Source organism: Meles meles, chromosome 4 (assembly GCF_922984935.1).
Source record: "Meles meles chromosome 4, mMelMel3.1 paternal haplotype, whole genome shotgun sequence".
NCBI lineage: Eukaryota > Metazoa > Chordata > Mammalia > Carnivora > Mustelidae > Meles > Meles meles.
Window position 1 is genome coordinate 124052857 of NC_060069.1, and position 72089 is coordinate 124124945.

The 72089-nt window shown below is 35.7% G+C and overlaps 2 protein-coding genes and 1 long non-coding RNA gene across 5 annotated transcripts; 2 read left to right on the forward strand and 1 right to left on the reverse strand.

Annotated features, from left to right (window-relative positions):
- The first annotated feature begins 4309 nt into the window (after positions 1-4309).
- POU1F1 (POU class 1 homeobox 1) lies at positions 4310-21736 on the forward strand. 2 transcript variants are annotated; one of them, XM_046003296.1, is made up of 6 exons: positions 4310-4451; positions 6798-6947; positions 16512-16736; positions 19179-19343; positions 20268-20328; positions 21180-21736. In XM_046003296.1, exons 1-6 carry the CDS (start codon positions 4310-4312, stop codon positions 21388-21390), a joined length of 954 nt encoding a protein of 317 aa, XP_045859252.1. In that variant the 3' UTR covers positions 21391-21736. The 2 variants fall into 2 exon arrangements, with proteins under 2 accessions (XP_045859252.1, XP_045859253.1); XM_046003297.1 differs by having other exon boundaries at positions 6876-6947.
- Positions 21737-25639: 3903 nt separating this feature from the next.
- On the reverse strand, positions 25640-52808 carry CHMP2B (charged multivesicular body protein 2B). 2 transcript variants are annotated; one of them, XM_046003453.1, is made up of 6 exons: positions 52531-52808; positions 39736-39827; positions 35403-35597; positions 31173-31275; positions 27530-27636; positions 25640-27344 (listed from the first exon to the last, which is right to left on the reverse strand). In XM_046003453.1, the coding sequence occupies exons 1-6, from the start codon at positions 52562-52564 to the stop codon at positions 27234-27236; spliced, it is 642 nt and encodes a 213-aa protein (XP_045859409.1). In that variant the 5' UTR covers positions 52565-52808; the 3' UTR covers positions 25640-27233. The 2 variants fall into 2 exon arrangements, with proteins under 2 accessions (XP_045859409.1, XP_045859410.1); XM_046003454.1 differs by lacking the exon at positions 39736-39827.
- Positions 52809-52897: 89 nt separating this feature from the next.
- Positions 52898-57290, forward strand: LOC123940556. The gene is made up of 3 exons (XR_006818083.1): positions 52898-53140; positions 56520-56610; positions 56704-57290. It is a non-coding gene; the product is annotated as an uncharacterized LOC123940556 (long non-coding RNA).
- The last annotated feature ends 14799 nt before the right edge of the window (positions 57291-72089 follow it).

The window sequence follows — 72089 nt, forward strand, 5'->3', positions numbered from 1 at the left end:
AACAAAAAGATATTAAATAATGGGGTGAAATATACTGCTAATTAACAAAACAATAAATACAAGTAGCTAATACAGATATGAAAAATAGCATATTAACAATAAAAATGCAAATTATATTAGTAAGATGCCATTGTCTTAATAGACTAATATTTAGTATTTAAGCCTAAGTATTTAGTCTTTTATTACTGACATGGAGAATGCAAGAAAATTGTCAATTTCATTCTACTGATGCTTTTATAAAATTATAGAATAGCATCACTCACATTTTAAGAACATCTTCCCAGATAACATTCTATCCATCATTGTCTGCAAATGTCTGACTGCTTCCAATGCAAACCAATCCATTCATAAGTATAGGCACCAGGAACAACGTTGTACTTCTAGAACATATCCTTAGCCATGGCCAATCAGGATGTTTCTCTCATAAATGTAGACTGAAAAGCTTTCACCTGGCTAAAAGCTTTAAGACATGATCTAGAGATAGATGGAGAATCAGTCAGGCAGGGAGTAAGGAAAAGGAGATAGACAAGTCAGAGAGATTTGGCAGATGCCTTCCCATTTTCTATTTAGCATCTCCCAGTGGCCTGACTTTCTTTTTTTGTGAGTTCCAAGAAACCCCATGTCTCTTAGTAATAAATAATTATTTTTTGCTCAACTTGTTTCTGATATTTGAAACCAAATAATAATAGAATAAATTGCTTGAAAAATTAAGCCAAAGACTGGAAGAAAATATTTGCAAAAGAGATATCTGAAAATGGATTGTTACCCAAAATATACCAAGAGCATTTAAAATTCAACAAAAAGAAAACTAACAACCTGATTTAAAAATGGGCAAATGACCTGAATAGACACCTCACTAAAGAAGACATACAGATGGCAAATTAGCATATGAAAACCTGTTAAACATCATATGTTATCATGGAATTACAAATCAACTTAATGAGATACCACTGGACACCCACCAGAATGGCTAAGACCCAGAATAGTGATGATACCAAATGTGGAGCAACAGGAACTCTCATTCAGTGCTAGTGGGAATACAAAATGCTATAGCCACTTTGGAAAAATTGGTATTTCTTATGAAACTAGATATGCACCTACCATGCAATCCAACAGTCACATTCCTTGGTATTTACCTTAAGGGACTGAAAACATGTCTACACAAAAATCTGCACACAAATGTTTTTAGTACCTTTATTCAAAAATGACAAGACTTGGAAGTAACAAGGTGTCCTTCAGTAAATGAATGGATAAACCAACTGTTGCACATCAAGACAATGGAATATTACTCAGCACTAAAAAGAAACGAGCTATCAAGGCATGAAAGACCCAAAATTTAAGATTCTTAAATGCATATTACTAAAGGCAAAGATGCCAATTTGAAAAGGCTACATACTATGAAATTCAAACTATGTGACATCTTAGAAAAGGCAAAACTATGTAGACAATAAAAAGGTAAGTGGTATCAGAGACTCAGGTCATGATCTTGGGGTCCTGGGATGGAGCACTCAGCAGGGAGTCTGCTTGAGGATTTCTCTCCCTCTCGTTCTGCCCCTCTCCCCCATTCCTGCACACTCTGTCTCAAATAAATAAATAAATAAATCTTTAAAAAAATAATGGTGAGTGGTACCAGAGGTTAGAAGGGAGGGATGAAGAGGCAAAGCACAGAAGATTGGTAGCGCAGTGAAAATTTTCTGTACTTTTCTGACACTACAATGGTAGATCAAGTCATTATACATCCGTCAAAACCCATAGAATATATTATAAGAGGGAACTGTAATATAAACTGACTTTGGGTGATAATTCTGTGCCAGTGCAGATTCATCAGTTGCAACAAATGTAGCAATCTGGTAGGTGATTTTGATAGTGGGGAGGATTGTGCATGTTCGGGTATAAGGGGTAGATGGGAACTCTCAGTACTTTCTGCTCAATTTTGCTGTGAACATAAAACTATTCTTTTTTAAAAAGAGTCTTTTTTGAAAAAGCATTTGGGAATGTTTTTTAAGACCTATAAAAGCCTGTTAAGAAAAATTTAATAATCCCACCTCTAAGAATCTATAATCTGGGAGGATATTTAGATTGTATTTTGAAATACAGATTATATTGTGAAAACGCATTGTGTTAAAAAATGTATAAAAACATTCATTGCATGGTTATTTATAAAAGTGAAAAGCAGGTGATACAAACACCCAACAATAAGGAGATGGTCGAATTATAATACATCCATACAATTCAATATTATGCAAAATTATAATTGTTTACGAAACATTTTAAAAACTGATAAATTAACTCTTGATAGTACTAAGTGAGAAGACTGTAGTGGAAAAGTCTATTTTCTGGCTTTGCACATTTTTAACTGAAGCATTCTGGTTTGCATTTCACAGCCCAAAGAGTTAAAAATTTTAAAACTGTTATTAAATGATGTCTAAGATTCAACTGTAAAATTCTACATAGTATGACAAACTGCTGGGAAAGATTTTTGCTTTGTCCAGGGAGGTTTTACAATGCCCCTTGTTACCTGCCATTGGGCTGATATGCTTTATCAGCATATTCCAAGGACTCTATCATTTAGTTTATTTTTTTTTAATATTCAATGCTCGATAAACTTATTTTTATTTAGTTTTCTTAGGAAATTCTCTGCATAAATACATTGAAAAACCTGTGAAACCTTTTGTTTCTTTGTTTATTGGTCTGAAAATTGTATAAATTCTGCAAGTGTGAAATATGTACTTTTGGTTACCTGTAACCTCCTTCTCTCATTTAGAGAAAACAGAGCTTCAAAGATATAGAATTCAGAATAAAAAAAATTTCACTTTCACAATAAATATTTTTCATGCACTATCTAACGACTTGGGTAATCTTATATTTTCCAAAAAATATCAACTGGTTACTAACAAAATGCTCAAGTTGCAAGTTTTTTGAGATAGTATTCTTATCAACACAAACATTAGGTTTAGCACAAAACGGCCAATTCCAAGTTATCTGGAAATATTCCATAATACAAAATTTCAAAAAAACTAATGGGGCATGGCCCTTGTTTAGAACGTCAGTAATCTCTATGCCTCTCAGTTTGCTTCTGTTTTATTATCCCCAGCAAACATTCTAAAAATAGTATTGCATTCACTCATTTATTTGTAGAAATCATGATCATTGTATTTGATGTTAATATATTTATCTTTGCATGAACTATTAGTAGTATATATATAACTATTAGTAGTATATATATGTATATGTATGTATATCCACATATATATACATGTATTTTTCCCCATACATATATATATATGTATTTTTCCCCCATCACATGATGGGGAAGGTTTGCACCCAGCGCTGCCATGGTTATTGTAGGCTCTGGAGAAGAATGGTTAAGATCGGGTTCTGGAGGAGTTCAGCATAGTGAGGACAGTATGGTAAATAATTCACAGATGTGAGATCTGCACAATGTGAACTATAGAAAGTGCCAGGGTAGTGTCAGCCTCTAGTAAGGGCTTCTCACTAAGCCCTAAACTAAATGTTCACTCTTAATGAGTACATTTAAATCAAGGAAAAATGATACTATCAGTCATGTTTGTCTTCTCTACACAGTACTACAATTGTATTCAAAATTTTTCTATTTTCTACTTATAATATATAACAAATTAGTTTACATAATTTTTCACAATTGCACGTTAAGTCTGAATCAGTAGTTGGCAATTAATTCATTCTCAGACTGAGTTTTCTATGCATCTTTAAACCTAGAGTTTCTTTCAATTACAAACTCAATTACAGTTTCTTAAATAGAGTTTCTTAAAAATTGTGTAATATTTGTTTTATGTTGTTTTGCAGATTGAATGAGAAGTTATCAAAAAGAATCTCCCATATAAAAATTTGTTATTGTGTTAGTAACCCAGAGGCACCTAGTATTTTTCAATTCATTTTAGGGTTATTTCTTGGAGGGACACTTACTTCTGAAGCTCTTGAATGCTTTCTAAAAGGTCTGAATCACTAAAGTTCTCCACTCAAGTTTCAGATTTCTCCCTTTCCCTCCATTTATACCCCAGAACCAGGGTCCCTCTTGGGCATGGATTAGGTTTGGGTAAGAAGGAAGACGGTTCACATTGATAAAGCAATACCCCTGGGAAAAGATGATTAACATGTATAAAGGGATTTCCCTGCAGTATAAGTACCAAGCACTCGCCCTCCTGGTGCTCAGGGCCTTCCTGATGTATATATGCAGGAAGTGAGATTTGAAACGGCCCTTGGAAACAGTAATAGAATAAAAGTCTGAGTTGGGGAGCAGCAGTTCTCAGCTTTCTACAGTCTTGTGGGAATGAGTTGCCAACCTTTCACTTCGGCTGATACCTTCATACCTCTGAATTCGGAGGCTTCTGCAACTCTGCCTCTGATCATGCATCACAGCGCTGCCGAGTGCCTCCCGGTCTCCAACCACGCCACCAACGTGATGTCCACAGGTACGGACTCCCCTACCAGTCTGCGTGCGGCCGGATGGATGCTTTCAATCTTGTTAGTTTAGAATCTCTTTGCTTCTTTTATTTTCTCCTTCATTTTAATTCCCTTTACGTTAAAGATGAAGGCTATTTTAAAAAGGCCAAACTACCTTAGACATTTTTAAAGAATATTATTAAGCGTAGTAATTTCAATTGTTGGTTTTTTATAAAGAAGATCTATTTTCCACAAAAGTAAACAGCGAGCCTGGGTGTTTTTAATCCAGAAAACGTTTCTATGTAAATATTTATGGGTAAGGAACAAAACTAAAGGAATAGCTGAAATAATTTAGTGTTTAAAAGGTGTTACTTCTTTATCTTAAAGATTTGTTTGGTTTTACTATGTCCAAGAACATCCATATACCTTGTAGTAAACACAACTGAATGATTCCCAATACCAACAACAGTGGATTTCAAAGAACAATGTAATTAAGTGATTTTAACAAACATTATTAGCGTCATTCAAAACTCAAAAATCAAAGCTAGAAGCAATATGTAGCATTCAGAGCCCACAAACTGAGTTAAAATATCTTAAAACTGAGTTCTAAAGGGTCTTCAGTCTCTCTAACCAAGTTTTCATATTTTCTGATGTAATTTTCTAAAGTAAAAAGTAAGCTTGAAAATTGAATATATTGTCTCAAATGCAATCAAATAGGTATGTGTTGCTAATGTGTCCTTTATATGGTAATGAAGTAGCTTTATAAATTGACAAAGTCTTGGATTGAGTAAATTTCTTTCATATGTAAGTTTGGGATTAATCTGCAGCTGAATTTTTAAAATCCAGAAAGTGGATATCTGGATTTGGGTGAAATCATTAAGGTAGACGGTTTTTTGTTTTGTCTTTCATCTACCAAAGAGTCTCATAATTTAAATAAAAAGAAAATAATGGGAGTTTCCCCGAACACATTTTTTAGAAAGAGTATTTTAACCAAATTTTGTACTGTAAGTAAATTTAAGCAATTATCATAACTAATTATATATTTTAAATAATAGATATATCTATTGTAAATAGACAAATAATAGTATTTAAATACATGATAATAGCATCAGTTTTATAATTTTTCCATCAAATTATAAATTACTTAGTAATAAACTAGAAATATTGCTTATAGTGAAAAGAACACTTGGACATTACATGGGTTTCTTGTTTATTTGTTTAATTTTAGATTGCATAGTAAGATATTTAATGTAATCATTATAATACAAAATATCATTATACTGTAAAGTGACTTCATTTCTACATGTTAATTGTAAAATGAAAATTTGTGCAAGTATTTTAAAATATTGAAGATTTTCAATATTAAGAGAAAATGTTTTGCTTTCTGAAGTGAACTCAAGTCTTTAATCACTGGATGTCATCTCAATATTGTCAAAGGATTCTAATTCTATACTTTTAATATCCTATATTTATTCAAGGATTTATGATCCTATTATATTTATGAAAACCCACCATTATATTCAGGATATGAAGGAAAACTGAGAAAATAGAATACATAAATGGTAGTTTTATTGTCAATACCCAAACTCTTAGTTGGTGATTCATGTTTAAAGCTCGATTTACATTTAGTGCTTTAAATTTACTTTCATAATATACATTGATTCTACAAGGCAAGTAACTATGAATGATTATGTTTATATACTGGGTTCAACCTTTATAGAACTCAAGTCATTCAACAATCAATTTTTTTTGGACCAGCTTTTATTATTTTAATTGTTGAACTGATTGTGTACACGCAGAAAACCTACCACCTCATGGTTTCAGCATCAACATAAATGCATCATACACTGTCACAGATTTTTCATAAACCTCTGAATTTACTGGGATTTTTAAGATTGTATCCAATTAGAGGCTAGTTGCTTGGCCGCTTTCTTTTGGATGGAAGAAATTGTTAGGAGAATAAGCAGAAGTAAAGATTATTCAAGAGTTGATTTCTGTATTCATTCTTCCAGAGAAAGACCACTCCATATTACCATATTACACAAGGATTTAAAGAGATTATTCCTCTAGTCAGTTTATTGTAATGTTTATATGAGATGTAACCTACAAGAATTCTGTAACTCCCAACTGGCCAACATCCAAACTGGTCAGTCACCCCTTCACAGAGCACAGCATAGTTAATGAATTCTATCATCCACACTGATGATTTATGATCTGATTACTTGAGACAAACTTTGATTCCTGCTTTTAACCTACTCATCAGAGAATTTCATAAAGAGAAAACGAATTATGCCATATAACTTTAAGAATCACATAAACGTGTGTTTTTGCAATGAAATGAATGTATCTTGAATCCTCATACATTTTCTTACCAGTCCCGTCTATTTTGTCTTTGATCCAAACTCCTAAATGTTTGTGCACATATTTCTCGGTGACAACGTTGGGAAACACAGCAACAGGACTTCATTATTCTGTTCCTTCCTGTCATTATGGAAACCAGCCATCGACCTATGGAGTGATGGCAGGTAAGAAAAATTATCTGCATATAGAGATTGAGTTTGGGGACACTTAGAAGGATTTCTTGGGTCCGAGGGAATCGACCAGAGAGTATCATGAAATTCTCATCTCTTAACTTTGGAAATTGCTGGTAAACCACTATTTATTGAAATGTTCCCTGATAGTGGGATGCATTCAGTGATCATAATGATTAAATCTCATTCCCCCTGTTCTCCATAGACCTGAACTTGTATGCTTAATTCTTTTATTTGCTTTGTATGATTTTTACTCTAATTGATGACTATCAAATGGCTGACTGTCACTTGATGTTATCAGTGGGTTCGATCCAGTAATAATACAGCAGTGACTAATCTCATGTGGTTATTTCAAATTTTTTAACTTAAATTCAATTAGCCAACATATAGTATATCATTAGTTTTTGACATAATGTTCAACAATTCATTAGTTGTGAATAACACCCATTGCTCATCACATCAGGTGCCTTCCATATGCCCATCACCAAGTTACCCCATTCTTCCACCCACCGCCCTCCAGCAACCCTCAGTTTGTTTCCCAGAGTCAAGAGTCTCATATGGTTTACCTCCCTCTCTGATCTCTTCCCCTTCAGTGTTCCCTCCCTTCCCCTAAATTATTTAAATTTAAACATAAATTAGTTCAAATAAAGTCAAATTTAAAATTAAGTTCCTCAGTTGCACTAGCCATATTTGAAGGGCTCACCAACTTCATGTGGCTACCAAAGCAGACAGCACAGATTTATAAAATATCTTCAGTGCAATATTTCTTCTGGATGTGTGGTCCAAAGATAAATAAGACATTGAAAGCTAAGAGTCAGTTGCCGTGGGTTCAGTGATATTCATTTGAAATTCTAGCAGCTCAGAGTTGTTGTTAGTCTTAAATGAGATTGAAGAGTTAAAGTTACTTATGTTTCTCCTCTAGATAAATAAAGCATCAGTAGATCAAGGTTAATTATGTACTGATACTTGTATGAAGGAAGCGATAACACATTCCTTAAAGAAGAGGAAAATCTGACCTAATCCATTTAGAACAAAACCTTATAACTCAATTTTAGGATATGGCCAGAAAAAAAAGATTTTGATGGTTTAATAAAGTACGCAATTTTGTTCACTTATTATTATTATTATTTTTTAGCTATTCTTTGATGTTTTATATTCACTGCTATAGCAGGGAGAGAAACCTGATGAGTGACAAAATGCTACTGGGGCTCTGTGAGAAAATAAGTGTGTGTGTGTGTGTGTGTGTGTGTGTGTGTGTGTGTGTGAGAGAGAGAGAGAGAGAGAGAGAAGCTTTAGATAAAGGAATCACATAGTAGGGAAATCTTTTCTCTCTGCTGTGTCTTGTTATAATAAGTGACAGAAAAAAAATGGATCTATGACTATAAATTTGAAATAAAACTGAATAAAAAATTAGTTCACTGACACTTAATTTCTCCATATTTCTCAGTTTGAGACTAAATAAAACACTAAGACTTTAAAATAAAATATTCCAGAATAAATTAGCTTCACTTACATTACCAAGCAAGTATTCTTGAATAAACTAGTATCCTCACTTTTATAGTAAAATGAAAACTAACCTGTAAATCGTAGTGTCTCTTTTTTTAATAATTATGAAATAGAGACAACCATATTTTCCCCTTTGAAAACTGATCATTTATGATTCATATATTTAATAGCTAATCAGTATTCATGGTTAATGAAAGTAGCCCTTTTTGATGATAAACTACTTTCATTATAAAAATAATAAATTGTGCATTTAGCCACTAGAGGGGCAGGCAAAATGCTTCTTGTTGCCCACACTACATTTTGATTATGAAGATAGGAATGATGAGCACGTGGCCGTGTGCTGCTGCCTCTTGGAGGGGAGTTCTTGCTGTTCATTCACAGTAATTCCCACAAACTCAGCTCCACATTTAGGTTCCTTCTAAACCCAGTGACAGGCAGCCATGGATTGAGGTTAGCACACAGGTAACATCAGTCACAGTCCAAATATCTTTTTTATTTTTTAAGAGAGGGAGGGAGAAAATGAAGTGGGGATTGGTGAGAGAGGGGCAGAGGGCCAGGGAGAGAGAATCCTAAGCAGGCTCCGTACACAGTGCAGAGACTCATGTGGGGCTCTATCCCAATCCTGAGTCAGGAACTGAGCCAAAATCAAGAGTGGGACACTTAACTGACTGAGCCACTCAGGCACCCCCCAAATACTTTAACGTGGTTTTTGCTACCACCTCCCTCCCCACCAGATGAAGGCCACTGGCTGCTAGCCTAGTGAATTTGCAGCTGGCCTGAGAATTCTGACATGTTTCTCGTTTCCGGGCCCGGGTTCACAATGAGAGTCTAAGGGCAGCTTGGGCTATATTAACAAGTCCTCTCAGCAGGCACTCGGCAAACCCATTTTCTCAAGGCAGTTGGAAAGGAGAGGCCCCCAGAAGAGCCCTTTAAAGTGACCCAAAGCCTGGGTGGTTAGTACCATGAGGAGCAAAAATGGTTATCCTAAGATTTGAATGTATCACCGTAGTCTTAAAAGCAAATATATGTTGTCCCTGGAAGAAAAACTCACCATGGCAAGCATAGAGATGATATCTGAATATTTTTTGAGAGTGTTACGTTTTATTATTGGTTAGAATGTCACTATTTTGACATATGTTTAGTGTGAGTATTTGCATCATAGCAGATTAAACCTCTGAGAATCTGAACTCTCCTGTCTTTATCCCCAGAGAGGCTACACAAATTGAGTTATAAAACACAGGAATTCAAATATAAGAGAGCAAAGGTATAAAATACACAAGAGAAACCTGGTTAATGTCATCGGAATTTTCCAAGAAGCCTCAAAGCATTCATCAAATCAGCCACTGCCACACAGTTCACAGAAGTATCTTATCATCTACAACAAAGACAGGCTCACTGTCACATTTGCCATATGAGAGGAAAGGTAGAGAAAGTCCTATATTTCAAAGCATATGAAATTGCTTTATTTTAATGTGGCAATCTTAGAAACTACAGTCTGATGCTGCCATTTAGCTTGAGCATTTCCTTAAATGAATCAGAGCTATAACTAATTTTTTGTTAAGGTTGAGAAAGAGGACTTTGCAATTACCAGATGAATCCACTGTGCCTTATAGTCCAGGAGTGGACACACTGAAAAGAATGACTCATTGGGAAAAATGAATTAGCCGCACCATGAACTAATTAGAAACCTTGTTCCAGTCACTTCACCTCTCTGAGTTTCCGTCTCTCTCTTTCTCTCTCTTGTTTTAGGCATACACCCTGTGCTTCACTTTGTTTTTATTAATTTTTAAATATATCTTTCTGTTATTTTTTAACAACATATAATGTATTCTTTGCTTCGGGGGTACAGGTCTGTGATTCTTCAGTCTTACACAATTCACAGCACTCTCCAGAGCATACACCCTCCCCAGTGTCCATCCCCCAACACCTCAGGACCCTCCTCTGCTCCAGCAACCCTCAGTTTGTTTCCTGAGATTAAGAGTCTCTTATGGTTTGTCTCCCTCTCTGGTTTCATCTTGTTTCATTTTTTCCTCTTTTCCCATATGCTCCTCTGTCTTGTTTCTTAAATTTCACATATCAGTGAAATTATATGATAATTGTCTTTCTCCCATTGATTTATCTCACTTAGCATAATACCCTCAAGTTCCATCCTTCTCGTTGCAAACAGTTTCAGCCTCTTCATGTCTGAGTTGTGAGAGCCACCACTCTGCTGAAGCTGGATTGTGGCAGATTTGTACCAACTCGACCTGGTTTTCCTATGATCTCTTTCGAAACACTTCCAACTCAATGTCTTCTATGCCTTCATTCCTGAGAATTTAGACACTTCAACAACCTAGAGTGAATTAAAAATGCTCTTCAAAAGCTCTCCTAGATGAACACACATTAAAATAACAACAACAACAAAAAGCCCTCTCGAAACTCTACTTCTTGGGTATCTGAAGTTGTTTCTGTTCTCTGGTTTCCGAAGCTGGGTGAAGCTGGGAAACCTGCTCAGCAGGCTGCCCACCCTGCCCGCCCTCCCGTGGAGACGGCCCATCAGCCACACCAGGATGACAGTTAAACCCGGCGGGTCAGATTATGTAATGGCCAAACCAATGTGAATTGTGAAAGTCCTCGTTTAAAAGCTAATTTTAAGAGAAAAGCAAAATAGCGGAGGTTTGGGAATTAACCACGAAGATGAATGTCCTTTTTTGGCTATTGTTTTATTTTTTAATGGGAAGTGGATAATAAGAGAAAAAATAATTATGACTGAAAGTGTCCTTCCATTGCTCTTAGGCATAAAGCAACAGAAATCCGTTTAATGGTTGACATGGAAAAATAGCCAACTTTAGAGCCCATCTCTTATTCTTAAATTATTTTCTTTCTTCTCCTTCTCCTCTTCCTCCTCCCCCTGTTCCTCCTCCTTCCTTCCTCCTCCCTTTTCTTCTTTCTTCCCCCTCTTCTTCCTCCCATTTTGTTTCTCCCTACCTTGTTCTGGTTGTGTTGACTCTGAGGGAAGAAGTGATTCTGAAGGTTTTTTTATCTCTGAATCAGTAAAGGCTGTTCAGTAGCCTTAACATGAGGTATTTTCCCTAACTTTTCTTAGTCTCTCAACTAATCGGTTCAGCAGCCGTAGGCGATGTGTAAACAACTCTGCATGGCTGTGTTCCAAATAAATTACAACTCCAGGCAGAGGATCCCTGTTGTATATGGATAGGATTTACCAATGCACAAAAGAGAAGAGATCACAAGTCGCATTTACAGTTTGCTTTGCATTGTCTTGTGTGATGAAAAAGAAATAAATGGAAATATCCAATACACCTTCCTTTGCACGTCTCTAGCAAGATGGTGTGTCTTACTGTATCCCTCTGCTTTCCCTGCATGTTCTTCTAAGGTTTCAGGCCCATAACCTCGAGATGCTGGCAGTTACATCGGGCAGGGCCCCAGTGTTGAGCCAGCCACCTCTGCCTCCCCACAGCCTGCTTGAAAAGATTGACCTCTTCTCCCATTCTGCCACACAGAAGTATATATACAGCCATTGAGAACGGCTTTGGTGGATTAATCTACAAAGTGAACGTATACTTTGGGCTGTAAATAATGTGTAAATGCTTCCAGGCTCTTTCACTGTGTGCTTCTCTAGGGCTGACAAGACAATTTTGCTATATCAATGTTTCGGAAATGGTTTACGAGACCCCTACTGCACAGGACTCCCTGCTGCTTTTATCTTCTTCCTATTTTTTTTTCTTTTTCAATAATCCATGCTTCAGAAAGGTTGTAAAAATATTTTGCCATAGATACCATACCATAGTTACTCTCCACTCTCCCCCAAATACAGGATCACGTGATAGACACTGCCATTTATTTGGCTGTGCCTATGACCATCATGAATTTCCGTTCAAGGCTGCTTAGCTCCAGGAAAACCATGTCTGTGTGGATAAATATGGATATATTCACTGAATGAAAAATACAAACATATCACACATCGTGTTTTCCTTTTTGCTCCTGACACCAAACCTCTGAACATGGCATCTTCTGTGCTCTTCTCATGGACTTGTGTTCAAATTTATTTTTTAAATGTTGATTTTTTCCCCCCAGAGTGTTTACAATGTATAAACTACATTTATAATTTTCCAGAAATAGAGGTGACTATCTTCTAAGATTTTAATAATTATAATATTTTTGTCTGAAATCATCCGTTTAATGTAGCCAAATGTGTTTAAACTGCAGATGTCTTTAAAGGAAAGTCGTCTGGTTTACCTGAGGACAGACTGCCGGAAAAATGAATGAGGTTTTTGTTTTGATGTGGTTTACTGAAGTGATCATTGGACTTCAGTTCTGGTTTCAACTGTACTGTTGATTCATTGTGGCACCCGAGGGAGGTTATTGCCTTTTACCTAAATTTTCTAAACTTTAAGTTGTGAATAAAAAAAAAAATTCTTCCTAGCTTTTATATAAGGCTAAGAAGATGACAAATGTGAAATGAATACAGCACAAAGTATCACATGGAAGATTCGTCATGGTGTGTGACTATGGTCAGCAAGAGAAATTGAAAATAATGACCAAGATTGCTAACAAATTCAGAACTTATGGCTTATCATATAAAAGATATGTAACAAACTACTTATGGACAATAAAAATGATTTGACATAGGTTAAATGAGTTATCTAAAGTGCCTTAAAATACATTAAATGTGCAAAAATCAAACAGCAGTGTGCACATATATATATAGTGAGATATTACTCAGCCTTAAATAAAGAACGAGAGGGAGCCCCTGGGTGGCTCTGTCGGTTAAGGATCCAACTCTTGATTTCAGCTCAGGTCATGATCTCAGGGTTGGGAGATGGAGCCCCAGGTCGGGTGCTGTGCTGGGTATGCAGCTTGCTTCAGATGCTCTTCCTCTCTCCCCGTTTGCCCCTCCTCCCCCTCTCTTGATAGCCATCTGTGATAACAGGGATGGACCTAGAGGGTATTATGCTAAGTGAAATAAGTCAGAGAAAGGCAAATACTATATGAGTTCATTTATTTATTTATTTATTTATTTTTAAAGATTTTATTTATTTATTTGACAGAAATCACAAGTAGGCAGAGAGGCAGGCAGAGAGAGAGAGAAGGAAGCAGGCTCCCCGCAGAGCAGAGGGCCCGATGTGGGGTTCGATCCCAGGACCCTGGGATCATGACCCGAGTCGAAGGCAGAGGCTTTAACCCACTGAGCTACCCAGGCGCCCCAGAGGGAAGCAGGCCCCTGCTGAGCAGAGAGCCCGATGCGGAACTCGATCCCAGGACCCTGAGATCATGACCTGAGCCGAAGGCAGCGGCTTAACCCACTGAGCCACCCAGGCGCCCCTGAGTTCATTTATATGTGGGATCTAAAAAGGAAAACAAATGAACAAACAAGGTATTAACAGACCCATAAATACAAAGAACAAACTGAGGGCGACCAGAGGAAAGTGGGTGGAGAACAGACAAAATGGGTGAAGGGGAGTGGGAAATACAGGCTTCCAGTCATGGACTGAATAAGTCACGGGTTGGAAAGATAGAGCCCAGGGACCATAGTCCGTGATACTGTAATGGCATCATCTGGCGATGGATGGTAGCCATACTTAGAGCAGGCAGAGCATAACATAGAGGGTTGTTCTATCACTATGGCGTACATCTGAAACTAATGTAACATTGTGCGTCAACTATACTTCAAATAAAAAAGAATACAGTAAGAAAGAGAAAAAACCCAGCAGCCTCATTTTTGCTCACTGCTTTTTCTCAGAGTAGTTCATTGTTAAGTGTCTTAAGTGGCATGTGGTATTTTTGAATCATGAAAGAAGCAAAGATTTTTCATATATCTAACATCCAAGTCTGAAAGCCTAAGTGAAAACACTCTTGAGATAAATATCAAATAAACACTGAAATAAATGTGATCAGTATTCTTTTAATGTAGGTTAGTCTTTTACTTCAACTAGCAGAAATCCAAAATGAATAGAAAGCTGAAAATAACCCCCAAATTAATAATAACCATTTTCAAAAGTTAAACTATGGAATGAATTAAAAATTCAAAAACTTCTCTTAAAAATGGTATCTGGTCTGATCAATATACTACCCACTAAAGCATAAAATGGACGATTAACTAACTTTTAAAAAGTAAAACAATAATATTGGTTTGTAAAAAGTAGCATGGATTTTTTTTTTTAGACAGAAATGATTTCTTTCACATATTTTTCACAGGAGCTGAATTTATTTTGTGCTATTTTGTTAAGCCCTCACTTGTATATTTAATTTTCTTCCAGAAAAAATATAGTCTATTGGAAAGGGGTATACCTTATAATTACATATTGTCATATAAATAATACAAGCCAGCAGTTTGCTGACTTACACTATTCTTTGGTCATTACATATTGATATATTAATGTAAGATTTATATATTCTGGAAAACTACATTATTACTCATGTCTTTGATTCCTGAATGTATTTATAGAGAATTAATAGGTAGCATAAACTTGATAAATTTTTCCAGTGTTTTTAAGAATGATTATTGCCTATATTCTATAGCAATTTATTTTTAGTTTAAATATTTATTTATAATAAGAAAAATGAATAATTACCAAATATTCTATTTATATTAAAATGTGTTGGTTATACAAGTGTCATTTAATATAAATCAAAGTGAAATCTCTACCAATAAAAACGTGATATATTGATGAGGAAAACAGAAATAAAATGTGTGGAAATTTGGCTTATGCTATCCTCTAGCCAATGTCCCCAATTGAGAAACTCTTCTTTTCTAGTAAAGAATGAAACATGGAAGCAATTTTTTAAAGAATTGGATCTTTTTTGGTCATTTATCATTTAACTCAATCAACTGATCTAATGCTTCATTTATGGGTAAATGCCCATCATATCTAGAATTACACCCTTCCTGCCACTTATTTTTGTTTCTTAAGTAATAATCAAGAAATGATTCCATTATATTGTATACTTTTCAAGAAATCTTAATGCTGACTTTTTTTTTTTAATTTCTTTTTTCAGCATAACAGTATTCATTGTTTTTGCACAACACCCAGTGCTCCATGCAAAACGTGCCCTCCCTATTACCCACCACCTGTTCCCCCAACCTCCCACCCCTGACCCTTCTAAACCCTCAGGTTGTTTTTCAGAGTCCATAGTCTCTTATGGTTCGCCTCCCCTTCCAATTTTTTTTTTAAATAAACATATAATGTATTTTTATCCCCAGGGGTACAGGTCTGTGAATGCTGACTTTTTAATAGAACTTTAGAAATTACTTTTTTCTATTCACTTCTTAAATCTATTTAAGCGTATTAGTGTATTTTATGTCCTCATACTTTTCTTTTTTTTTTTTTTAATATTTTATTTATTTGACAGAGATCGCAAGTAGGCCGAGAGGCAGGGAGAGAGAGAGAGGAGGAAGCAGGCTCCCTGCTGAGCAGAGAGCCCAATGCAGGGCATGGTCCCAGGATTCTGGGATCGTGACCTGAGCTGAAGGCAGAGGCTTTACCCCACTGAGCCACCCAGGTGCCCCTCTCATACTTTTCTTTTTACCTGCCTTCGTTCAATTTTTAAAAAGACGTGATTATTTCCCCTTGAAATTAAGCACTGGCTGATAAAACCTGGAGTTTCTTAATATCATAAAGTCCATTTTCGAATCCTAAGAAAACTTCCCAGCATAGCACTTAACCATATGCCTTCATTATAATAAACATCACAGATTGTGTAATGAATTAAAACAGAGGTCAAAACATACATCTGGGTTTCAGTTGAACCTCAGATTCACAGGAACAGGTGTCTTTTAAGAGAAAACAAAATAATGGAAAACATACTTCTGAGAGAATTTGCTCTTTGGCATTATTTTTGTTTTCACTGCTCTAAGGAAGGTGGAAAAGAAATAACCATATTTATACTAAGCTACTCTGACTTCCATTTCAGACGGTTGAATGTCAGTTAACCTTGTAGAATTGTGATGGCTGCAGGGAATAATGGGTTCTAAGGTGCAAAACTTTTGCCTGTATAGAAATGGCGGATAATTACAAATGGCCCTTTTCTTTCTCTTTGTTTGTTTATTCACAGGGAGCTTAACACCTTGTCTTTATAAGTTTCCTGACCATACCTTAAGTCATGGCTTTCCTCCCATGCACCAGCCTCTCCTGGCAGAGGACCCCACAGTCACTGATTTCAAGCAGGAACTCAGGCGGAAAAGTAAATTGGTTGAAGAGCCAATAGACATGGATTCTCCAGAAATCCGAGAACTTGAGAAGTTTGCCAATGAATTTAAAGTGAGAAGAATTAAGTTAGGTATGCACTTCTTAAGGGTAATGGGCGTACAACTTGGTCTGCAAATCCTTGATATTACTGGTCAATCTCTTATTCTCTGCTCAGAAGTCCACGATACTTCTCATTCTACATCTGTGCGGTGGATTTAAGTTAGTCCAATTATGAAAATCCTACCAAAAAGCCCCTTTATTTCCTTGTTAATTCTTAATATCCTAAATACATGCATAGATTTTTAAATTGATATTTTTTTCAACTTACCGACCTCAAGATTAACTTTGAAATACTTGTTTTTCTCCCTATTTTGTCTGAACTTTTTTTGAATAGATGAGCCATTCATATGATTCAAAGGCATAAAGGATGTAAGTGAAATGTATTTTTTATGTTTGTCTTTCCTGTTTATCAATGTTGTTGGTTTCTTTGCATCCTTCCAGAGATACTATTTGCACATATAAGCAAATACTTCTATATCTTCAGATCTTTTTTATTTAACCATTTATCTGATAGTGCTTTCCTTATTAATTTTTAGATAGATTTTTTAAATGGGTCTATCAAATTCCATTTCATGAATATATTATTTAACCAGTCCCCTACTGATGATAAATTTAGGTTGTCTCCAGTCTTACATTGTTAAAAACCACCCTACAATGATTCACTCCATTGATGGCATTTTGTACCTGTATAAATATACACTTTTTTTTTTTTAAGATTTTATTCATTTACTTGACAGAGATCACAAGTAGGCAGAGAGACAGGCAGAGAGAGGAGGAAGCAGGCTCCCTGCTGAGCAGAGAGCCCTATGCGGGGCTCGATTCCAGGACCCTGGGATCATGACCTGAGCTGAAGGCAGAGGCTTTAACCCACTGAGCCCACTGAGCCACCCAGGCGCCCCAATATACACAATTTCTTAAAGTGCACGTATATTTGTAACATCTAATTGATAGATGTTATCAAATTGGTCTATATTGAGGTTATGCCAAATTTTACCACCACCATGAGTGTCTCTTGGCAAATTCCTTAGAATATAATCTTTATGAAAGCAGTAGTTTTTTATCCATTTTTATTTTTCCTTAAAAGCATATCCTCAGCACTTAGAACAGTGACTGGCAGCACACAGAATAAATTATTGAAGGAAAACTATGGTCTAATCTTTTGGATCTTTGCAACTCAGGTCAAAGCAGTTCCCGCAGTGGGTTTTGGGGTTTTTTGTTTTTGTTTTTTGTTTGTTTGTTTTTCTTGAGAAGGGAAGAGAGAACGCGTGCAAGTGGTAGGAGAGAGGCAGAGGGAGAGGGAGACAGAGAATCTTAAGCAGGCTCCACATCCAGTGCAGAGCCCCACATGGGGCTCCATCTTGTGACCCTGAGATCATGACCTGAGCCGAAATCAGGAGTCCAATGCTCACCTGACTGAGCCACTCACGTGCTCTGGTGGTTTCATTTTAAACTTATGAGTGAAGATTGGAAAGTGTTATTTCAAGTGTTTTACAGTCATTTGTAATTCTCTGTGAACTATTTGTTCATAGCCTTTGCACACTTTGTATTCAATAGTGTTTTTAACATAAAATAACTATAATAATTAACCATGACTTGAATTCATGAAGTAGTGTATCTTTTAAATGGATCAAAAATGATAGTTCCACCCTCTGCACTGGAATGAAGCACAGGTAATTTTATAATGATATTTATTGATGGGCATTGTACATCGCTATTTTATGCATACAGATATATAGCTTTAGCCCTGAATTAATATGCAGTTACTATATGGAATAAACACAGCGGTGGGCATCTTTGTAAAGCCATTTTCATTTTGCTATTCAGATGGCTGTATTTCAGATTCTGTGTTGATGGCTGATAGTAACCTGTACTCTAAAAATATTTTGGGACAATCTAAACAGAGCTTTGGCCTGAAGATAGAAGCATTACCAAATGATAAAATGAATGTGCTCAGAAATACATGTAAACAATTGGGTGATCACAGTGTCATAATAAACACGTTTTCAGGAAAAGTCAGCATAATTCTTATTTTTATTTGGTACCCTTTAACAATATAGTTGAATTTTGTACTCTTATAGTTGAGATAAAAATATTTGTATCATTATAACTTATGTGTTATATTTAACATACTATATTGTTGAGCATATATCAGATATATAGTAGAGAGAAAGAATTTATAAGTATCTTGTATATAACATGTTTATGACATATCTATCCAGTTTCACTAAATATTGTGAATGGCAGGGGTTCCTGTCTGAATTCTTTTGAATTCTAGAAAAAAAATAACGAAGTATTTTCTAGAGTACTGAGCAATTCTGCACTGAACTTACTAAGAATTCTGAATTGCCAATGAATATATGCTTAAAAGCAATATCTAATAGTTGATGAAGAAGGACACAATTTCTGTGATAACCAGCCAAAATGAAGCTTCTAGAAGAGCTGAAGCTAACAGATCTCTCCTGCCCTTTCACAGGCTATACCCAAACCAACGTCGGGGAAGCCCTGGCAGCTGTGCACGGCTCTGAATTCAGTCAAACAACGATCTGCCGATTCGAAAACCTGCAGCTCAGCTTTAAAAATGCATGCAAGCTAAAAGCAATATTATCTAAATGGCTGGAGGAAGCTGAGCAAGTAGGAGGTACTGAAATTATAGGCTCTGTGATGTCTTAACCTAAAAATGGTGGCTTCCTTGCTAGGATTTAAGCTAAAGCAGAGAGGTTTGCAGTTTAGTTGGCTTTTTTCTCTCTCAGATGAAAAATAAATGTTTCATAGTCCCGAAAAGAGGAAAGCTCATGCATGTGCAGAAATAAGTTTCTTGAGAAGGTAAATATAGTGAGAAAAGAAGCTGCATAAGGACGCTTTCTGGATAATGTGGCAGAGGCGTGAAGTGGTGAAATGATTCTTTTTTAACACATCCAGATTTTCTGGCTCTGTTCACACTGTAGTGATCATACATGAATTTTTATAACCTGATATTACTGTAACCAGAGCATTTGTGCACACCAGTCTTCCAAGTAAGTACAGAAGCAATTGCTAATGTAATAAAATTATCTACTCAACTAATGAGAAGGCTGGATAAAAAGCAAGGCTTGAAAGCATTTAAAGCAAGTGTTCCAAGAAAAGTATGGTCAGGATATCACTAATAGACAGTTGTCCGTGCAAAGTTAGTATTTCTGCATTAACGTGTGTATCTTGGTCTTGTACTATAAAATAATGTAGAGTGCAAAAATCTAAGACAAAAATGTATAGGAACTTTATTTTGCATCACTTTACAAAGAAAATTTGAAACTCAAATGTGATTGTTCTTTTTTTTTTTTTTTTTAAACATTTATTTGACAGAGACAGATCACAAGTAGATAGAGAGGCAGGCAGAGAGAGAGAGAGAGGGAAGCAGGCTCCCTGCTGAGCAGAGAGCCCTATGTGGGACTTGATCCCAGGACCCCGAGATCATGACCTGAGCCGAAGGCAGCAGCTTAACCCACTGAGCCACCCAGGCGCCCCTGTTTTTTTTTTTTTGAACCTACTTTGCTTTTGTAATCATTTCTCTTTCCCCACATTACAGCTTTGTACAATGAAAAAGTGGGAGCAAATGAAAGAAAAAGGAAGCGAAGAACAACAATAAGGTATTCTTTTGAGATATTAAAACATTCAGAGGAGATGGAATATATAATATAAACAGAAGAGTGAGGATAATATAGGTGTAACGAAACATAAATGTATGGTGAGTAGAGTCAACTGAAAAAACAAGATTGGTGAAAAAGCATAATTTAGTAATTTAGTAGTGAGAAAGGGAGAGCTAGTAATTCTTAACATTTGATAGAAAAGTAGGTTATTTGATTCAAGAATACTTGCTCTACAAGTCTTAGATAAAATACAAATTGAACAATCACTTCTACAAAGAGTGATCATTTCTGCTGTCCTTTTCAATACATCTTGCTCTGGCAACTTGGTATCTATGTTATTAAAAACAGCAAAACTAGTCATCAGTGTTCAGTCTTAAAGTCCAACATGATACCTTGCATTTCAAACCAGAAAAATTGTTGATCTTTTGGTAATTTGCATGAAAATTACAGAGGAAATTCTAAAATACAGGTTTTGTTTTGGTCAATGAGTTCAGTAAACACTTCATCTATTGTAAATAACAAATGATTTCTGAGAGACATTTAGAAATGCCTGTCCTTTTTAGGAAATCAGTGCCCTCTAGTGGCACAAAGTGGGATAAATACAGAAAGCCCAGAACACCTTACTACTTTCCTCTTGTTACTTGGCTCAGGATACCCTGCATAAGACAAGCATCTAAATATTCTACAAAATATATTTAGCCTTGTTGACGTTTTGGAAGGGTTTTCAAAGTCTTTAAACGGTATTAATGTTGATATTTAGGATATTCAACATTACTTAATTTTGATCTGCCAAAACATCGTAAAAACTATCATTTCACCCTTTTCACCCGTCTCTACACCCCTCCCCTCAGTATTGCTGCTAAAGATGCTCTGGAGAGGCACTTCGGAGAACAGAATAAACCTTCCTCTCAAGAGATCATGCGAATGGCTGAAGAACTGAATCTTGAGAAAGAAGTAGTAAGAGTTTGGTTTTGCAATCGAAGGCAGAGAGAAAAACGGGTGAAAACAAGTCTTAATCAGAGTTTATTTACTATTTCTAAGGAACATCTTGAATGCAGATAAAATTTATTATTGTGTGACAGCCAATTTTTTGTTTTTCATTCCTTTCTCTTCGCCAACGAAAATAGAAATTGGTTATTTGGTTGGCTTCAAAAATCATTTTATATCACTAACTTTTACAGAAGCTTTTCTACTTTTTAAAAAAAGAATACAAACTTAAATATTGATGAATTATTTTCTTTAGAGGAATTATTCTCTGAAGCCAAACTGTGCATGTTTCAACCAACGATACCAACAGGAATAAGACAGTGATCCTCTCACATTCTTGCTCTCTCCCCCTCTGGCTCTATCTACAGACACGCACATGCACACGCACACACACACAGTGTGCATGTGGGTCTTCTAGTTTGATTCCTTTTCCAAAGGCTGTTTATTAGCTTTTTAACATTTCAGTCACAATGCCAAGAATATCACAACAGAAGATATAATTAGAAAATTGATTAACCAATGTCCTGCTTACCATCAGCTCTAATAGTTTGAATTGAATAGTTTGCACTTAAGAGCCAGAGGTGCCTTTGAATTTTATTAGTGCATTTAGAAATAAATCTTAATCAGAAGCAACACTTTTTTTTATTCTTCCCAGAGATTTAGCTTTTTTGAAGTTTATTTATAGAAAATATCTTCTATGGATTCTTGAACCCCAAACAGCTCTTCTGTAAGCTACAACGACGCAAGAATGATACCCTGTTTGTTGGTTTTTGTTCCTCCATTCCCCAGGAAAGTGTTTGCACCAGGTGGGCATGCTATCTTTGTTAAATCAACAAAGGAGTGGGCTGTTAACAACCGCTAGGAACTTGAAGGGTGCCTAACTTAATAATATAATTTAAGTCTCACAACCCAGGAAATCATCTGCAATCCTATTAAAAAAAAAAGACTATCATTTTGGTTTAATTGGTTAGAGTATGATTTATTATTATGAAAAATCTTGATAAGTATTTAAACTTGGGGAATTATATCCAAGGAACATATTTATTTAATTTATAAAATGCACTTCTTTGAAACTTGCAAGTAGAAGCAAACTATAAGGTAATATCTAAGTGGCCTTTTTTGCATTTAAAACAATCTGCTGGCAATGTTTATCTAACTTATTTTATATAACACAAATGGAAATAATTAGACCAACTTTTACTACTGATTTAGAATGCTTACTGACTAAGTTATACTGTCCAGTATCATGGTTTTTATATTAATTTAAGACCAAGCATTGTACAGGTCATAATCCCTATAGATCTTATGTGTTCATGCATGCATAATCACCATGAATTGGAAGACGAGAAATTCTGATGTGTTATTCACAAAAAGATCTTTTTCAAAAAGTGGCTTAATCATCTATGCTTAAGTATACACCTAGCACCCAGGAAATGTTGAACAAAATATATATATACAAAAACTTATCATTCAAGAGTAAATTCCAAATTATTCAGCCATGTAGATATGTCAGTTCCTTCTCTGTATACTTCACCAGCTTACCACACACACTGATTGCAAAAGGATTCTTTAGTTCGCAAATGGCAGGGATAGGATGTATATACAAACATATATACATCCTATATACATACACAAAAATGCAAATATGCATGTCTGAAAGTTGCAAATAGAAACAAAATGTAATGCAAAATAAATCAGAGTAGTGACTTCTTGCTCTTTATGAATCTGCTGAGAACATTTAATCTTTAATCAAAAATAAACATGTACGTATGCTGCTATCATCATCACATAGATATATGATCATAATCTTATCAGACATTCACCCATAAGGTCATTCCAGTTTAGATACAACAAACATTGGGAAGTCATTTTTCTCCTTAAAAGGAATTATTTTGAATCAATACTTAATATTGAAACAGCAGATCTTTATTCACAAGTTAGTTTAAGTGTACTGGAATTTACTGTTCACTTATTTGTATTAATGAGATATTTTAATAGAGATTGATCTTTTTATAAAAAATAGGTAAGTTATTTAGAGTGCTAAACTGCAATTAAACAAATAGCAAATGTAATTTCCGAGGCAAATTTGGGAATATTATTTGAGAATAAATGGCAAAGCTGACTTTAGCCATAGTCTTTCCATCCTATGTTGTTGTGAGCTCTTCGGTGGTAAATCTTCAGGAATTTAGTATAGACCATTAGAACAGATTTGTCAGTTATACAATTCATACATTCAGTTTTATCTGGTAGAGGTGGTTGACACTCATTCATAAATTTATCTTTCCATCTCTAATGGTGGAAAGATTGATCTAGTAAAAAAATGTTTTCAGTGTTCAGGGATGGGAGCAGTGTGTCTGTGCACACCTGCATTCAAGTTCTGGGAAGTATGGGGAGGCGGGGCGGAGTAAGGGAACTGTCTGTTGTGTGGTGCTCCAACAATTAGAGTGCCTTAAATCAAACTTTACAATCCCCAGGCTTCCTCTAAGGTGAATTCAATCCAACTGACTTTTTAAAGGAAGTAAGTATGGAAGAACGGTCTTAAGTCCCTTGACAGGACTCAATTTCTACAGAGAGGAAATTGAAAAGCTGATCCATTTTTCTGCTGCTCCAAAAACCTAAATAATGGCATCAAAGGAGGAAGCCATCATTGGTCTCCAGACACATCTTTCCTGTGTTTTAACGTATCTAAAATAGGAGCACATATTTAAATTAGGCCCACAGGGATCAGGCTAAAAGTGTGGCTACTGAGCTAGTAAGGGATGTATTTGGGGCTAAGGGGAGAGTACAGTTTTCTCCTAAAGGCACTCAAATGCAAGTAATAAAATATGTATCACTGTGCAGGTTGAATAAAATAAAGCCCAAGGCTACCAGGTTATCTCTGGTCTTAAAGGGTCACAATCTTGAGTCCCTTTCCACTGGGCCTGCCATTGCCATTCTCAGAGCACAGAATGTAGTCTACGCAACACAATCATCTGACAGATGGTCATTTTATGTTTTCTAAGGCTAGCTATTATTATCATCAGTACTGACATTTTCATACACATTCCACTTCTCTGATACCCTAAAATCTCCACCACCTATGACTTTTTTTTTTTAAGATTTTATTTATTTACTTGACAGAGAAAGATCACAAGTAGGCAGAGAGGCAGGCAGAGAGAGAGGCAGAATCCCTGCTGAGCAAAGAGCCCGATGCGGGACTTGATTCCAGGACCCTGAGATCATGACCTGAGCCAAAGGCAGTGGCTTAACCCACTGAGCCACCCAGGCGCGCCCCCCACCCATGACTTTTACATCCAGTAATAGAATGTGACATTGGGCTGCATCCTTCTTGATAACAGAGGTATTGCTATGCTCTTTTACTCTCTATTGGCAACCTCTTGTTTGACAACAGTTGTTAAAGTAATCCTTTTGCCAAAAAAGAGAAGTTACGGAAAGCAAGGCAAAAAAAAAAAAAAAAAGTCAGTGCAGTTGACTATTGAACATGGGTTTAAACTTTGCAGGTCCACTTATATGCAGATTTTTTTCAATAAATATAGACAGTACCATATATGTATTTACTTTTATGATTTTAAAATTTTCCTTTCTCTATCTTACTTTATACAAAATACAACACAACAATATAATATATACATAACATATGTGTTAATTGACATGTTACTGCTAAGTTTTCTGGTCAACAGTAGGCTATGAGTAATTAAGTTTTGGGGAAGTCAAAAGTTATGTGTGGATTTGTGACTGCATGGGGTCAGTGCCCCTAACTAGTAACACCCATGTTGTTGAAGGGTCAACAATATTTTCATTGCATTCAATGTATAATAATCCTTGTTTTCTAATCTTAAGGACTGAAAGTAAGTTTTATTTTTAGTAAAGGACAGTGTAACAGTATAAAACTTATGACTGTGAAAATGGACCACAGGAGCATTTTATAAATATAGCAAATCAGAATGGCTTCCCTCTCCTTTGGGTCCCAAAGCCTTCTAGAGTATCCATATTTGACTGAAAACAAAGGAAATCACTAAGACTTACCTGTTTAAAAATAATATTTAAAAATGTTTAACCCCTGCAAGTTCTAGAAAAGGAGTCATCAGATCAATTTCATGCAAAACCACCAATTCTTAGGCTTACTCCATTCATAAACATCAGTCCTGTATCAGCTGCTAATTCACAGAAATGACATTTGTTAAAATGTAAGGAAGAGAGTTAACTAATTTTCTTTCTAGGAAAATAATAAAAAATTATTCTTTTGGAAAATTACCAGATATGCATAAAAATGTTAATTTAGCAATAACAGCCAATAACAGAGTAAAAGATAAGGGAAAAAGCATAATAGCAATAAATCTTTATTGGAATTTTTTTTAACAAAATAATTTTTAAAAACAAAAGCCCCCGCATGTAATCAAGAAAGTAAATAAAGTTAGTTGGCATCATTAAGTACATCCAAGAATCAAAACAAATTCTGGGTTAACATTCCATAATCCAGTAAAATGTTTTGACCCATCAATGTTCAGAGAAACTATTTAATACTATCAATAATGCGACCTGATCTTTGAACATCATACAATGGTTTATGAATTATAAACAATATAAACTTTACATTCTTCGCACCAATCCATATGCCACATGTAGACCCTGTCATAAAATGGGATTTACATTGTCGATATTAGACCAAAATGTCCATCCTCATAAGCTGACCAGGTTTACACCTATCTGATCTCCTCTACAGTTTTAATGGTGGGATATGCTGGAACCCATATATTACAATGTGACTTTTTTAAACAAACCTAATCCTAAATTCTATCCCTAACTAATCTGCCATTTTATTTTTTCTCACTTCCTATACATACATTAAATACCATAGCAACTCCACCTTAAAAAATACTGCTAATACATTAATACACATTTAGGCAATAATTTCTGACAAAGTTGTAGTTTATTTACAAGAAAAAAAATGCTATTTTTTATTTTAAAACTTAGGTCAAGTATTGTCATAGTATTGTCATAGTAGTGTTAAATTAAAAGGATGGCTTCCATTCAGAGGGTTCAATATACACATTATTGAAGATCAAAATTAAACAGAGATTAAATCATATCTTATATGGGGAAAGTTTTCTCAGTTCTTGGAAGACCAAAATACAGTTTTATTACTATAAAATGTTATTAATTCAGTGTCTGTTTTTGCTAATTCATTCAATTCACTTTCATAAGCTTTATAAAAGACAGCCAGGATAAGTTTTCTAAGAGGCCTTAATTTCGGTTTAAAATTTAAGTCTTTTCTGTCCATTAAAATAATTTAAAGATGTGCACAATATATTTGTGCTGTTTAAGGCAGGTGCCAAGCACATTTTGAAAGGTAATAAACTTACCAACTAGAATGTTCTCCCAAAGGAAAAAAAAAAGAAAAAAAAAAGCTCATGACTGTTTTTAGGACAGATGTTTAAACAGTACTCTTCTTTTGGATCATTTAAAAATAATTTGGCAGCTGAACTGCCTATGGTCATACTACATACCGCTAACAAAGGACAAGCAACAGATACAGAATTAATGATATATTTTTAATATTTTTACATGTCTCTTTAGTTGGTGCCTAGTGGCGTTTAACAAGATTTTTGTATTCACTGCAAAAAGACAGAACATAAACACTAAGTAACGAATATAATTTCTCTATGCCATGCAGAAGAGAAGTCAATCATTTTACACATCATCACTTCTAAAGAGTTCTAATTAAAATCCAAACTGTTCCCATTTTTGCATCCTTGTCATTCTTTGGTAAAAGATTCAAAATAGTCATGGGTTAGGAAACAACTGTTTGCTCCATGGTCTTCATTTTTGCAAATAAATGTGTTTTGTAAAAGGAATCTGCACTGTGCCTGGTTTATACTAAATAATTATAAGTAAGCAAAATATTATGGTTTTTCTGACTAATCTACTCCTAAAGCTTTGAGTTGCCGTTCAATCTCTTCATCGGAGATTGCAGCCTTTGAAGTAGAGGCAGATGGTAAGCTTCGGGCAGCTGATGGAGCTTTGGCCATCTATATCAAAGGAAAAGGAAAAAAAAAATGTGCATTATCAAACATCTGGGCAAGGACACAAAGGATATGCTACAAAAACATTTGCCATTCAAATATATAAAAAGATGCCTCTAACAGCAAAAGCTAACTTTAAGTGACAAAATTGGTAGAACTGATTTCCGACCGAGGATGGAAGACATTCATACCTTTCCAGAGATTTCAATTCCAATTTCATCAAGAACTTGATTTACAATATCTTGGCTTTCTTCTTCATCATCAGAGCCATCAAAGATGTCATCAAGTGTGTCATTGACTTGAGGGAAAGGGGAGAAACAAAATTACAGTTACTATCAAACAGATTTCAGGTTAGATTTACATTTTTAGAAGGTGGCCCAAGTATGTATACATATTTGTATATTACTCCAGGGCAAACTTAGCTGAACCAACAAACTACAAAAGTCATTTTCAAAAGTTAGTGAAGTTCACTTATACATTTTTGAGTTACTAAATCTGGAGTACTTTTCATTGCAACACAAATTATCCTATAATAAAACAAGTCTATCTGATTTTTAAAAATGTGTCTTTAATAAACAACAAAAGAAATTCACAGCTAGAGGCTTAAAGTTTTTAAGTAATGATTCCAAAAACTATATTCATTGAGCGAGTTAGTAGCTGTTTAATCTGACCATGGAATAATATTCAAGAATCAAATATCCTGTAAATATTAGCGAGACAATTTACTCTTTTTAGACCTATAATTATATTTTTAACTTAAATTTACATTCAACATGTAGGCAGAATATTCTAACAAAGTCCAAGGTTCAGTGTTTTATTAAACTTATCTGAAGAATGACATCCAATTTAACCTTGCAAAGATTATTACTACTATATCCCTTTCTTCCTCCTTTCCTTTCCTTCCCAAAATATTTATGGGAAAGGTTCTGTATAGAAAGTATCATGTTAGGATTGTCATATTTATTTCTGAAACAAAGTGCCTGGGCATGTAGTACAATTACAATTAATGGACAGAGAAAAATGAAGACCTCAGGTACTTTACATTTAAGTAGAAAAGAAATTAATAATCAGTATAAATAAGAAAGATAATAAAGGGAAGAGATTACATCCAACTGGGAGGAAGTACATGTGAGGTGCTCCTTGAAGGATGCACAGGATTTGACCAAACAGAGATAGAGAGTACCGAATGAGTAAAGACTTGGTGGAAGACAATAAGGATTCACTCAAGTAGGGCAAGTTCTTCTGCTGTGTTTTTATTTAAGGAGTATGAATGGAAAAGGTATATCTATTATTCTGGGTCAAAGAGTTTATGTTTGAGATGGGAAAAAAGATCTGGGGAATCATTTGGGATGTTCCCTGTTTCACATGTACATTTTAACTGCTTGTGTCCTTGATATAATTAATAAAGCTTGACACTGGTTAAGATCTCTGGTTAGTATGAGCATGACTGGACAATCTGATTTTTTTGTGTTAGCTCAACAGCATAAAGTACATTTGGAAAAAGCTATATTATGTTCAAGGACAAAAAAAACCATAGTATCATCTCTGAAGAAATAAAGCAAATGTTAACCCTTCAATTAGAGTTTCAATTCTTCCACTTAGTGTAGATTCAACTTTTGGAGAAAGTCATTTTACTTCTCTGGGCCTCAGTATGTTCACTGGCAAAATAAAGGGGCCTGACATGAAAACTGCTTTTGATTTACATGTGGGGGTTTTATTTTATAATCAGCAAGAAGCCACTAAAGGAATCTCATTGGCATCCTCAGAGGTAAGTTTCTGGAAAAATAATTTAGATGCAAGTGAAGAAGTAATGAGGGTAGGGAGTACAGGTCAAAGTTTATAAGGAACTCAGTTAAGAAGTAGCTGCAGAAAAAAATGAAAGATGGGGATAGATGAGAAAAAAACAGGGAAGTATAATTAGGGATTAACAAAGAAGGATGCTTTCAGAAAAAGTACAACAAAACTAACCATATTTTTTATATATATATATATTATATAATTTATGTATTTGAATTTATATGTATGTACTTATACACATATACATATGTATATAAAATGTGTGTGTGTATGTATAAAATACAGATTTCTCAAAGATCCTGTTTCCAAAATGGAATGTGAACAAGTTCTGGAGTAGTACTGTACAAGATAAATTTCAATTAGAAAAAGATATATCCATTTAAACCTTGAATTTACGTTTGGATTAAAATACTAATGTTAATGTACTTTACTAGGTCATAGAAGAAATGAGTAATCACCAACAATTACTACTCTTTCAGACCCATTTGCAAAGTACTAAAATACAAATGAGAACTATGACAGAAACGAGTTGTTTGAGCCTATTGATTCTCTTTATTATAGCTTAATGGAAAAGTTAATTCCTCTAAAATCTGCTCACACCTGTGCCATCATTGGAAATCACATACACGTTAGATACTGTGATCATTATATAAATGACAATTCTCACATTCATTAAAAATTCACTAATGATATTTCAAAAAAGTCCTATTTTTCAAAGCAAAGATTCACAGTCAAAGCTAAAGAACTTCTGAACTATCAAAGACACACATACACTTACATTAACTCCTAAAAGGAAAACAGATATTCTGAAATTGAATACTTGAACAGTGGTGAGTTTAGGATTCCTGGTAATTTAATTAGATACTATATTTAATTGTACACTATTTTATTCATTAAAAATTAAAATGCTGGCAGCTAAGCAGAGCTAAACTGGCGTATCTCTACATAGTTGTAAAACAATCAGAAAATACCTTTGCGAAACAATGATGTCAGCTGTAACAAACAATGTTAAGTAATGTTGACCAGGATTATTTATTAGCAGTAAAATAAAGGTTGGGATAATCTTTCTGGGAAGAATGTGGTATGAACCAAAAGGCTTATAAAAGTTAATACTCGTAAGAATATTTTTAAAATGTAGTAAAAAATAATATAGAAACATTTATCAAAGGGTTAGCAAATAACACAACAAATTTTAAAACAATGTTACTGACCAATGTAAGAATGGTTCAATAAATTAAGACTGATGTTATTTAATATTGATGTTCTACAGTATTAAAAAAAAGACTTCAGAGAAGATTTAAGGTCATGAGTACATGTGTATATCACACTATTATGTTTTTTAAAAGCAGGATAAGGTTCAAAATTGCACATGTAGTATGATTTAACTAAGATATGGGAAAATACAGGAAAGAAACATATAACATTAACAGTAATTAAATAATAAAATTAAATATCTGGGTGGTGTGATAATAGATTTTTTTTTGATAATAGATTTTTTAAATAAAATTTGTTCATTTGTGTTCTCCATAGTTCCTCTACAAAATGAAATTAACTTATAATCAGAAAGAAGAAAACTAAATATTAAATAACTCCGGGAAGGAAAAGGAAAAAAGATAACAAAAGCACTTCATTATCTCTACCTCCAATAGAAATAGGGATCTTCTCTAGTATGAAAGAATCAACACACAACTCTGAAACTACCAAATTCATACCATGAAGAGTCCTTTTATTCAGAAGTTGGTTTTGGTCCCCACAACAATGAAGTAAAACCGCTGGGGCCAATACGGCATAAAGATATGGCATATCATATTTTATATTTTTCTTTCCAGTAAAGTTTGATAGGATTTGAACCTTATATTTTGTAAATTTAAAAATACACTGGATTATAATATAGACAGCTATTCAGAAGGCTGCTGTATCATTGCTTTTTTCAGCATTTGTGCTTTTATGGATTAGAATATGAAGTTGCTAGTAAATAAACTTGGCTGATTCAAAGATAAAAAAAACCTAAATTTCATTACAAGTTATTAAACTCACTCATTTCTTCAGTCATTTCCATTTTCATGTTTTCCTTCTGGAAATTCTGCATTGTTTGTAATGTCTTTTGTGGATCCATCTTCTTGTTAACTGCTTGCATTGTCTTTAAATATATGAAAAGATTCATGTTGGCTACATAAATGTGACATTTTTACTATGAAATAAGTCCAAAGAGAACAAACCAAATTAGATACAGGCTTTCTAAAGATATACATACTGCCGTAATCAAACATAAGACTGCTTAGTATTCTAGAAAAAATGAAATACTCACTTGGAAACCATCTGCTTAACATTTATGTAATAAAGACCATAGTGAAAGAACTCTCATGACCAGTAGGCCAAAAAAAAAAAAAAAAATTTAAAAAAGCATTGTCAACAAAAAAATCCATTGCTATTCAAATGGGACAATTACATTTGCCTACTCTACAGCAAGCACGTAATGCCTAAATTGAAAAGAATCGCAATTTAAATTTTACAAAATTTTTTCATTAAGCTTTTGATGTCTAAATTAAAAAGGGGGATACACCGTATACACACTTAATACATTCACATATTTTAAACCATGTTTTAAAGAAATGAACAGAACACTGAGTTTTATAGAAATATGTGAAAACAATTCTCTTATGTTTTATATTCACAAGTTATTTCATTAAAAGAGATTAATGCTATCTAGTATGGCCAAAGACACTATACAATAGAAAACACATCAGTTTCAAAGATACCAAGCAGTCTTTTCCCAATCTGTATACAATCTACTGCCAAAGTAACTTTGGTTACTTTGCTAACTTTGGATACTACAAAGTTACTTTGGTAACTCTGCTACTACCAAAGTAACTTTTAAGTATAACATGGATTTTCCCCATCCCCCTCCAGCCCACACAGACATTGGAAGTGGGATTCCATTGTTCTTGTATCAAAAGGCAAAAATCTATAATTCACTATGAGACCAAACACCACTGAACTCTACCTAACAAGCTAGTCTTAAGGATGTACACTGCCCTCCAGCCACACTGATCTTCCACTTCCTTAAATGTGCCATACTTTCTCTTGCCACGGGACCTTTGCATATGCTGTTTCACACACGCTCTTCTCCATTTGTTTTCATTATCAACACTTCAGATTTCACCACTTTCCTAGGGAAATCATCCCTGACACCCCTGATTAGAATAGATATTCCTGTTAAATCCTACTCACTACCGATGGAATTCCCTATTTACTGATGTAAGTTATATTACTTCACTTGCAACTTATAGTATTATTGCAATTAATACTAATAACAATGATAATGATAATAATAAAGCAGTAAATGCCTATAGAGTCTTAACTATGTTTCAGACACTGTTCTAAGAACTTTACATATAACATTTAACATTAAAAGACATTTATTCAAACCTGACAAATCTTTTTTATGTGCTATGTGCCATCGCTGTTCCCGTTTTAAAAACGGATAATGAAGGCCCAGAAGGTCAAAATAACTTGCCAAAAGCTAATGAATAGAAGTGAGATTTGAACTCAAGTAATATATATTCCTAATTACCACACTAAACGACCTCTCAAATGGGCTGTTTTTGAAATACACTGTACAGGGGCACCTGGATGGTTCAGTTGGTTGGTTAAGCATCCAACTCTTGATTTCAGCTCAGGTCATGATCTCATCAGGGTGCTAGGACTGAGCCCTGTGTTGGGCTCCAAGCTTACCATGGAGTCTACTTGTATTTCTCCCTCTGTTCCTCTTCCCAATTTCTCTCTCTCTCAATAAATAAATAAATAAAATCTGAAATAGACTGTACAGTTTAAACCCCTGCCTGGTTTTGCTTTCCACTTCATCCCCATCATTTGCTGTACTTCCTACCTATATAGGATCTAAACAAATATTTGCTGAATTAACAAATATCTAAAAAGATTAAGTGAAAATTCTAGTTCAGATATCCCTATAAGGCAGGACCATGTTTCGTACCTTTTCCTGGCCTACCACCTGCAAAAAATAGCAAAATAAGTAGTTTTCCCCTTAACATTATTGAAAGGTTACCCATCTCAAGTATGTGATCATCACATATGATCTTTTCCTCAATGAGATGTTTAGTTCCGTTTTGAAAGAAAAAAGGAAAACAAGTTTTTGTCCTTAACTGTATTTTTCACTGTAAAATGACAAAGATCCATCCAGAATAAGTTAACTGACAGAACTAATATTGAAACTTCCTCTATTTTCTTGAAACGTCCTTTATTTTTTTTAAAGAACATGTGTCACTGCACTTACCGCAGCTAAGATAGATAAATTCTATTTTCATGTGCTCTGTAATCTACAACACAATTATAGTTGCTCCTCATTATTTCTGGATTCCGAATTTGTGGATCTGCCTACTCACTAAAATGTATTTGTAATCTCATACCAGTATCATGGAGCTTTTGTGTTCCTCTGTGGACAAGTAGAGAACAGCAAAAAAAATGTGAATTGCCAAACATGCTTGTTTGCAGCTGAGGTCTAACAAGGTGACACTGTGCTGCCTTGTCTCAACTCTCATACTGTAAACAAGTGTCCTTATTGTGGTCTACCTACCTTTTGTTGGTGACTTTGCCTTTATTAAAATAGCCTCAATTGTAGTACTAAAGTGTTGTGTAGTGTTCCTAAGTGCATGAAACTATAATGTGTTCATGGAGAAAATACATGTTAAGCTTTGATTAGGCATGAGTTCAATATTAATGAATCAACATTTATTAACTATGGTGTCTTTCAACAGAAATACATAAACAACCTTAGGTATAAGCTGGTTGACAAAAACATTGTGACCGAAGGCTCACAAGAACCTAACCCTGTATTTCCCCTAGGAGTGATGATTTGATATTCACTAATTGAGTGTTCCCAACTTAACATTAACTACTTCGAAAAATGAGAATCAACTGTAAATACCATTTTTCTAATATGAACCTCCTACTTTCCTCTGTGGCTCTCTTTTCTTTTGGTCTTCACATCATACCCCTCCTTCCTTATATTTAACACCTAGTGGTATTTTTTTTTTTTTTAAGATTTATATTCATTTATTTGACAGAGATCACAAGTAGGCAGAGAGGCAGGCAGAGTGAGAGAGGGGGAAGCAGGCTCCCTGCTGAGCAGAGCCCGATGTGGGGCTTGATTCCAGGATCCTGGGATCATGACCTGAGCCAAAGGCAGAGGCTTTAACCCATTGAGCCACCCAGGTGCCCCCACCTAGTGGTATTTTTAAGACCTAGGTCTTCTGCAAAGTCTTTCAGATCATTCAGTTCAAAGATCTGCACAGTTCACTGAAACTTAGCACAAACTTAGCAATGTTGATATATGTAGTAGGTAGTTTCCCTGTCAGATATAGCTTAACCTCCCTGCTCTCTAACCCCAACCCATCCCCAACTGAACAATAAAATCTATAAGAACAGGGCCTTTGTCTTAAATATCTTCTTATTCCTTATAGTACTTCTTATATATCAAGGGACTCATTATAAAAAATCAAAAAAGCTCCAAGGCACCGGGGTGGCTCACGCGGGTAAGCATCGAACTCTTGATTTTGGCTCAGGTCATGATCTCAGGGTCATGAAGTCGAGACCCATGTTGGGCTCCATGCTGAGTGTGGAGCCTGCTTAAGATTCTCTTCCTCTCCTTTCACTCCAGCCCCGAACTCTGCCTCTCTAAAAACAACTCAGAGTCCTTTAAATTCTATAGTGAAAACATTTATTTTTTTTTATATAAAGACTAAGTTAAACGTTAAGTTCCTGATAAAATTAACTGATAAATCCTTCTGACAGAAATCATGTGTCCTTCTGACACAAACATGAAAGTGAATCAAGAGCAAATTACTAAGTAATTAAAACTTACAGCTTAATGAAATAAGACCAAAAATCTAAGAATTTAAGGGAAAACAGCAAACAACACTTTAAGTCAATTTAAAAAATTTAGAAGATACACATGATCTTGGAAAAATCAGAATGTCCAGAAATAAGAAATTTTAATGTAAAACATATCAATAAAGAATCTATGAACATGTGAAACTAATTTAATATTATAAGGTAATATGCTTCAATTAAAAATTCTAGAAGTAGTTATCTGGATTACCTCATATTATAACTCCTTTTACTAAATATTACACAGATTCTGTACCACATATACATCAGGAGGTACTTTTAAATCTGATTTCAATCCTGTGAATCCTTAAATGTCTTAAATTAAACCATAAATGTATGGATATAAAGGTTCCCACTTACTTTTGCTGTAGTAGACATTGCTCCTGCCATCTTCATCTGGGAATTCATCACTTTTGTTTGTGTCGACATAGAAGTGACTTTTGAACTTACAGCAAATGTTCTTGTTTTTTGTTTCCGTAGATGTACAAGCTGTTTGGCTAAAACTCTGCAAGCTTCTTTATTACCAATCTTAGCCATTTTCTTAATTTCTAACTCCTAAGAAAGGAAATAAAGAGAGTATTAGGAATAAAATCACTGATAGGTAGGTAATCCCTAATGATTTACTTCAGGAGAAAAAAAATCACACACACATTATATACCTTTTTCTCCCTGGTCATGAAGAAAGGAAGAGACAGTCATAAAGTCACAGAAAAAAATAGTTAATTTGAGTGGGCAATTTATTCCACATGTTTACAAGGGACTTTGTACCTTCATCTACAAATATAAAGCAAGTCTATAAAATTGTATTTACAAAGAGCCCAAAAGAAAATGAGAAAGTTCAACCCAAAAGTTAGTAGAAAAAAAGGGGGAAAAAAAAAAAGACAAAGAATTGGTGGGACAGAACAAAAAGAGCACAGTGGTAGATTTAAAGTGAATAATAAAGACAATTATACCAAGTGAGAAGGTTCAGCTAACACCTCAATAAAAGATTGTCATTTTATGTAAGAATATAAACTATACTGTATATTATGTCAAGAAACCAAATTAATTATAAAAACAAACCTAAGTGAAAGGACAGAAAACATATTCCATATAATTACCTACTAAAATCTGAAAATCTGGAGTGTGTCCATTAACATCAGATAAAACAAACAAGGGAGCGCCTGGGTGGCTCAGTGGATTAAGCCGCTGCCTTCGGCTCAGGTCATGATCTCAGGGTTCTGGGATCAAGCCCCGCATCGGGCTCTCTGCTCTGCAGGGAGCCTGCTTCCTCCTCTCTCTCTGCCTACTTGTGATCTCTCTGTTTGTCAAATAAATAAATAAAATCTTAAAAAAAAAAAAGATAAAACAAACAAACAAAAAAAACCATGAGAACAACCATGAACATCATACCAGAAATAAAAAGGGGGATTTTATAATGACAAAGGAATCAATATATAAAGATGTTAAAACAATCCTATATGTGCATGCACCTAAGAACAGTGCTTCAAAATATGTGAAGCACAACTGACAGAACTGAAAGGATAAATACACAATCAGCATGAGGTATTCAACAACTCCTCTCCAGTACACTGCTATAATTGTTAGAACAAGAAGATAGAGAATCTGTAATGATACATATTTACAAAAAATACTATGATCAACCTGACCTAACCAACATTTATAAAAATGCCACCACCAATAGAATACTTTATACGTGTACACTAAAAAAGAAGGAAATCACCAAACACAACATATTTTGCTCAGAAAACAAGACTCAATAAATTGAAGAGGACTGAAAGCATACAAAGTATGTTCACTAACCATAATAAAATTAAACTGGAAATCAGTAAGGGAAAGGAAGGGATATCATAAATAAGCAGAAATTAAAGAACATGGTTTTAAATAAGTCATAAATTGGAAAAAATCTCAGGAGAAATAAGATAGTATTTTGAATTTAATAAAATGAAAATGCAACATATCAAAATGTGTGGGTTACAGTTAAAATAGCTCTTAGGGAGAAATTTATAGCATTAAAGCCTATGTTGGAAAAAATAAATATCTCACAAGCTTGAAAATTGATAAAGTAGAAAAAGTAAAACAGTAAATGCAAATAAAAAAATAATATAAACAATAAAAGAAATCTATATAGTAGGAAAGAAAAATATAGAAAATTGATGAAATCCAAAGCCATTTTTCGTAAGAGACTGATCAAATTGGCAGGCTATTAGCCTGGGGGTGAAAATGAGACAAAGAGAACACACAAATTACAAAGATTAGGAATGTAAAGGAGGGAGGCCTGGGTGAGTCAGTAGGTTAGGCATCTGCCTTTGGCTCAGGTCATGATCCCAGGGTCCTGGGATCAAGTCCCACATCAGGCTCACTGCTCAGTGGGGAGCCTGCTTTTCCCTTTGTCTGCCGCTGTCCCTGCTTGTGATCTCTCTCTCTCTTTCTCTCTCTGACAAATAAATAAATAATATCTTAAAAAAAGAAAGAGAAAAAAAAAGTGATGCAAAAGAGGGCATCCCTTCATGTCCTAAAGATGTTAAAAGATAATATGGGAATATTATGAATAATAGGTCATTACATTTTAAAATTTAATAGACATGGACAAATCACTTGACAAATGTTAACTACCAAAACTCATTTAAAAAGACAGTTATCCTGATCCATTCTGTATCTATTTTTTCCTAAAAATTGAATTTGTAGTTTAGAAACCTATCCACAAAGAAAAGCTCCCTCCTAATCGCTTTACTGATGAATCCTATCAAACATTTAAGGAAGAAATACACAAACTCTTCCAGTAAACGAACAGTAAGAGAAACCAACTCATGCTTTAAAGTCAGCATCACTCAGATGTCAAAACCAAATAAAGACACTGCATGTAGAGATGACTACAAATGAGTATCTTTCACGAACATGGATGGAAATATACTTTACAAAATTTCAGCATACTGAGAAAAAAATATTTTTTAAAAAACATGTCTTACCAATGGAGCTTATCCCAGGAGGAAAAGCCTGACTCAACATTAGTAAATCAATAAATGTAATTCACTACATTAACAGACTAAGAAGAAAAACTACATGATCATCATCTCAACAGATGCAGAAATGAGGCTCTACCCTCACCTGATAACACAGTAAAACTTAATTCAATATAGTTCACAGTCCTAAATATAAGAACTAAAATATAATTCTAGAAGAACACATAAAAGAAAAACTAGCAACTCTGGGTTAGAGAAAGTTTTCCTGGGACACTAAAAGTACTAATCACAGAGAAAAAGAATAATATACTGCAATTGATTAAAATAAAAATCTTGGGAGCCTGGGTGGCTCAGTCGTTAAGTGTCTGCCTTTGGCTCAGGTCATGACCCCAGGGTCCCAGGATCAAGCCCCACACTGGGCTCCCTGCTCAGCAGGAAGCCTGCTTCTCGCTCTCCCACTGCCCCTGTTTGTGTTCCCTCTCTTGCTGCATCTCTCTCTGTCAAATAAAATAAGATCATTCAAAAAAAAAAAAAAAAACAAAAAAAATAAATAAAAACAAAAATCTTCTGTTCTACAAAAGACACTATCAGGAAAATAAAAGAACAATAACTGGAGAAAGTATCTGTAAAATATATATTTAGTAAGGTACTTGTATTTGAAATATATAAAAAATCCTAACAAATAAACATTCATAAAAAATGGGTAAAATATTTTAATAGACACTTTGGCAAAAGACATATAAATGACAAAAAGACACATGAAAAGATGCTGAACATCACTGGCAATTAGCAAAATACAATTTAAAATGACAATCCACTATACACCACCAGAATGACTGAAAGTAAAAAAAGACTGTCAACTCTAACTATTGGCCAGGATGTGAAACAACTTTACTTTCATATACAGCTGGTAGGAACAGAAAACATTACAGCCAATTTGCAAAACTGTCTAGCAGTTTCTTACACAGTTAAACATACATTTACCCTATGATCCAGCAATCCCACTCCTAGGAATATACCCAAGAGGAATGAAAACATATGTTCACACAAAGACTTCAATTGCATCCTTATAGCAACTTTATTCAAAAGAGCCCAAACCTAGAAATAACCCACATGTCCACTAGCTGATGAGCAGATAAATAAACTGTGAAACATCCATACAATGAAGTAAATAAAAAAAAATTAATACTGATTATGTTATAATATTGATTAATCTCAAAATAATTATTATGAGTGAAGGAAGTCATATTAAATACACATTTAAAAACACAACATAAAAATATTTAAAAATGGACAAGATAATCTATTTTTTAAAAAGTACATTCATTATCACAGACACAATGATCACCAAATATCAAGTAAGATACCTATGAGTCAACATAATTATTTCTTGTAACCCTTTCTTGCTATTCAGGACTATTTTGTCTTTGTTGTTAGCTGAGAATGAAGTAGCTGTTTTTGAGCAATATTTCCTCCTAGGCATTCATGACTTCTACAAACTGAAGAATAATTTGATTTTATAACCAGCAGAATTCACAGAATCCTGATAAAAGTGAGCAGAATGACACAATGAACAAAGGTAAGCAGAAAATGCAGGAAGACGGTAAATGCCATTTCTTAGTAAATCACTTACCACCTGCCATGTGTCTTTTTCTTAGTTAGCTAATTATTCTGACACTAATTTCCAAATTTGTTTGAAAACTTAAACTGAAATTTAATGTTCTACTTACCAGCTGTTTTTCTTGTTTCTCTAAAGCTGCTCGATCTCTGATTATAGCCCTCTGTGTACCTCGCAATTCTCGATTCTGTTCCTTTATTACATCTAAGAGAACCACAAAAGAAACCTAAATGTATGAATTCCAAAATTTTTTTCAATAATATTTGAAATAGTAGACTTGGAGACCTTAATTTAAAAAAAAGAAGAAACCCTGATTTACTAGATGTTAAAATTTGTGTATTCAATATACTAAAAGATTAGTCAAATATTAATACTTGGATTATAAATATAATTATATAAAGAATTATAAAAGTAAAGTACAGATATGCTATAGTCAGAGGTTTAACCAAAAGTATATATAAATCACAATAAAATATTCCCTTAGAGAACTGATTGTATGCAATGTTTTATGTGGCACACATATATGTCTCTCTCTCTCTCTCTCTCACACACACACACACATACACACACTTTTCATCTCTTCTTACTCTTGTATTTTATGAAATTCCAGAAAGGAAGACAGATCATGTGTTTATTAAATCCTTTTTTTCTACATTAAGTCATTATATAATAGAGTGAAGCAGCAGACCTTCCAATGAGGCAGACCTGGATTTGAATCCTCCCTCTACCACTGGCTCATTGCATGATGATACCTCGGCAAAATCAGTTAATATTCTAAACTTCAAATTTCTCATTCATAAAATAATGACAGTTGTTGAGGTATATTTAACATACATAATTTCCCTGATATACTATTCAATTTCAACACAATCGTAATGTTTTTCTAACTTACTTCAACTCATTTGGATTCATTACTCCTATCTTTTAAAGAATTAGTATTAGTCTAGGCCTCATGGACCATAATTTGGGTTAGTTGTTACTAAATAGTTATTTCTTTAAAAATCACAGATATTGATGGTAATTCTTGCCAAAACTGATCTCCCATTATCAGGAATCTTCCTAAGTGCTGTACATGCATTATATAATAGTCACAATAATGTTATAGAGTTGGTTTTTCTATTATTTTATTTGAAGAAAATTGAGTATTAGGAAGTTTAAATAACTTGCCAGAAGTCACAAGGTCATAAGCAGTAATGCCAGATTTGGATCCAATAGTCTTAATTACTTCATTAGAGTACCTGTCTAGTCAAGAAGTAGATTTAAAAATAGTAATAACAACAACAGAAAGAATAGTCTCTTCATCAAAAGGCACTGGGACAACAGGATGTTCACATGGAAAAAAAAAAAAAAAAAGAAAGAAATTGGGCCCCTACATCACAGTGTATCTAAAAATTAACTAGGGGCACGTGGGTGGCTCAGTCAGTTAGGGTCCAATTTGTATTTCGGTTCAGGTCATGATCTCGAGATCATGAGATTGAGCCCGCATCAGGCTCCATGCTCAAAGTGGAGTCACTTGAGATTCTCTCCCTCTCCTTCTGCCCCTCCTACTGCTCATGTGCCCATGCACAATTAAAAATAATAATAATAGTAATTAAGAAATAAATAAACATAATAAATAAACATAAATAAAATCTTTTTTAAAAAATCGACCCAAATATAAAAACTGAAATCATACAATTCTTAGAATACATAGGAGTAAATCTACATGATCTGGGACTTGGCAACAGATTCTTAGCTATGACTCTAAAAGCATGAGCAACAAAAGAAAAAACAGACACTTCATGCAACTTAAAGGCTGTGCACCAAAGGACATTATTAAGTGGAAAGATATTCCACAAAAAGGGGAGAAACTATATACAAACTATATATATGTTAAAGAGTCTAGTATCTAGGATATATAAAGAACTCTTAATAACTCAAAAACAAGACAATCTAATTAAAAATGGTTGAAGGACCCGAATAGATACTTATCCAAAGGAGATACAGAAATGGCCAATAAATACAAAAAGAAGATGCTCAGCATCATTAGTCATAAGGGAAATGAGAGATACTACACACACACCAGAATGGCTATAATGAAAAACAAAAATGGAAAAATACAAGTGTTAATAAGGATGTGAAGACTGGTACCCTTATATATTGCCAATAGGAATGTAAATTGTTTCAGACATTGTGGATAACAATTTGGTGCCTCCTCAAAAAGATAAACATAAAATTACCATATAACCCAGTAATTCCACTTCTAGGTATTAGAGAGATGGAGTGTAAAAAGAAAGGAAGTACTAATACATACTACAACATGAATATTCAAAATCTTCAAAATATCATACTAAGTGAAAGAAGTCAGATATAAATGGTCGCATTTTATGATCTGTTCATATGATCTGTTCATATGAAACATCAAATTACATAAGTCCATAAGGACAGAAAGCAGACTGGTAGTTTCCAGGGGTTGGAGAGAGAAGAGAATGGTGAGCACTGCTTTACTTGTACAGGATTTTACTGTGAGGTGATGATAATGTTTTGGAACTAGAGGTGATGGTTATACACCATTGTGAAAGTACTAAATGCCACTGAACTGTTGTTCACTCTAAAGTGGTTAATATTATTATGTGAATTTCACCTCAAATAAAACAACAGAGCCAACACCCATTATCCTTTTGCTGATGGAACATCACAGCTTATTTCTACACATTCCTGTGTATAACATATAACTTTACACAGAATAAAGATAGGTGCTTACATTGAAGAATAGGCAATATACTAAGAGGTTTACAACAACCACAAAGGTAAGTACTATTAATCTCACTTATTTCAGAGAAGGGAATTGACATTAGGTGAGGTAATCTGCCCAAGGAAGAAACAGTACTAGGATTCATATACAGGCGCTCTGATTCCAGGGCCTCTGATTTTAACTACTGTATTATGGTGCGAAGCCTTTCAGGCAAATAAGAAATAAAGTTATCAGAGACATAATCCTTATAAATATAGATTTCTATTAATAAAAATATACAAGGAAAAACATTTCAAGTCATTGCATAAGATATAACTAATCAACTACAATGGCTTTCTAAATAAAAGTTTAGATGCCAGAGCTCCTCCTTATAAGACATCTATTTCCCCACCTGTGCAGACTCTGTTTCTCACTAACGTTATATTGGTGGGGCACTGGCTGTAATTCTATTGTCACAATTTATGTTTCCTAAGACTGCTATAATAAATATCACAGGCTGGGTAGTTTAAACAAGAGAAACTAATTTTCTCACAGATCTGGAAGCTCAAAGTCCAAGATCAAGGCATTGGCAGGTTTGATTTTTCCCCAGGCCTCTCTCTTTAGCCTGCACATGGCTGCCTTCTTGCTGTGTCCTCATAAGGCCTTTACCTGAGTGTGCCCATCCCTCGTGCCTCTTTCCTCTTCTTATAAGGTCACCCTCCTATTGGATTAGGGCTTTACCTTCATAATCTCATTTAACCTCAATTACGTCTTTACATACCTTATCTCCAAATACAGTCACATTGGGTTAGGACTTTAACATATGAATTTTGGGGCATACAATTCAGTCCACAGTACACATTATCCTTCCTCTGGCATCTGTAGACACTGAACAGCAAAGTTCGCATTTCCCTAGATTTAGCCTTTTCATCCTCATTACTCCCAATTTTCTTCTTTTGAACTTAGCACTCTATCCTGCCAAAGCCAATGAATTGGTATAAAAACATTCACCACTTACCCTACTCTTTCAACAGAAAATATATTTTGTATTTAAAACTACGAAATTACAATGAACTCTGGAGTATAACATCTTTGTGTACTGACAACTTCCTAAAACTCACCTAGCATGAAATGAAATAGTAACAATGAGATAGTGATGAGGATCTTCTAAAGCCATAGAGTATGGAAGTGAAAAAGAAGCCACCACATTGACAAGTCAAATTGTGATCAAATAACTGACACAGATGCAAAGCAATCGCTGAAAGCCTTGACTGCTAAGATCTCGAATTCTATCAATATATATTTTTTCATTATAGAAAATATATATAATATATAATAAAAAGTATGTATTTGATCTTTGTCTTAAGTTCCTGGCACAGAACTCCTAGAACCCTTGGAATTTCCTTAGTGGTAGGAATATCTTTTAACTCAAGAAGGGGTACCCGTAGGTAGTTTCTGGAGGGGACGAGTTACCAGGAAGACCAAATGCTTGAATAGAGGGTAGGAAGTTCAGCACTGTTGTCCCCAACCAACCTCAGGAGAAGGGAGTGGAACTGAAGACTGGGTTATAAAAACTCCTGAATAAAGATATTAGGACAGCTTCTGGCTTGGTGAAAAACACATTGATGTGCAGGGAGAGCAGCATGCCTGAAAAGGGCATGAAAGCTCTGTGCCACTTACAGCCTCCAAAACTTTGCTTCCATTTGGCTATTCCTGAGTTCTAACGGTTGTTCTAGCAAATTATCAAACTGTGAAGGAAGTTAGGAGGACTCTAGAATTTACAACTGGTTAGTCAGAAGTACTTGTGGCCAACTGGGACTTGTGACTCGCATCCAGGATGAGGACAGTCCTAGAGGCCTGAGCCCTGAACTTGCGGTGTCTGTGCTAACTCCAGAGTGTTAGGATTGACTGACTTTTTGGACCCAACAGCTGATGTCAGAGAATCAGAGAGTAGAAAATAGATATAGCCATCTCTGTTGGGAAAACACTACTTATGACATGAAATTTTACCAAAACATGTACCTTAATCAAAATAGTTTTACTTCTCTTTTCTTAATTTTATATAACTATGTGTACCATAACTGTCACAGTACATTAAAGAAAAATAAAGATAATTAACTACTGCATATTCCATAGCCCATAGTTAATAGACATATTAATATTTAAACAGTTCTAAGCTATAAACTGAGAGCACCTAATGTTGCATACTAAAATACAGTCATAACACATTAAAACATATTATGGTAAGTAAGAAAAGATAGCAAAACATTTTCTTCATATAAGATGATAGGCATAATCCTACAAAACAAACATATTACTCTCAACTTTATCCCTATGTTAAATCCACATTTAATGATTTGGTCTTCTAGATAATTCAGAGGGACTAATATGAGAATGATTCTGAGACACTTTTAATGTTTTTAGGCCAAGTTTATTTTCCATTATATTTATTTTTTGGTAGGTTGGGTTTCCTCCCAAGATTACAAGCACTTTAAGAGCAAGGAGCACAGTATTTTATTTATGCTACTTGTATTGCCCCCACACTTCAAGCCAACTTCTACCCCAATGTATATTTAGCAGTGATCTGCAAGAGTACAAACATATATTTAAATGTAAAAGAATGTGCCTTACAGGCATAGTTAATAAATTTGTTTAAGATGTATAATAAACTCTATTGGTTACCAAGAAAGATGGTTGATAATTTAACCATGAACCTTGACTATGTCAGATCTCTTTATACAGTGGAAAAAATAAAACACTGTAATAACCAGGTATTTCCCTTACAATTTTCTGCTTTCCCCTTTTTTCATTCCGAGTCGAGACAACGACAGAAACATGTATTGGGTATTGCTGAATCTAGGAGATAAGAGTGCTTGGCTCCTGTCCATCCCTGCTTCTTTCTCTAGGCAAAAGAATATGCCCAAATTTTTATATTCTAGCATTTCATCTACCTTGTGGGGTTGCTGTGAAGCACTTCATAATAGGTGGTAATAAAGAACTTTCATATTGTGAAAATGGCAATGATACATGCTTGTGACTATATGTTCTTTGCTACCATTTGGTGAGGTAGAAAAAGAGTCCAGAGGCTGCCCCAAACCACCACCCTCTTTCTCACCCATACTCAGCACAACACTTAGAAGACACCCAAGCCAGCTCCACTGTAGGCATTAAAAGCCTATCTTAAGCCTTTCAGGCTCTTTTTACTGAGTGAAAAATAATAATAATATATATATTTTTTTTCACTCATTATATATATATATATATATATATATATATATATATATAGTAGTGTAATCACAGACTTAAATTTTGGACTTAAGATACAGAGAGAAAAGGTCATTCTGCTCTCCTTAGTTCTGAATCAATAAGATCTGCTTACAGAAAAAAAAAAAGTCAGAAAATAAAAAATAAAAACAAAATAAAGGGGGTCTCCATATGGTCCAGCCTAGCTTACTAGAATTCTCTACTGGGGTTTGAGGCTAGGCCCCAACTTGAATTATGGCTGTCCTTCCAGGCCCTGCTTATTTACATACAATTTGCACATTTAAGGATTAAAGCAAAAAGTAATTATCAACTCCAAATACAGGCATTCATTTATTTGTGAGTTATATTTTAAATATATTTAAAGTGCCTTTCCTTTGGGGAAAAGGAAGTGGCCCATCTCAAGTTTAAAGAGTAGTTCAGTTTACTGCCCCAGGATCCTTGAGGCACTGGTCTACTAGACAGCATACACTCTACCATATACAAGTTTTGTTCTTTACTATAAGGTTATGTTTACTCTAAGGCCAAGATAGAATTCTAATCTAATATATCATATTTTCTGCTTTTAAATGTATTTCTTTAAAGAAAAAAAAATCATTTGGATCCATACATTTTTACTGCCTATCAGTTATCCTAAATCCAGTGATCACATGGACTGAAATAGGAGCACAGAATAAATAAGGCATATCCTGCCTTACCATTTTTATTAACTTGTTTTGGAAATTAAGACCTGAGAAGACAGGGAGCTTCTCCTTTAGATTTTATCTGCAATCTCTGCGGCAGCTGTGAGTGGAAGTAGTGGGTCTGCAGCGCTGGAATGGCAGACTAATGGGTTATTAGCTACATCCTGATCCTTACTGAATAGAAGAACCACCTGTGTGAAGGGGGTGTGGTGGAGCTCACCAAACAGTAAAGAGGAAAAGCATCCTGACTATGCAGGGATGTACAAGAATCTTGGGTGGATGAGAAGAAGAAAACTGCAAATGGTACAAATTCAAACGCTAAAGGGTAAGAAAGAAACATTTAAGGTTGGTTCCTAGAAAAGGCTGGCTCTGGGAACCAAAATTAGTGACAGGCAGAGGGAAAATGACAATGAGAGGAATGGGTGAGGGAGGAATCAGAACTTGGAATGTAAGCAAATGTTTCAAGGGTTTGGAAACTATGTATCAAAAAAATCAGGGAGGAATGGCATCAGCTTAATTAACCAGTTCTGATACATGGTAAAGAAGAAATAAGAACAAAAAACAACTAGGGGGAAACTGAAAGGACTGTGGAGGATTGTGCCAACAGATTTCTCCTACATACAGTCCTGGGATCCAACCAGCCATTTAAAAACTAGGCTGAAGGTGAAAAACTCAGCAAGACTTTCTTGGAAAGAGGAGGTAGAATACTAAAGAGAAAATAGGAGTCTAGCCCTACAGTAGCATAAAAGGAATGCTCCCCACCCTCCCTCCAGTAAAATCTCAAGTCATTCAAATACTGAGAAACTCATTCAGATTAGTTTATTAGTAAAATATCAGTGTTTTCAAGAGCTGAAGGAAAGTCTTCATATGGGTTCTGTGTTAGTAGATCTTTAGGTCTCATGTGGTCCTCAAAGACACAGGATTTGGTACCATCATCAATAACAGCTTCAGTTCAGAAAATTGTGAAAGAGCATTTTCTCACTTTAGATAAAAGTGGGAACAAGAAGGAAAGATCCTATAAAAGAAAATTTCACAGACCTATGGACTTGAAGGTAAAAAATAGTAGCATGAAAAGAAATACCAGTCTTTGGGGTCATGCTAGGGATGTAGAAATACACAGGGGAGACATTTTCCTACAGAAATATCCATTTCCATACCAAAAAGTATGGAGAGCTTTAATCCAGAAAAACTCTCAAGAGAGCACTGTGCTTCTGAATCCCATGTTCAACTATTTTTCTTTGGTGTGCCAAGAATGTTGGGGGCAAACAGCAAGTAAAATTTGAGTTTTTAAATATTCAGAATAATAAGCACTAAGGGAACACACAGCATCCTAGGGAAGATCTAGGGTACTATAGGTAGCACCAGACAGTTCTATCTTATTTGGAAGAAAGGAGAAAAGTTCTGGAGGGGATTCAGTTTCTTCTCTCTTAAGATAACACAAATGTCTCAACTACCTTTTGACAGGAGATTTATCCCAAGTTAGTCAAAACTTCACACATTCTGAACCCTGGACTACTAGCACACATGTATACAATCCCAATACTGCCAAAACCAAGAAGTTTGCTCCTCTTCTATCAGTAGGGTTCCTCAAATTTTGTCTAAACTTGCACGGAGGTGGCAGTGATACATGGATGTAGACTATAATAAGCTCTGAATGCCGGAAACACTACTTTTGGTTAGTAAATACTATTGTTTTCAAATTTTGTCTCTAAATGATAAACTGCTACAGAGATACTTTCATGTATGCTGAAGAGACTCTGCTATCTTGCATAAATACAATGTAGGAAAAACTCTGAATAAATATAATCCAACTTTGGAAGTACACAAGGATCTCTTTTAGTTCCAGTGAATGCAAGTCAGGAAGCAGAGGCTAAAAAAAGGAGAATACAAGAGTGAGATACTTAACACAGTTTGAGGTGGCATCGGAGAAAAGTTCTCAGAGAAGAAAAAGACCTGACATAGTACAGGTTAGCCAGAGGAAGGAAAAGGATGGTTCTATGCATATGGACATCATGAGCAAAAATATGTCAGAGAGAGAGAAAGAGTTTGGTATGGTATGTCCTGATGAATATAAAGACAATACTGCTGGACAGTAAAATGTTCAGGAACATGACAGGAAGACAGGGACCAGATCAAGGAGGCCACACGTGCCTTATTAAAGAGCTCTCATTGATTGTGTTGTTACCAGTGATATAATAAAGGGGTTTACACTGAGGAGTAGTGTAGTCTGATTTGGGTTTCAGGTAGATCAAATCACAAGGCAACTCTGTAGATGAACAACTTAAGAGCTATGAAGCTACAGGAAAGAAGAGCAGAGTGTGATGTAGTAAAATTACAAGAAAAATGGGATCTGTATTAGAGCAGGAATTGTTGGCAAACAGTGGAAAATCGTGTGTGTCAAATATTTAAGAGGCAAAAGGAGCAAAACGTGGTAATTAATTAAAGGTAAGAGACAATTTCAAGACTTGCCAACACTGGAAGAGGAGACTCAGAAAAGGAACTGACTTAAAGGAGATGGTGGTGAATTGTTTGGATTCTCTTCACATTGAGGTACTTTGGGACCTCTAGGTAGAGATACTCAGCAAATCACTGGTCTGAAACACAGAAAAACAGAACTAGAGTCATAAATTTGGGATCCATCAGCACTTAGGTAATAACTAAAATAGTAAGACTCTGGATAAGATCATGCAGGGAGAGAGTGTACAGTTAGAAAACTGGCAGCCCAAGATGGAAGCAAGGACAACACTAACATTTAGGAAGCAGGGTTAAAAAAAGAAAAAGGAAGAAAAAAAAAGTCTGAAAGGAGAAAGAAAAAGAGCGGTTAGAGGAATTTGAGGAAAATATTAAAGCGTTTCATGAAAGCCAGAAGAGAATTTCAATAAAGAAATTATTAGGATCAAATGCAAAACATAGGCCCAAGAGGTGATCACTAAAAAATGGCCATTTTGACAATCGAGGAGTTATTAATGATCTTAGCAAGATCTCATTGCTTAAGCTGTAAAGCAAACTGCTATAGAATTGGGGGGGTCGTCTGAGAATTAAAGGGGTAGGGATGGGAGACAACACTACTCCTTCAAGAAGTTTATACGAAGAGTAAAAAAGACAGAGGACAATACTTCCTAAGAAACCTAGTCAGGGGGAGAGTCAGGGAAAGAAGGGTTTTTCTAGTTCTACTACTATTTGAAATTAAAGTTCTACCACTGATTCCAGGGAAAAAGAGCCTGGTTCACAGATAAACGGTTACCATTACACAGTACCTACCAAAAGTTGAGAATTCCATATACTAGGAAGAACAGCAAAATAAACCGTGCCATAGGATCTCTAATAAGAAAATATTACCAATGATAATACCCAAGCGATGACGTCCTGATTCTGCCACTATGTTGTGTAACCTTGGGCAAATTACTTAGTCCTTTGTATCTCAATTTCCTCACCTAACAAGTGAGGATGATAATAGTACTTATCTTCTAAATTCTCTGAGAATTAAATATAAGATGCTGCATACAAAATGCTATCACAGTGCTGGCTTAGAGGAGGACCTCAAATTTGCCTTTATTGAGGATAACAGACAACAATTATATAATGCTTAATAATTTTCACTTTTTAAAAGACATATTTAGTTGTTCATTTATGACAAATCCTCATGGCATCCTGATTCACAGGTTCATAATTAGTTTCAATAAACAGGTCACTATTAGTCCACTTGGGGGAAAAAACAACAACACTGTGAACACGATGTATATGTGTATACTTTATAAATCGGTAAAAGGAAAACCAAATACTCAACTGTAATTTCAAATTCAAAGATATCTTTATCTTCTATGGCATTGAGATAGAATTCTCATTAATTTCTGTAACAAAGTATACACTGCAGAGACTTGCTCATCTTTGTGTCAAAATGAATTAAACATAACTCTGAATAGTAATAAGTGCTGTAATGTTGTCTCCCTTTCTAATTTACAAGTGCAGTAGTCTTTAATGATATAGTATGCAACTCTTCCAGCCAATCCAAAGAGACAAAAAGATTCAATTATTCTCCAGATCTATGTGGTTACATATTTCCCTTATATATCAGAATTTTATTACTGCTGAAGCAGATAAAAAGGCAGCATACAGCAAAAGATCTTATGATCAATAATCAACGAGTCCAAGGATCTGCAAGAAATCCATAAAAATACATTACATTTCATAATATATAGCCTCATTACTGCTAAGAAGAATGCTGTCACCTTTTAAACAAAACACCTCTTTTTAATAAAACAAGGAGTAAAAGCATTAATAAAGCTCTATATCAGAATAAAAGTACAAATCTATAATTAAAATGGCATTAAGTGATCTGAACTGACATAATAATGTAAAAAAAATCAAGTATGCAGTTTGGTAGTTATAGTAAATGTACATGGTAGCCAAATTTACATTCAGAAATTTCACATACAGATCTTTGTATCTGTAGTACAGCTCCTAGCTAAAGTCCTTAAGACTTTATTTTCACAAATAAATCTATTTAGCAAAAAACATTATTTCTTGGATGAATTAACCCAAGTGCAAATGAGTATACAGTTAAAAATCCTCACTGCACATCTTCACTTTTTTTTAAATTCTGTTCTAAACTTCAAGTACAATAGTTACTAGGCTGCCAAAAGCACCAAGAAGCACAGTGATGAGAATATAGAACTGATATTTATATTTTTGAAAATAACTGACATATATTAAGCAATTAAAGCTTTTTGGCCTTTAATATTATCATGTTTTTTAAAATATAATTTGTAGAGTCACAGTAACAAAGGTACAACTCTTTTCCTCTGATTAGTAAATTCTCACTATATAAAACTGAAACAAAAGATAAACCTGTTTCCCCCCGAAGTACTATAGAGTAATTGGAAACCACAATACTGGTAGTGAAACAGTGAAGTACCCCCTTAAAGATCAGGAAGCATTCTCAAATAAAATCCATCTCACATAATTGTACTATAACCTACACCAACTTGAAAGGTATGTCCAGGTACTGTAAGGTATTTCTTAGTTAATAAAAGGTCCATAAATCGAAAAAAGGTTTTTCACCCACTCAAGGTAGGCAAAAATGTATTATGCTGTGTGCTAAATCAGGACTAACATTACATTATGTGTTGAAGTGAAGGGGAGAGTGGCAGAGAAAAAGTGCTGTCTTTGTTATCCTCCCCAAAATAATGTTCCTGGCACTGGAACTGTCAATACAAAGGAATGAAGGAGTTACCCCAGGTCTGGAATCAGCACCCTGTTTGTACCAATCACTGTCTAGCTACCACTGCTCCTTTTGTGGCTGGGTTAGACCCTTACAAAGAAGTGATTCTTTGGTTGAACCAACAGCAACCTAGACTCAACATGTAATAGGAAACAGAATTTTTAAATAACTTGAATGAATTTGATTCCTGGTGGCAGTCAATGAAAATATCAAAAGTAATTAATCAGTGTTATATATACATTACAGTAATTGCTCATAAACACCAATTTGTATATTTCTCTACTCATTTTTCCCCTTAATATGACACTGAACTAAATGTCTGAAACAATGCCAAATATATAAAAATGTAAACTTGTATGCAGATAATACATACCACATCTTACTTTAGACAGCAAAAGATAATCATAGGGAAAGAAAAATACATTATGAAAACTAAACCCAAGGCACTTTCCTTAGGTTTCTGTAATATTTCTCCTGGAGTCAGTAAAGAAGCAGTTGTTTCACATCTCTCTTGATGGGATATTCTTCAGGGCAAGTCGACCCCGACCCAGGTTCATTTTCTAACTGGAGCCTGTATCCCCTCCCCCAGCTAAACACAGTTTTCCTGTTTGTAAGCCTGTATAAGTAATACAGCTCCAAACTGAAGAAGCAACAAACCAACAGATCAAACCAACAAGAAATTCATCAAATCACCGTCTAATGACACTCAAGGGCCAGCAGCATCCTGCCTCCTCGAAATGCTCAAGGTCTCGCTAAAGGAAAAACAGGGGGAGGGGGACGCGAAAGGGGGCCGATGAAGGTAGTGTGTGTGTGTTACAGAGAGAAGAAGCCAGATTATTCAGGTGAGGATGAAGTGTGGCGAGTCAGCAGAGATGGGGAAGCAGAGAAGTGACGCACGAGGGCGGTCACCTGTGGGGCCACTTGATCCAGCCCCGCCCCCAGGGACAGCTGTAAGAACCATGGCCGGAAGCCCCCAAAACACGCCAGGGAAACGCAGAGCTGGGCCCCTTTGGCCCGGCCTGAACTCACCATCCACGGTTTTCTTCTTGAAGAGAGACGCCATGGTCTGGGACCGCGTCTGGGCTGCCCGGCTCGGCCCGGTCCGGTCCGACCCCGGCTGGGAAAGCACAGGAGGGAAAGGACAGGCTCTAAAAGGGTTTGGTTTGGCGGAGCGAAGGGCAAGAGAAGAGGGCGGGGTCTCCAGACAGGACCCGCGGAAGGCGGGTATCCGCGAAGCCTACCGCAGCGGAGTCGCCCCGGGCTCAGGTGACCGAGAACTAAGACACTTTTTGGAGAAGTCACTTCTAGGCGGCGCCTGCGCATTAGGCGTAAGCGCCTGCGCACTGCGGCGCCTGAAGCTGCTGCCTTTGCCCTTACCTCAGCTGCTGCCCGCTCTTCCAGCGCGCGGGGTCGCGGCGTGGCGTGTCAGGCAGGGGCTTGCGGTGGTAGCAGAGCGTGGAAGACGGTCGGCGGTGTCGGGAAGCTTCTCTCTGTGGGTTCGTGGGGGTATTCTAACAGAGATGAGCCTTGGTTAGCCCTTTCTTCCTTCCTTGGAGGAAGCTGGAAGTGGGGGTCTCCAGCGTCTTAGGACAAGTGTGGGTCGTCCCGGAACCAGTTGGTTTACAACCGTCCTTTTGCTGTTAGTATCGGTACTTTAATAAGTGCAGGGGGTGATTGCAGGGCTGTGGTACGATCCCTGGCGGTGTTTGTTTCCGAAGTTCATGTTCTTTTCCGCCCTGACTCGTCAGCAATCTCCCGCGCGCTCATCCGCGGAGCCCCCTGTGGGTCCGGAGGCGTTCACCTGCCTGGCTGGGCCCAGGGTGCCGACCACCCGGTGTGTCTCTGGGAATCCTAGGCTTGAGAATGGCGGGGAAGGGAAGGAATAGGGAACAACTTTCTGAATGCAACACTATTTACTATTCTTGGCCCGAAACGAAAACACACACAAACACACACACACACACACGAAAACACACACACACGAAAACACACACACACACTTGTATACTGGCTTAAACGTCTCCAATTCTATTTCTTAAACATTTCGATTTCTTATAATTGTTCAAGAAAAATTCATGAATATACTGTGAACCTATTAGAATGCTATATAGCTGGATCTTGGTGCTTAATGTGGGGAGAGGAGACCCTAAAGGAAAAGCATAATAAATTATTTAAAGAATACTTGTGCATATAAGCGTAAATATGGAAAACACCGTCTTTGGAGCAAGACCTTAAGTTCGTTGTTTTACTTCATCGTGTGTGTGTGTGTGTGTGTGTGTGTGTACACACATACCTCAGTTTAATATATTATCTCGCTATTTAAAATCTTAATTCTGCTGTGAACTTTTCCCCTTCCAGTCTGTTAGAGCTTTAAGAAATACTTGTCTTCCACAGGATAAAAATAGTAGTAGCCTTTGTTTCATGTCGTTTCTGCCAGGGAAAACACTCCAGTAATAGTGTCAATACTATTAGTCACCTCTGACTTTATGAATCATGTCTCAAAGATTTCTAAGTGTTTGTGGGAGTCAGACTTTGCTTCCTCCATTTTTTTCTCATCTCAAAGTCCTCAGGGCCACTGATAATCCTACTTTTGTTGCTAGAATGTAGCTGAGAGACTGCTCAGGAGAACTTTCTCAGAATGATGTGGTAATATGCAAAGTATAATTGTCTCATTCATCCTCAAATTATTCTAGATATTACGGGACAGTGAAGAAGTACGGAAATGGGGAAAAAATGTAAACAAGAACATGTAGGCTCAGCACGTAAGGCCTGGCCTTTCTGGCGAAAACTGTGGCAAAAGGCGGTTTACCCTGGCTGCCTGTTGTAATGAATGGCATTGAGCTGTGCTTGAATGCATGAGAGGCAATAAGCTGTTATGTGCGTAGTAATCGTACTCCTCCCTGCAGCAGTCACCCTTGTTTTATTACTCCTATACAGTCCCCCCCACTGACCCAATTGTAACAGTTGGGAAAATGCCAAAATACTTAGCAGCAACCATATGGAAGACCCTCCAAAAGTGCACAGCAGGAGCTAAAGACAGGGCTTGTTCATTACAATAAAGACAAAATAAAAATATGTAGTATTTAAACTCGGCACTTTAATAGCTTGATTCTCCCATAGTTTGAAGCAGGCAGATAGTAGCTGATATGCACCGGACTGGTCGGCATTCACTCTAATTAGTTGGTGACCAAACTGTACCCGTTTATATTTTGTATCTCGTTCCTAATTTAAAGAGTATGTACACTTTAATATAGCTGAGAAGCTGAGACTTAGGACACCACGAAGCCAAAAACTAGAATACATGGGTATTTTTCATTCCTTTAAAACCATCACCATAAATGAAACAAAACACAAACAAAAACCCCCACCATCATCACAAACAAACTCACTGAATCAGTAAGACACCTATATAAGCATGATGGGTAGAGAAAACCTTTCGGTTGTATTCTTTTACACTCTCATTAAGAAATGATGAATTAATAACGTATGGTCACATCATTTTGACCCAATGCTCTTCTTACAAATTGCTCAGATAGCAAAAAAAAAAAAAAAATATATATATATATATATATATATATATATATATATATGTATTTATTACACACCTAATGCTACATACCATGCTATAGACAGGGTGCATACCAGTGAAGAAACAAATATGGTTCCTCCCCACTCTTCTCTTACCCACCTTTCTACCAGGTTTTTCATCTTTTCTCATTCACTTGCTACAATTCTGACACCAATTCCAATATATGTGTATTTTTCCCCCCACACCAAGCAAGTCTCAGACACCAGCTACGTGTTCTATAGTTCAACTCCATTCTGACACTCTCTCCTTGGAGGTTCCATAGGTTAAAGTTTCTGTCTTATGAACTGCCCCCGCTTCAGATGTCAATCACCGATCTAGGTTGTTACTTGTGCTTCTGAATGACTAGCTGACACTCAGAAAATCCCATACCCTTCCCTCCAACCCCCGCCATAAGATTGAATAATTGGTTAGGTGGGCTCACAGAATTCTGGAGCCCTATTTATTCAATAGATTGCTGGTTTGTCGCAAAATATATAAAGGATACAAAACATCAGCCAGAAGAAGAAATAATCAGGGCAAGCTTCTGAATGCAGGAGTTTTTGTTCCCTTGGAGTTAGAAGCCCCAGCACAGTGTCATCTAGAGGCATTATGATTTCACCAACCTGGACGTACCCTCAACCCTGTCCTCTTGGGTTTTCACAGACGCTTCATAACATTGCATGACTGATTAAATCACCAGCCAGTGGTGACCGAATTCCATCTCGAACCCCTCTCTGCTCCCCAGAGGTTGCAGAGATGGGACTGAAATTTCCAGTCCTCTAATCACATTATTGGTTCCCTTAGTGAGCCCCCCATCCTTAAGTGTTTTCTAAAAGTCATCCCATAAAGTCAATGTAAAGTCAAGTGTGTTTGAAGAGGATTTGTCGTGGATATCATCACTTAGAAAATTCCAAGGGCTTTAGGAGTTCGTGCCAAACAGGACAAAGATCAAATATTTATTTCCTTTTATAAACTACAATATCACACCTGTCCATCACAGAGAAGCAGGTTTTGGCTCATTGTAAGAAAAAGAGCTATTTTGGGGCACAGCGGGTTAAGCCTCTGCCTTCGGTTCAGGTCATGCTCTCAGGGTCGTGGAATCAAGCCCTGCATTGGGCTCTCTGCTCAGTAGGGAGCCTGCTTCCCCCCGCCCTCCGCCTGCCTCTCTGCCTACTTGTGATCTCTCTCTCTGTCAAATAAATAAATAAAATCTTAAAAAAAAAAAGAAAAAAAAAGGAGCTATTCTAAAATGGGATGAGTGCTGCCTGAGTTATTAAGTTTCTTGTCAAGGAACTGTTCGAAGAGGAGCAGGTTGTTGTTGACAGGATTCTTAAAGGAATCAAAGGCTTGATGAGAAAGTTTCTAAGGTTTCTTTAAAATATGAAATTTTATTTGGCTAACATAGAGTTCAGGCCAAATACCTTGGTGTATTGTATTTTACACCCTACAGATAATACTACCAAATCCTGTTGGCTTCACCTTTAAAGTTATTCTAAAGCCAAGAAGAAGATATTTCATCGTTTGGAATCATCCTGATTCAGGTAACATTTATCTCTCATCTGGATCATCACCTATGTTATTTCCTTGCATCTATCCTGACGTCATTCCACTTTTGTCTCAATATAATATTGCAGGATTTCTTTTCCTCCTTTCTGTGCCTGCGGTTCCTGGTCACGCCACTTCGAAGAATGAAGTAGACAAGATAGAGTTCTGGGCAGCGAAGCAAGGTTTACTTAGAGTAAAACAAAGTTTACTGAGTGATAATATAAAGCTCCCAAAGGGGTAAGGGACCCAAGGGGTTGCCACTAGAGTTTCTAAGTCAAGGGGGGGATTTATGGGATTATTGGAGGACTGTTTTAGTTTGATTAATCCTCCCTATGCTTTCATTCAATTGGGTTTTTGTCATCTACCTATCATTTGGGGAAGGGTGGAGGGCTCCTTCCCAGGTGGTGTAAAATCCTTTTAAGACTGATTTTCTCTTAGGGGAGGGGGGCCCCTTGTCCCTGCCTCCCTTTCTTCCAACTATCCTTCATCAGTAGCAGACAGTGGTCCTGTTAAAATATGGATCAGATCATGCTGTTCTGTTCCTTAAAAGGGATCAGTGTATTCCCAATACTTACGTCTGGAGCTCACACACATGTGTGCACGTGCACATTCACACACACACGTATACCTCTGTTCTACAGACTAAACTTCTGTTGTTTATACATTAAATGTCCAAATTTTTACCGTCCATGTTGCCCTCCTAATTATTTGCTTTCATTATGTGTCACTCAGGTGGAACATAACTATTTAGATGCAATTTTCCAATTATACTATCCATTACTGCCCTTGTTTTGTATACTGTATTTCTGACAGCACTCCCTCCGAGTGCATTAGCATTCTTTGAATCATATTAAACTTTTTTAGTCAAGAAAAACTTTGGCATTTTTTTTTTTAATTTTATTTATTTGACAGAGAGAAATCACAACTAGGCAGAGAGGCAGGCAGAGAGAGAGGAGGAAGCAGGCTCCCTGTGGAGCAGAGAGCCCGATGCGGGGCTTGATCCCAGGACCCTGGGATCATGACCTGAGCCGAAAGCAGAGGCTTTAACCCACTGAGCCACCCAGGCACCCCAAAACTTTGGCATTTTTTAAAAAACACAAATTCCTGCTTAGTCCTCTCCATCCTCTATTTAATTGATGGATAATTTTAACCTGAAAAGCTAAAAACAAAACTTTTCATGCATCACTAGAGACATCTATTCATCCTTGTATTTACTCAATTATAAGCATTTTTGAGGCATTGCAGTTATCTCTGAATCCATTAAATAAAATCCAAGGTTTTATTTAAATTTAAATTTTAAGACCATTTTGAAGATTTTTGTAATTTTTATTAAGACAGACATTTCTGCAAAAATTAAGGTAACTTATGCCTACGTTTTATCCACACTTTATCAGTTATAGCAACCATAAAGATAAAAGAGATGAGTTGAGTTTGGCATAATTCATACCTAAGGTAAAAAATACTCCATATGATCAATGGTTTCTTTTTCAAGTCTTAATAAAATATAATTTAATAATCTGTTTAAAATTGTTTTCTAGAGTGTTTCATAAAATAGTTTCCTCTTCTTTGAAAACTGGTTATTTGCCATTCATTCGCTTTTATTATCTTAGGTTAAAATTTGAATGGATGCCCTTTTCTACTCTGTTGGCTCTTGACGTGGACAATGTCAAGACTGAGAGTGCTGACTCTGGACACAAACTGCCTGGCTCTATAACCAACTCTGCCACTTTTCAGCTAATTAGACCTGGGGCAAGTCACTGAACCTCTCCATGTCCATTTCATCCATATAAAATCACCTTCATATATGGCTGTTAAAAGAATTAAATAAGCTAATATATACAAAATGCCCAGATTAGGCCTGAAACGTAATAAGCACTAACAAGGTATTACCTAATTACCTATCTTGGTATTGTTCCCAGCTTACCTTTCCATGTTTCCTCAAGAGTAATCTCTCTACTGTGAAATTCACTCAGTCCTAGATACATTCACTCTATCAGCTACTCCTCCCCATTAGTCTGTTTCCTTCTTAATTAAAAAAAAAAATCTGTTATTCTTGTCCTTGATTCTATTATTTTTATGGGAGTTGACTTGTATGTGTAACATTGTTTTTCATTATATTTATTTATCTATCTATTTATTAATTTATTTGAAAGGGAGGGGGTCAGGGGAGGGAGAGAGAGGGAGAGAGAGAATCTTAAGTAGCTCCATGCCTAGCATGTGGGAGCCCAACGTGGGGCTCCATTTCACAACCCTGAGATCATGACCTGAGCCAAAATCAAGATTCTGGAGCTTAACTGACTGAGCCACCCAAGTGCCCTTGGTTTTCATTATCTTAGGAAGATTCATTACAGGTTTATTGTATTGTTTTTTTCTTCCTGGCATCAGCTCCTAAGATCCTTAGGTTCAGAAATGATGTGTTGTCATACTCTTTAACCATTTCCCTATTGAAAGATACATATATTTTTAAAATATAACAATGCAGTAAAATCTTTGTATATCTCTGTTGTTATATTTTAATGGGAAGGTGACATATATTACATATATATTATATGCATACATAAATATATTTAATGGGAAAATGACATATATTACAGATATGTCATTTTTCCATTAAAACATATATATATGTAATAGAGATATATAGATATAGATATACATATACATATGTATCTAGTATATTTGTATTGACTTGACGTACTCAATTTCAAGCCTCCGTATATACGAAGGACATCCAACATTAGCCATCTCTATAAACAACATAGATCTAGAGAGCCCAGTTCAAAATCAATAAATCAATTTGTTCAATCAACTTATTCAAAATCAATAAATAGTTTTGTCTAGCTCTAGGTAAGGCTTTTGTGTGGATATCCCCTTTTATATTTCCCGTTATTTGGTCATACTGTAAGATATTTTGCTATTCTATTTGCTACCTTATATTATATTTTGGTTTACATTTAATAATGCTAATACAGGGGCACCTGCCTCTGCCTTTGGCTCCGATCATGATCTCAGGGTCCTGGGACTGAGCCCCACATGAGGCTCTCTGCTCGGTGGGGAGCCTGCTTCCCCCTTTCTCTGCCTGCCTCTCTGCCTACTTGTGATCTTTCTCTCTGTCAAATAAATAAATAAGATCTTTAAAAAAAAAGATTTTGAATAATGCTAGTACAAAGTATGACTTTATAAACAAAATTACAACTAACATGTCAACTTACATAGCATTAAAAAGTTTAGAAACATTGCATAGGACAAAGAGTCATTGGCAAAATTTAAAAATCATTTCTTATAAAAGGTAAAAAAAAAAAAGACAACAGAGAAATGAAATGGCTTTTCAAAGTCCTATAGCTAGTATGAAATTGAGTCAGAATATGTGAGGTCAAACTCTTTTAGTATGTTTATACTTCATAGTCCCACATAGGGTCTGTTTGTCAATTCCCTTGTGACTGTAACTAGACAGGTTGTATGTGCTCAGGGGGCAGGACAGTCAAGAATGTGGACTAAGGTTGCTACTTCCAAAGATCACTCAACAGAGGCATACAAGGTTTGATTTCAGGGAAGAGTAAGCTACCTGAAGGACCCCCTATTACCTCTCCTCTTGGCTCCCCTCTCTTCTCAGTGTTCAACATCCCTTGGTGGATTCCCCTACCCCCACCCCCGCAACCTCTCCAAATTCAGAGCAGCTAGGCAGCACTTACTTTACTTGACTAAAGAAAACACTCAAACGAGATTAGCTCACATAGATGGATAATTTTTGTGCATTTAAAGCCAAGTAATGTGTGCACCATTGTCTCATGTTCCAGCGTGTTTCACTATGTTTTAATGTTAAAATGTGGAATTTTTTTCCTGTAATTTCTGAATCCTTGCTTTCTAGTTCCAGAAATTCACCTCATTTCTCTCTTTGTCAAATCTTGCTTTTAAAAATATATGCCATAAAGAACAAGTCAGACTAGTCAGACATTTAGTCGATGAAAAAGCTAAATGAGTAACGTAAATGTGTGTGCTGCACATCATTGGTTTTATAGTCTAAGAGAGTTCATGTGTTATTTGGAATATGTAACAACATGATCCTTTTTTGAAAAATAAAATAAACTTTGCCCTGAATTCCTCACAGTGTTAATAGTAGTTGCACATGAGTAAATCAAGACAGAATTTGTGCCCCCTGGCACAACAGAACATATGTATATATTTGCTCTTCAATCCAATAAGGACTCTAGAGTGCAGAACTACTACCACACAAAATAGAAATGAACTTCAATATAGGGGTAATGGATTTGAATCTTCAATAAAATAAACCTTAATAGCTATCTCACTTTCTATGTCAAATGAACAGAAATTAAGAGAGGCTCTGAATGTGAGGTCGTGGTAAATTAGTAAAATAATTTGCTAAAACAAAGGCATTGTGTTTTCTGTACAAATAAGGTGGCCTTTTAATAAGACCCATTTCAAGCGACATTTAAGCAGTCTTCTTTTCATGGTTTTGTTCAGTCTTGTTAACACTTACAGAGCGGTTGCTATATAAAATAGGTAATGCTTGTTAGTAACTCGGAGGGATGTAAAAATGAAGTAGATATGATTTTTGTTTTAAAGAATTTAGAAGTCTAATAAAGATATTAATAAGGAATATTAAGAATTAGATGACAAGGGGGACACCTGCATGGCTCAGTCAGTTAAGTGTTTGCCTTTGGCTCAGGTCATGACCCCAGGGTCCTAGAATCTGTCCTGTATTGGATTCATGCTCAGTGGGGAGCCTGCTTCTCCCTCTGCCTACTGCTGCCATTCCTCCTGCCTGTATACTCTCTCTCACGGATAAATAAATTTAAAAATCTTAAAAAAATAGAATTAGGTGACAAGGAGAAATATGTGGCTATAAAAACTTGGGGCCACAAACAAAACTATGTAATTAATTGAATTTATAACTGTAAATTTCCAAAAATATTTGGAAATATTTCAGATAGCTGGACTATAATTAATGTATTAAATTAAGAAATGTATCTTCACTTAATAAATAGGTTAAATGTATATCTCCTTTTACATTTGTTTCTCTTACGTTCAAGGAGGTGATCCAGAAGTTCAAAGATACCTAAGAGGAGATGAAACATTAAAACAATTTTGAAAATAATTTTAGACATTTTTGACACAAAGAAATATAAGAATGTCCAAAGTGCAGAAGTCTGAACTTATTGATAGATAATATAGTAATGATAAATAATACCTGATTGTATATAATGTTCAGACTTCTAGAGATGACTATATTGTATTTACTTGGTTAATAGGAGGACTGCTTATCTTTGCCTTCTCTACTTCTACTGTAATTGTGAGAATTACAGTTTAGACTACAAGCCACCATTTCAAAATATAAAATTAAAATTAAGAATTTAATATTACACTTACATTATAAAATTTCAAGATAATCATTCATAAACAAAGACCTGGATATTGTTTGTTGGACTCTCCTTGTTAATGTTTTTACACCTAGTTTTGGGATTTCTCTCTTCTGAGACTAACTTTGATAAGATTCTTTAGATAACACAATCAATAATCATATTTAGTGATGGCCTACTCTATGTACAGTATAAAGAGATATAAAGTGTTAAGGTAGGGTCTCTGCCTAATTAAGAATAACTATTTTGGATGATGACAACCAACCCTACAAGCAAAGTTACTTGTAGTAAGAGGGTTAAATTTGTAGTTAACAATACCAAGTTGATCTGTCACATCAGAACAGACTTTATCGATTACACCAGTTTTTATGACAATAGTTTTTCTCTGGAGATGTAGAGAGTCTCAAGTACAATTTGGAGATTAGTTGGCACAGGCTCAAGTTTGTAAGGGAGCCTGTTTAGAAGCTGATTTTTCCTGATCTCTCTATGGAATGTCTACCTTTTGTTTTACTACCAGAAGGATGCTGTATGAGTTTGCTATTTTTGCTCTTACAAATTAGAACAAACTTAGTGGCTTAAAACAACTTAAATGTATTGTTTTATAGTTATGGAACCATCTCACTGAACTGAAATCAAAGTTTCATCAGGGCTATGTTCCTTCTGGAACCTCAAGGGGCAAATCTGCTTCCTGCCTTTCCAATTTTTAAAGGCTGACTGAATTCTTTGTCTCCTTGCCCCTTCTTCCATCTTCAAACTCAACAGTGTCACATCTTTAAATCTGTCTCTGACGCTGACTCTGAAACTCCTTTAAGGTCACTCATTTAAGGTCTCTCATTTAAGATCATTTGTAATTGCATTGGGTCTCACAGATATTCCAAGATTGCCTCCTTATTTTAAAGTCAGCTGATTAGCAACCATAACTCCATGTGCAATTTTAATTTTTCTTTGCCATTTAACATAACATTTTCACAGGTTCCAGGCATTAGGATGTGGATACCATGAAGGGATAGCATTCTACCTGCCACAGGTGAGACTAATTTTTAAAAACAGTATGAATCATTGATTCTGCATAACATTCTTTGAATTATTCTAGTTATAGACTATTTTTCAATGGTACCTAACACCTCCTATAGGATTATAAAGAGCACTGTTGACCTTACTGATATGCATATGCTATTCTTTGCTATTACTGTGCCATGGTTAGATGTGTGCAAAATGGTCATCTATCTAGCCTTCATTGGGCAGGAGTATTTTTGATTCCTTCTCATATCAGCCCTAACAGATTTCTAGAAAAGGGAGTGAAAGATATTTGGACAAAACTGACATGAAATTTTTCATTGAAACAGACTTGGTTTAATACTTTGTTCTAAATTCTCTGCCCTAGGGATATATTACATTACTATTTAATCAAACTTTTATTTAATTGATATTTAATTTTGGACTCGAGCTGCATTCATAGTATTAACCACCAACATATTTAAAGTTTAAATAATGGACTGCTTTTTTAAATCCTTCACATATATCTAGCACATAAGGGTCCAATAAATATCTGTTCTATTGAATGAACAATATTCAATCAAAACTTACGTTACAGTGAAATACATTTCAAAAATGCATACTTAAACAGCTCAATTTTATTGAAAGACAAACTAGGTAATCTAGATCAAAATGCTCAATAACTTAATCAATCATTAATTTCTTCACTTGTTCATTCACTTATGCTAAAATTTTAGAGGTAAAACGGATCTTATAGGTCATCTATTATAAGCTCTTTATTTTGCAATATCAGGGACCCACAGCGAAAAATTGCTGAACCTGTTGGCCAGTGAAAGATTTACAGCTAGAAACTCAGATGACGCAATTCTCAAGCCAATGCTTATCCTGTCTCACAGATCTGTTTTAATAAGAAAGCAGAGAATACACAAGAACAGATAAGATCTGGGAGGCAGTCTGAGAAATCTGCAATCCTTGTTGATACATTTAAACATCTTAACTTATGAAGAAATGACAGGATGTTCCCACCACTTTCAGTGCCGAGGATATAATTCATGTAGTTCATTGAAGCTGGTTGTGTAGATATGAGGGGCAGACCTTGGATACACTTCTAATTCTCTTAGGTACATTTGAGCTAAGAATTGTTTTCTTTCGACAAATAATTTCTGCCATTCAATGTGAAGATTCAGGAGAGTACTCATTAATATTTTTATAAAGATAATCTAATTTTAATGAAGACAAAATTATTCTAAGTCAGAAGCATAAATGGGCAGAGGAGGGATCAGTCCCTAAAAGGAATGATGCAGAAATGGGATTGGGATTATGGAGATGGGATTTTTTTGAAGATTTTTTGAAGATTTTTATCCATAATCTGCTAAGGAAATGAGAAAGTGATGAAAGCAGTTCCACAAACAAGTCAGGATGTACACATGTACCCAGATCACCATTTAATTTCTAAGCCATGGGAGACCATTCTTAATTCTCACAGTTTTCTCAAACCTGGCCCAAGTTTATCTTGTTTGGGGTGATGGAGTAAGGATTGAAAGAAAGAACTAGCATTTCTGTGAGATGTATATTCTACATCTGCATTGCAGAAGCCAAAAGCACAAAAATAATAAGGGCAGACATTTTAACCCCAAATTACAAAGATTCAACATATTTTAGGATATGTTTTCACACTGAAAAATAAATTACAACAGGTTTTATGTCAAGAGAACGTGTGATGACAAGCTAGACATTTCCAAAATAGAAGTGTTGGTCAGTTACATTATATAATGCAAATGCAAATATAAATTATGGTTCATCTTAATCACTTAGTAATATCTGACATTACAAGAGAGGGCATTTTATCTTTCTACATTTGCCCATAATCCATTACACAGTAAAGCAGACCTAAGCACTAGGTTGTGTTACCAAAGGAGGTTGGAGACTCTCTCCTTGGGGGTCATAAATATAGTTTTCCATCTGCTGGAGACTGTTTAGGTGAAACATGCCTGAAGTCAGGGGCTGGATCAGATGATCTCTGGGGGTCTCTTCCAGCCTTTTGAGTCTTTGAGAGAAATTTCTAATCAGCATGTTAATGAGTACTTTAAATTTGTATTCTGGTTTCCTTGAAGATAATTACCAGAAACACTAAGTGGAGAACAGCATTTCTAAATACCCGTTTAAAAGAAAAAGATGAAACGGAAAAAAAAAAAAAAGCACAGTGTTCTGTTTAAAGAGAAAAAAAAAAGAGGTAATACAATGTGACCCACTTGATATCAAAGAAGGCAATTACCTGAGAAGGTAGTATGGTTCAGTGGTCTTGGTAACGTCTGAAAAAGTCCAAGGCTACTGGATCTTTTCCCTGTTCTTATAATGTCTTGCTGTGTGACCCAGGGCAAGTCACTTGACCTTAGTTTCCTCATCTGAAAACACAAGACCCCAGGAGTTGTGCTTGATTACCTGACTAATATCAAGCTACAGGAATTAAATGAAGAATGGAATTTCATTTTGGGCTTCATCACTGCTGTGGCAATGACAGATGGGAATCGTATGAATGAGGTTAGCCCCTGCGCTTCATTAACTGATGGAAAAAAAGTCTAAATGACGTGGATGGTAAACTAAACTTTGAAAACCCTGGAAGAGATTTTAATTTCGATATTATACAGATGAGCATGCAGCAAAGATTTATTTTTATTTTGGTATTATGAAAAATCAATTGTGATATTATCCTGTGCTTCATTAATCTAGTTATTCCAGAATTGGCCCCTGGGAAAATCATGTACTAGGTTAGGCCAATATCTCTTCTTCCTGTACTTAATTTTTAGAGAGAAAACAATCGTTTTATTAATATTGGCATATAGTTTTTTTGTAAGTAAGAACAAAACTATGTCAGTCCAAATTACTTTTCTCCCTGTGTCCTTCCTTTCTTTCCCACAGTAAAATAAATTTAATCTGAATTTTTATACTTGTCACAAAATATGATTTTCTCTGGGTGACTAAGCTGGCATTTCCTAAACCTGGCACCTAACGTTTAATGCTTAACTCCATGCTATTTTCAATAAAATATTTTTTTTTCCCACCAGAGATCATGCTTGTTTTAATAAATATACCCTAAACAAGACATCACATGAGGTAGGAATTTTAAAAAATTATGTTTTGATACACTCTTTAGAAAAAACAAATAGCAAATTAAAAAAAAACTAAGATGATAAAAAGATGAATTGATGTTGTTTGTGACCAAGTTTGGAAAACCGTAACATCTATACCAGATTAGAGATACATGAATTCTACTAATAACCATTATCTATATTTCAGTACACTATATATATCTCCATTAAAGTGAAAGAGCCAAATCCATCCTGAAAAAGTAGTTGGCATTTCGTTAGAGATTGCAATTATATGCAGCCTTTTGTTCACAAACACTAAAGAGAGGGCAGGGCTATCATTAGAAATACTGCTCTACCTAAAGGTTTGGGGAATCATAAATTCTGGTTCCTACTCTGCTCTTCAGTTTTTAGATGGCATTATATCTTAGTCCCACCATCTGTACAGTATGAATAATCATATTTTGCTAACTCACAGGTGTGTTGTAAAGGATAGACAATAAAAAGTAACTCTGAACATATAACCATTCTCAGCACCCTGATAATAAGGAAACAAGTGGTTAAGAGATACAAAACAAATGCATTGAACTTTATAATAAAATTCTGAGAACCACATTTAAGTTCATTAAAAAAAATTTTTTTTTCTATTATGTTTACCTACCAAAATTTTCATAGAACTTAACTTTATTCACAAAATGTACCTCATTTGGACTTTGGCATGAAATTCCAAATGAAATGAAATTCCAAATTCCGGATCAGGTACATTTTGTGAATAAAATTTCATTGCAGAGTCTTTAAGGGACAACAAAGGAGAAATCATATCCTGAACCTACTGAGTTTTTGTATCTCTCTGTGGAGGGATCTGGGAGATTCTCACTGTAAGTCTATGCAGTATTTAATATTAAATCGCACTTCTAATTGAAGGATTGGACAGTATATTTTATCAGAAGAGCAGGGACTACATCAGCTATTAAGAGTTGAAGGAACACTTTTTGCTCCAGGTGTTGACATTTATTAACACCCAGAAGTAAAATGCCCAGGAGCCTTTGTGTCTCTGTCTTCTGAAGTTTGAATTCGGAGGATACCAAATCAATATGCCCAATTTGGTCAAGCGTCTAACCCCAGATATTCAGAGTATACATACGGTCACTAAGCTCCCACTTTTGGTTTTTCATGATCTATTCCCAAATATAGGAAAAATTGTTGTGAATGGAGAATCACCCCAGGTAGTGACTTTTAAAAGCAGGTTATGCGGGGCACCTGGGTGGCTCAGTGGGTTAAAGCTTCTGCCTTCAGCTCAGGTCATGATCCCAGGGTCCTGGGATGGAGCCCCGCATCGGACTCTCTGCTCCGCAGAGAGCCTGCTTCCTCCTCTCTCTCTGCCTGCCTCTCTGCCTAGTTGTGATTTCTCTCTGTCAAATAAATAAAATATTTTAAAAAAAAAGCAGGTTATGCAAACTGGTGGCTACTAGAGGGGAGATCAGCAGGGGGATGGGTGAAATAGGTGATGGAGAGTAAAGAGGGCCCTTGTGCTGAGTACCAGATATTGTATGTTAAGTATTGAATCACTGAATTCTATACCTGAAACTAACATTACATGGTATGTTAACTAACTGGAATTTAAATAAAAACCAAAAAAAGTAAAAGCATGTTACTGAATGTTCGTAATCTTTTGGTATAGGAGAGAAAGATAGTAACTCACACTTCCTTGTCTTCCTGCTTGAGAGAACATTTCCTACTATTTACAACCCAATAAACAACTTTTTGTCTTGACTCCTTTACCCCTGATGGAAGAAAATCAGGATTAAGATAGGCAGAGACGTGCCTTTGGCTCAGGTCCGGATCTGAGAATCCTGGGATCAAGACCCACATCAGGCTCTCTGCTCAGCAGGGAGCCTGCTTCCTCCTCTCTCTCTTTTTCTGCCTGCCTCTCTGCATACTTGTGATTTCTGTCTGTCAAGTAAATAAATAAAAAAAAAATCTTTAAAAAAAAAAAAGGCAGAGATGGAAGTTGCAAATTTCTAAATTCCTTTCTTTTTATGACTTTCTGGGAGGATTTTGCCCTCAACATTACACTTTCTTATACCAGCCTCTCTTAGTTTTTCCTTTTGTGAAATTCGAGTTTCTTAAAAGAAAAATGAGATAAGTAATACAAATAAATATGTTGAAGAGCTCTGCTTCAAGTGCTAGGAAAGTCAGAAGGAAAGAGAATGTCAGATGTGGGTAGTCAAAATTGTGAATATCGTGCATAGTGAATGAAAAGCATGGGTCAGAGAAAAAGGCTATTTTGTGATTGTCATTGGTGAGTTGTGGTTTCATTAGTGCAGTGCGGAAAGTCAGAATACTTTGGCGTAAAGAGCAAGTGATGGTGAGAAAAAGTGAAATCAGCAAGTATAAAATACACTTCAAAATTTTGAGAGTTCTCTAAGTAATATAGGAAGTGAGTCATCTATTGAGAAAGAAGTAAATGGGTAGAATTGTGAGTAGAAAACAAACAGAAATTTTGGAAGAGCCACTGTGCTGAATTCCCTTGAAATCAACAATATTTTGTTGTTCATAAGGAACAATTTTTTCCCTAACATTTTAACAGCTGATGGCAACTTAAAATCATTGCTGGCTGTCTTGATGTAACTGCTATTTCCAGCACATATGGGAACTCCATCATGGCTATTCATACTGTCACTTAAATTGAGTTATGTGCATTGCTAAAAATGTCATCAAAAAGATTACTTACTTTGTGATTCAGTATTGAAACAATAAGTTATTTTATACTCAGAAAGGCATGTACCCTGAGCAGTGAGGCATGAATTAGATATTAATGAAGCAAATATTCATGGGAGAGGGGGAATGAACACAATTCTATAAATTTCTTGTAAAGAACAACCGAAAGCTTTAATGAGATCCAAGAATATAGGGCATATATATTTATTGCTGAGTTGTTTGTAAAAAGAGTGGCTATCACACACCAAGCAATACAATTGAAGGAAAGGAAAATTGCCATATACCTCAGAACAGATGAGTGAACTTTGAAATCAATGAGAATTTGGTGTGACCAGCTGAATTATAACACAGGATTATCATTAATGTGTTTCACATCCATTGGTCAGAAACTTCCAGCTAGTTGAATAGTAGCACTTTCACTTCAGCCACTGAAGTACTTTCTCTTCTTTCAGCTGAAGAAAACTGAATAAATACATGTGTTTTGGGGGGGTGGAGGGTGGAATAAATATATGTTTAATCAAATAGGATAAACTGATAAATTCTAGAGCTCTTTGGCATGCTGTAAAATTATGTCAATACCAATGCCCTAGATGAAGATCATGAGCACCGATGGAGAAAGGCAATGTGTCATCATGACGCTGTACATGACTGTCAATGGCCAAATGTCTCCTCCATGTTAAATTTTAACCTCAAACAATTTCTGAATAATATCTCATAATGTCTCCTCAAAAATACCACTTTGGGGGCACCTGGTTGGCTCAGTGGGTTAAAGCCTCTGCCTTTGGCTCAGGTCATGATCCCAGGGTGCTGGGATCGAGCCCAAAGTCGGGCTCTCTGCTCAGCAGGGAGCCTGCTTCCCCACCCCTCTCTCTGCCTGCCTCTCTGCCTCCTTGTGATCTCTGTCTGTCAAATAAAAAAATAAAATCCTTAAAAAAATGCTACTCTGTATTTGCACACATGTGCATGGGTGCACACATGTGTGTACACGTGCACGCACACACACAGATGGTTGGTGAATGGGCAAGCTGATAAAGGAGATAAATGTTTTCCGAAAGAGATAACTAGGAAACTTTCTTCACAAGTGTTAATGTTTTGCTTCTTGATTTTAGTTTGTTAGTGGACATGCACCTGCCTTGTTTAAAAATAAGCTTACTCAAACTATATGACTGAGTCATTATTGCTGCCAGTGTGAGTAAACAACTGCAACCACATGATTTTCAATCAACTGACCATTTAATCACCATCTGAAGAAGGCCACTGGTCCTTGTTTTTGAAAGAAAACTATTTATTGACACATTGTAGTATGATTGCTAAAGTGTCAGACATCAAAAACTGGCAAATGGATATCAAGAGTCTAGATGAAAATTTTGAGGAAAACAGTGAAGATTTAAGAAATAACAATGCATCAGGGCACCTGGGTGGCTCAGTTGGTTAAGTGTCCCACTCGATTTCAGTTTGGGTCATAATCTCAGGGTGGTGAGATGGAGCCCTGTTTCAGGCTCTACGCTCAACAGGGAGTCTGCTTGGGATTCTTTCTCTCCCTTTCCCTCTGCTTGTATCCCAGTGTGTTCTCTCTGTCTCTCAAATACATTTTTTAAAGATTTTTTATTTACTTACTTGACAGAGAGAGACAGCAAGAGAGGGAACACAGGCAGAGGAGTGGGAGAGGGAGAAGCAGGCTTCCCTCAGAGCAGGGAGCCCAATGAGGGGCTCAATTCCAGGACCCTGGGATCATGACCCCAGCCAAAGATAGGCACCCAATGACTGAGCCACCCAGGGGCCCCTCAAATAAATTAATAAAATCTTTGGGGGAAAAAAAAGGAATAGCCATGCATCCACAACACAGCAGCATAGAGAATGACAATTGGTGTGAAATATGCTCATTGATGAGTGAGTCAAAAAGAGTGTCAGAAGAGTGGGCTCTGGAAGTTAATGTATTTTAAGAATTCCATAAGCAATTGGGATTGAGACTTAGAAAAGTTATATAATCTGCCCAAAGTAATACAGTTTGCTTATAATTTACATTTAAAAACTTTTGGATGTCCAACTAAGCCTAAAAGAATGCTTTCAGTAACTACACAATTTTTTTTAAATGTGAGTTTTAAGAAAGTATTATGTTATAGTTTAATTGGCAGTTGTTTCCTTTTCAACCACAAATAAATATTAGCACTTCTAAGGACTGATGGCATCCTAAATAAAGTACTATAACAGGGATTTTTGTGATGTTATTTGCCACTTTTCTTTCTATGCTCTCTCATTCATTGGTTTGTGCATAAATTGTGCAGATTTGTGCAAAAAAAATAGCAACTTTGTTCTAGGAATTCCACTAAAAACTAAGGACAAAAAGGCTAATGATGTATAGTGATTAACATGTTCATAGTCTAGCTGGGGAGAAAAATAGAAATAAATAATTACACTATGAGGCGATAAGCCCTGTTGTAAAGATGTACACAATAATAGTATTATCAGAGCACCTATGAGTCACTGCCTCTCTGCCTGGGAGATTTTGAGGAAATGTAACAGAAAAGAGATTAGAGATTAAGTCATGAACACGAGTTCGTTAGACAAGAAAAGATCACATTTTGATCATATATTGAGAGAACAATATATGCAAAGGCCCTGTGATAGGTAAGGTCCTGGAATAGTCAACAAATAGAGTGAAGATAAGAATCACAGAAACACTAGCAGCAGAGGAACTTGCAAAAGTAAATTGGAACAAGGTTTTGAAACATCCTCTTTGTAGTTATTGGAAACACTAGAGAATTTTTCCAGCATTTAATTTTTAAATTTATTTTATATGGTTAAAAAAAATACATGACAAAAATTATATCATTTTAACCATTTTATGTACATAGTTCAGTACTATTAGGTACATTTTACATGGTGGTGCCGACATTTGATTTTTAGAGATAATTTTGTGGCGAATAAGCTAGATTGCAAAGCCACTAGATAAAAGATGAACATTTCAATCGAGATACAATAGGATCAAAGTTAGAATTGGATGCTACTAGAGGGAGACAATTAAAATAAAGTTGGTAGGAAGAGGATTATTTGAGGGGAATACAAATGAGCTCCACTGTAAACATGTTATTTTGATATGTATATGAGACATCTGTGGGAAGCCCTTCAGTACACAATTGGAAATATAGTTTCAGAGCTCAGGGAAGATGTGCAACTAGAGCCATTAGTCCTGTTGAAGGGAATTATCTTAAGGTAACTGCAAGAAAATGAAGGAAATGAAATCAAGGAAGGGACTTTGATGAGACTCAACATTTGAGCTCACTAAGAATAAGG

Coding starts and splice junctions, on each gene's coding strand:
- POU1F1 (XM_046003296.1), top strand. CDS start 4,310: ATGAGTTGCCAACCTTTCACTTCGGCTGATACCTTCATACCTCTGAAT. Junction 16,737..19,178: donor AGTGAGAAGAATTAAGTTAG/GTATGCACTTCT, acceptor GCCCTTTCACAG/GCTATACCCAAACCAACGTC. Junction 19,344..20,267: donor GGAAGCTGAGCAAGTAGGAG/GTACTGAAATTA, acceptor CCCACATTACAG/CTTTGTACAATGAAAAAGTG.
- CHMP2B (XM_046003453.1), bottom strand. CDS start 52,564: ATGGCGTCTCTCTTCAAGAAGAAAACCGTGGATG. Junction 35,598..39,735: donor AGAAACAAGAAAAACAGCTG/GTAAGTAGAACA, acceptor TTCCTTTCTTAG/GAGTTAGAAATTAAGAAAAT. Junction 27,637..31,172: donor GGAAATGACTGAAGAAATGA/GTGAGTTTAATA, acceptor CTTTCCCTCAAG/TCAATGACACACTTGATGAC.